This window comes from Crinia signifera, chromosome 7, assembly GCF_055691185.1.
Source record: "Crinia signifera chromosome 7, ASM5569118v1, whole genome shotgun sequence".
Lineage (NCBI taxonomy): Eukaryota > Metazoa > Chordata > Amphibia > Anura > Myobatrachidae > Crinia > Crinia signifera.
In genome coordinates, this window is record NC_139223.1 from 176,031,945 (window position 1) to 176,104,033 (window position 72,089).

At 46.5% G+C, this 72,089-nt stretch overlaps 1 long non-coding RNA gene across 1 annotated transcript; it reads right to left on the reverse strand.

The window, feature by feature from the left end:
• Window positions 1-21,294: 21,294 nt before the first annotated feature.
• LOC146019639 (uncharacterized) lies at window positions 21,295-36,952 on the reverse strand. Its single transcript, XR_014450629.1, has 5 exons — window positions 36,896-36,952; window positions 30,329-30,388; window positions 29,215-29,283; window positions 28,326-28,477; window positions 21,295-22,082 (listed from the first exon to the last, which is right to left on the reverse strand). It is a non-coding gene; the product is annotated as an uncharacterized LOC146019639 (long non-coding RNA).
• Window positions 36,953-72,089: the final 35,137 nt, after the last annotated feature.

A 72,089-nucleotide genomic window follows, 5' to 3' on the forward strand; every position in this document is an offset into this window, starting at 1 on the left:
CCCAAGCTGCCCTGCAGGGACCCCCGTCGCCTCGCACCGACCCCCCCCCCCACACCTGTGTCCAGACAACACAGCGCTGTGCTGCCTGGACCAGTGACCTCCTCCTCCCTGCACTGTAAATCCTCTTCCGGATGCAGGGAGGATGAGGAGAACCCGCAGCAGCAGCATCATCCAGCTGGGTAAGGGAGGGAGGGGGAGCCGCCGGGACCCTCTGCAATAATTATCGCATATGTTAAGTTATGTGCGGCGAAGTGGGGGCGCGAATGTTAGCGCATCCCGTCCAAGGAAACAATAAATCAGTCATTAAGAATCTCCTCTTACAGAACCACAAATCATATCGAAGGACAATTTCTTAGACAAGGTCAACATCTGCTGCCTAATACTTAGGTCCAGTCTGGTTCCTTATCTCCTTCACGGACAGGTTAACATCTGCTGCCTAATACTTAGGTCCAGTCTGGTTCCTTATCTCCTTCACGGACAGGTTAACATCTGCTGCCTAATACTTAGGTCCAGTCTGGTTCCTTATCTCCTTCACGGACAGGTTAACATCTGCTGCCTAATCATGCAGGCGCGCTGATGCGTGTACAGCGAGGGCCTGTGACGCCAGCTCTGGCCTCCATCAGCCGAACTCTGTCGCACAGATGTGGAAGAGTTACACAGACTGGTAAAATCATTAGGTGGTCAGTGAGTTGCGTATGGATTTGCAGATGGAATGCGATCAGCGATCCATTCGCAATTCATTAGTAGGCGACGGGATTTCGCTCTGGGCGGCGGATATCTGATTGCAGTCATCTGCAAATTCGCACAGCAGCGATCAGGTCTGAATCAGGCCCTTTATCAGCAACACATTACAAACACCCTCCGCTACCTCTTCAGTCCTAGTATAATGGACCTTCCCCAAGCTGACATGCCGACACTGCAGTAACACAGCTGAGACACAAGCCAGCTGTGACACGTTCTAGATTTATCTGCAACAAGTTACACACATGCTCTTGGTTACGGTAAACGGTTAGATTCTTCTCCGCAATCCATAATCAGCAACAGAAACAGCGCCGAGTACACTAGCTAAGAAGACACGAATAAGTGCACAGATAATGTATTGCTTACAGTTCCTTTCTCCGTCTCCTACCAGCGCTGGATTCCTGGGAGATGTGAGGCAGAAAACACATTCTATATAAGAGCAGGAAGTGAACTAGCAGCTGTGCTTAACCCGTTCACTGCCAATGGGGTTGTTTTTGGTTCCCAACCTTGTACACAGACGATTTTGACTATTTTTAGGCTGACAAAATTCCTATTGTACGTCAGTGTTGACAGACATTTTTCAAGACGACTTTATACGTTTTTTCTTTACAATTGACAATTTTATCATTAAGATTACAAAAACGCTAATTGGGAACATCTGTGTTTTTCTTTTCCTAGCTGTCTCCATCAGGAAACACTTTCGGACGTAGTTGCTGACTTCTAGGCTGCCACTTCTGGGAGAGAGAAACCCAGGTCTGCTAAGCCTAAGCTGGGGTCCGGTGCTGGGGGGTATCTGTAAAGGAAATGGGGTGGAGTTGTAAACAGTATTATTTTTCTGGAAAAATAGGTCCAGGAACTCCAGGTCTGAGGCCGGATCAATTAAATAAAAATAAAATATATAATAGAGAGAGGGAGGGAGAGATAGCTATATATATATATATATATATATATATATATATATACATGGATGCTCACAGTGGAGCGGTGGCCGGCACTCACGGAGACTCTTCAATATAAATAAATCTGCAACACCACAGTGTGTTCGGTCAATGTTTCTGAGGTTTTATTGTACCTCTTTCGTCAGGACATCAAACATAATACATATACAAAACATTTAAATAGCTTACCTAACGGCCCACAGGAAGCTCCTGCACGCTGCACCCGACGGGGAGTCGCGATGACGTCACAGGGGCGCGCCACGCACCGGCGCCACGACAGACCGCCCTGGGGGCGTGTGCAAGAAACAACAACATACAATCACCATGGGAACTGTCAGGAGACAACCAGAATACACAGTTATACTTGGCAAAATAAATGAATACATAACAATCGAACAATCAAAATATAGCAGGGTGGCCACAAATACCAGAATGAAGAACCCTGAATGTATATTACTAGTAACATAACAAAGGGGGCAGATTTTAAGAGACAGCACGTTATAGAGAGCAATATCATCTATTGATTCATCATTTATAAAAAACAATATAAGCTTTGCTTTTCATTTAGCCCTAAAGGGGCTACCGTCTGCAATCTATCTATCCATCGTGCTTCTCTTTCCAGCAATAATTTGTATATAGATATATATATATATATATATATATATATAAGTCCAATGTCGCCCGGCACTCCACAAATCCTGTATTGCAATAATCACCCGGTGCCTTCCTCTCTGAACCCTCGGGTCTCAGTGTATATGCAGTATCGATCAGGCGGCACTCCCGGAATTTGGTGAAAGCAAAAAAAGTGGCTTTATTGATCCTACATGTTTCGGGCGTCTGCCCGTCCTCAGGGAACAACCTTATACACACAGTGAGCAAAATATATAGTGCAGTACAAACAGAGAAAACAACACCCCCTTCCGGTCTGTTCCCGCCCTCAGACACTTACCCGCGGCCGCCCGGCCGGTGCATCCCCCTCCGCCATGAAGCCGCCGTGCCGTACTGTGGGGAAGCGATCCAGAGGACCCTATCTCTTCCGGCTTCATCCTCTGACGTCATTCCCCATTCTGCACTGCGCTCGAGGCTTCCGGGGTTCCAAGCCTCGTTTTGGTTGCCGCTGTCACTTTCTGGCAGCGTGAACCTGTGAATATAAACAAAACATGAGTAAAATATCATATTTAAAATCTAACACAAGTGACATATAAAGTTAAGAGGCTTATATTAAGCCAAATAAGAGGCCATAAAAAACTGGCCATATAAAATAGTGACAATAATTAAAGACATATACACATCTAAAAAATAATAAAGAATGAAAAAAAATTAAAAATGTACAGAATTGCAGGTCCTCTATTCATATTCCAATATATCAAATATATTTTAATGCATAATATCTTAAATTTATATATTTATATATTAGAGGGCCAGCTATCTACTGTGCATTTCCGAAATATTTACTGATACTGAATTTTAAAGGAAACTTTGTAGGCCATGTTGTTCATTTAAGCCTCTAGGGGCAATTGTGTCCAACCTAAAAATCCACCTAGCCTCTGCTTGCAGTAGGAGTTTCCCCCTATTCCCTCCTCTAACTGTGGGTGGTATATGGTCCATTTTTTTCGACCTGATACTGGCTATGCTATGTTTAAAAAGTGCACAGTGTCTAGCTACTGGTTGCTCGTTATTGCCTGTACTGAGTGCCTGTCTAATGGCATGGCGATGGTTTGCCATTCGCTCCTTAAATTGGCACTCTGTCTTGCCCACGTAGTACAAACCACATGGGCAAGACAGGACATATACGATGAAGCTGGTAGAACAGGTAACAGAATGTTTAATGGCGATTTTGCTGCCATTGTGTGGATGGTTAATAGTACTGCCAACCAGCATGGAGCTGCAGGTCGTGCACCCCACACATCTAAAGCAGCCTTTAGGGCGTGTCATGAAATGTGTGGGTGCCTTCTTTTTGCCAAGATTGGTGACATCCACCTTAACCAGAATGTCAGCCAAGTTTCTACCTCTTTTGTAGGCTGGCATTATTCTGGAATCTTTCAGACTTTTTAGATCTCTATCTGTGGCAACAAGGGGCCATAAGTTTTTAACCTTCTGGGTAATCTCCCTGCTGCCATCTGCATACTGGGTAACCCAGGGAATCCTATTAACAGGGGGCTGTTTCTTTTTGTTGGTGGTATTGAGCACTGACTGTCGGGGCATGTTCATTACTTTTTGTTTGGTTTTTATCAGATCACTCCTCTTGTAGCCTCTCTGTTCAAATTTTTCCTGCATCTGGTCGAGATCCTTTTTAGCTTGTTCCTCATCACTAGTGATCCTCCTCACTCGCAACATTTGTGAATAAGGGAGACCGTATCTCAGAGACTTAGGGTGGCAATTCTCTCTTCTCAATAATGTATTATGGTCAGTCTCCTTCACAAATATTGATGTATTAATTTTTCTATCAACAATGCATATTTTAACATCAAGGTAATTAATTTCTGACCTGCTCATATTGAATGTAAATTTGGCCGGGCAGGGACCCGCATTATGATCTTCTAATACTTGTTTAAGCTCTGACTCACTGCCCAACCAAAATATGAGCAGGTCATCAATATACCGTAAATACAATAACACCTTGTCTGCATGTTGGGCCTGGTATATAAGTTGTTGGTCAACAACATCCATATATGTGTTGGCATACGATGGGGCCACATTGGACCCCATCGCCACGCCCTGTTGTTGACGATACATCTGGCCATTGAAATAGAAACAATTTCTATTCAATACCAGGTGTAATAGGTCGAGGAAGAACTTTTTATCTGGTCCGTTATAAGCTGGACTAGATCCCAATAAGTCCTGGACCGCTTTCATCCCCTCCTCATGGGGGATGCATGTATAAAGTCCCACCACATCGACGCTGCACATTATTAGATTCTCAGGTAATGTGCCTAGGCCTTCCAGTTTCTCCAGCAGCATATTAGTGTCCTTGAGGTAGGATCTTGTAAGTTGTACACATGGGTTGAGGAGTGCATCCAGAGAAGTAGACACTGGTTGATAGAGAGACCCCCTGGCAGAGACGATCGGTCTGCCAGGAGGCCTCTCCACCCTTTTGTGTACTTTTGGCAGGGTATAGAACATGGGAATGATAGGATAGTCACTCGTCAATGCTGTCCCCAATTCTGCTGAAATGATTTTATCTTTAACAGCTGTTGATATCAGAGTGTCCAACTCACGTTTATACATCCCGGAAGGGTCTTGCTGCAGATGTTCGTATATGGTGTCATCCGCGAGCTGTCTCTGGCATTCCGATAAATAGTCTGTGAGGTCCTGCACCACCACCGATCCACCTTTATCCGCCTTGCGAATAATAATGTCTGTCCTGTTTTGAAGATCTTGTAAGGCGTTCCTCTCTAATTTGGAGAGATTGGACATAAATCTGGGATCCAATATAGGATTCTCCCCAGCTGCTTCCATCATACGTGAGAAAGTTTTGATGGAGGTGTTGGTTACTTGCGGATCAAACTTTGATCGTGGTTGCAGGTTTCGGACTTGAGTTGGTATATCCTCACCCCTGGGTCCACTGCTGGGTTTGTCATGGAAGAATTCCTTGAGTCTCAAGGTCCGACTGAATTTGTAGCAGTCGACCTTCCACTCAAATTTATTGGGAATATGGCAAGGGATAAAAGTAAGTCCTTTGGATAAAACGGATATTTCTGGCTCACTTAGTGGAGTTTTGGATAAATTAAACACCAGATCTCTTATTGGCGGTTGCTTCAGCGGCCTGCCCTGCCTCTCGGCCTGCCGCCCGCGCCGCGTCCGCCTTCTCTTCCTTGAATAGAGGACCTGCAATTCTGTACATTTTTTATGTTTTTTCATTCTTTATTATTTTTTTAGATGTGTATATGTCTTTAATTATTGTCACTATTTTATATGGACAGTTTTTTATGGCCTCTTATTTGGCTTAATATAAGCCTCTTAACTATATATGTCACTTGTGTTAGATTTTAAATATGATATTTTACTCATGTTTTGTTTATATTCACAGGTTCACGCTGCCAGACAGTGACAGCGGCAACCAAAACGAGGCTTGGAACCCCGGAAGCCTCGAGCGCAGTGCAGAATGGGGAATGACGTCAGAGGATGAAGCCGGAAGAGATAGGGTCCTCTGGATCGCTTCCCCACAGTACGGCACGGCGGCTTCATGGCGGAGGGGGATGCACCGGCCGGGCGGCCGCGGGTAAGTGTCTGAGGGCGGGAACAGACCGGAAGGGGGTGTTGTTTTCTCTGTTTGTACTGCACTATATATTTTGCTCACTGTGTGTATAAGGTTGTTCCCTGAGGACGGGCAGACGCCCGAAACATGTAGGATCAATAAAGCCACTTTTTTTGCTTTCACCAAATTCCGGGAGTGCCGCCTGATCGATACTGCATATACACTGAGACCCGAGGGTTCAGAGAGGAAGGCACCGGGTGATTATTGCAATACAGGATTTGTGGAGTGCCGGGCGACATTGGACTTAATTGGGGAAGTGGCAGCCACGTGCATCCGGGCTAGCACTTCCAGCCAAGGCACCCCCACCTAGATTCAACTACAGTCCACAAGGGAGAAGCAATTCCAATCCGGTTGGAATACTGTACAGAAAAACTACTGTGTCGACTAATTGTGTCCACACCGGGAGGATTCATCACCCTGCATTATGGAGCAACCCATACCAGGGGTTAACCTCACACAAATAGATACGGGTGAGCGCTTCAGCTACTCGGACAGTGACGCTGATTTGATTGTGCAAGCCGCCAAGCTACAGTCACAAACACCTGCTGCAGAGAATGATGAGCTATATCGGGACTGGTATTTCCTTAAGAAAAGGGAAGTTGATTACCAATTGCACGCTTCCACTTTGGCAGATTATTTTAAGGAGAAGCAAATCCCGAGGGGATTTCGGGTGCGCAATGTCCCCACCATCGGGAGGCAGAACATAGCCTTCTGCAAACGATGGGTCAGCATTTTAAATAAGTGCTCGATGGATTTGCTATTGCTGGTAATCGATGAGTCAACAAAGGAATTAACAGCGGTACGCACCAAACTTGAAACTTTTCAGTCGACACACGTGTCGACCCTGACTGAAGATACCAGTATGGATTGGCACACCAAATTGAATACCCAGATAGAGCAATACCAGAAAGAGTTGGTCAAATACAAGAGGGAAAAACGCAGAAAGGTCCAAGCTGACTATGAACAAAATCGCGTATACCAGTGGTTGAGTACTGCTGGTCCTCAGAAAACCACACAGGTCCCAAAATGTCCACGTCGACGTCAGCAACAGCAATTTGAGGACTATGAGGAGTCAAGTACCTCTGCAAGTGAGATCGACCAACAGGCCCCTACTACCTCCAAGAAGGCTCTCCCTTTAGGGATAACGACCCGGACGGGTCTCAAGCCGGCAGGAGGAAGAGAAGGCGGCGCGGGCGGCAGACCGAGAGGCAGGGCAGGCCGCGGAAGCAACCGCCAATAAGAGATCTGGTGTTTAATTTATCCAAAACTCCACTAAGTGAGCCAGAAATATCCGTTTTATCCAAAGGACTTACTTTTATCCCTTGCCATATTCCCAATAAATTTGAGTGGAAGGTCGACTGCTACAAATTCAGTCGGACCTTGAGACTCAAGGAATTCTTCCATGACAAACCCAGCAGTGGACCCAGGGGTGAGGATATACCAACTCAAGTCCGAAACCTGCAACCACGATCAAAGTTTGATCCGCAAGTAACCAACACCTCCATCAAAACTTTCTCACGTATGATGGAAGCAGCTGGGGAGAATCCTATATTGGATCCCAGATTTATGTCCAATCTCTCCAAATTAGAGAGGAAAGCCTTACAAGATCTTCAAAACAGGACAGACATTATTATTCGCAAGGCGGATAAAGGTGGATCGGTGGTGGTGCAGGACCTCACAGACTATTTATCGGAATGCCAGAGACAGCTCGCGGATGACACCATATACGAACATCTGCAGCAAGACCCTTCCGGGATGTATAAACGTGAGTTGGACACTCTGATATCAACAGCTGTTAAAGATAAAATCATTTCGGCCCATGTGTACAACTTACAAGATCCTACCTCAAGGACACTAATATGCTGCTGGAGAAACTGGAAGGCCTAGGCACATTACCTGAGAATCTAATAATGTGCAGCGTCGATGTGGTGGGACTTTATACATGCATCCCCCATGAGGAGGGGATGAAAGCGGTCCAGGACTTATTGGGATCTAGTCCAGCTTATAACGGACCAGATAAAAAGTTCTTCCTCGACCTATTACACCTGGTATTGAATAGAAATTTTTTCTATTTCAATGGCCAGATGTATCGTCAACAACAGGGCGTGGCGATGGGGTCCAATGTGGCCCCATCGTATGCCAACACATATATGGATGTTGTTGACCAACAACTTATATACCAGGCCCAACATGCAGACAAGGTGTTATTGTATTTACGGTATATTGATGACTTGCTCATATTTTGGTTGGGCAGTGAGTCAGAGCTTAAACAAGTATTAGAAGATCATAATGCGGGTCCCTGCCCGGCCAAATTTACATTCAATATGAGCAGGTCAGAAATTAATTACCTTGATGTTAAAATATGCATTGTTGATAGAAAAATGAATACATCAATATTTGTGAAGGAGACTGACCGTAATACATTATTGAGAAGAGAGAGTTGCCACCCTAAGTCTCTGAGATACGGTCTCCCTTATTCACAAATGTTGCGAGTGAGGAGGATCACTAGTGATGAGGAACAAGCTAAAAAGGATCTCGACCAGATGCAGGAAAAATTTGAACAGAGAGGCTACAAGAGGAGTGATCTGATAAAAACCAAACAAAAAGTAATGAACATGCCCCGACAGTCAGTGCTCAATACCACCAACAAAAAGAAACAGCCCCCTGTTAATAGGATTCCCTGGGTTACCCAGTATGCAGATGGCAGCAGGGAGATTACCCAGAAGGTTAAAAACTTATGGCCCCTTGTTGCCACAGATAGAGATCTAAAAAGTCTGAAAGATTCCAGAATAATGCCAGCCTACAAAAGAGGTAGAAACTTGGCTGACATTCTGGTTAAGGTGGATGTCACCAATCTTGGCAAAAAGAAGGCACCCACACATTTCATGACACGCCCTAAAGGCTGCTTTAGATGTGTGGGGTGCACGACCTGCAGCTCCATGCTGGTTGGCAGTACTATTAACCATCCACACAATGGCAGCAAAATCGCCATTAAACATTCTGTTACCTGTTCTACCCGCTTCATCGTATATGTCCTGTCTTGCCCATGTGGTTTGTACTACGTGGGCAAGACAGAGTGCCAATTTAAGGAGCGAATGGCAAACCATCGCCATGCCATTAGACAGGCACTCAGTACAGGCAATAGCGAGCAACCAGTAGCTAGACACTGTGCACTTTTTAAACATAGCATAGCCAGTATCAGGTCGAAAATAATGGACCATATACCACCCACAGTTAGAGGAGGGAATAGGGGGAAACTCCTACTGCAAGCAGAGGCTAGGTGGATTTTTAGGTTGGACACAATTGCCCCTAGAGGCTTAAATGAACAACATGGCCTACAAAGTTTCCTTTAAAATTCAGTATCAGTAAATATTTGGGAAACGCACAGTAGATAGCTGGCCCTCTAATATATAAATATATAAATTTAAGATATTATGCATTAAAATATATTTGATATATTGGAATATGAATAGAGGACCTGCAATTCTGTACATTTTACATGTTTTTTCATTCTTTATTATTTTTTTAGATGTGTATATGTCTTTAATTATTGTCACTATTTTATATGGACAGTTTTTTTATGGCCTCTTATTTGGCTTAATATAAGCCTCTTAACTATATATGTCACTTGTGTTAGATTTTAAATATGATATTTTACTCATGTTTTGTTTATATTCACAGGTTCACGCTGCCAGAAAGTGACAGCGGCAACCAAAACGAGGCTTGGAACCCCGGAAGCCTCGAGCGCAGTGCAGAATGGGGAATGACGTCAGAGGATGAAGCCGGAAGATATAGGGTCCTCTGGATCGCTTCCCCACAGTACGGCACGGCGGCTTCATGGCGGAGGGGGATGCACCGGCCGGGCGGCCGCGGGTAAGTGTCTGAGGGCGGGAACAGACCGGAAGGGGGTGTTGTTTTCTCTGTTTGTACTGCACTATATATTTTGCTCACTGTGTGTATAAGGTTGTTCCCTGAGGACGGGCAGACGCCCGAAACATGTAGGATCAATAAAGCCACTTTTTTTGCTTTCACCAAATTCCGGGAGTGCCGCCTGATCGATACTGCATATATATATATATATATATATATATATATATATATATATATATATATATGTATATATATATATATATATCACAACAATACAATATCACTAGATATTTGAGCCAAGTAAGGGTGGTCGCTACTACCTCTCGATCCCCTACTCTCATTTATCTCCAATCTTGACATTGATTGAAATTCCATTAATTAATGGTTATAAAGCTTGACAGGCTCTTAGTAATTTTCTCTCTCTTCATTCATCTGTTCCAAACCCCTCTTGTACGCCATCTCTGTCTCACCCAAAATTGTATTTGTTACGCTGTTAAAAAATCAGTACAAATTAATATTGATGTCTTTCCTAATGTATGTACTTACAACAATGTTCTACTTTTGTAGATTCTTATTTTTTTTATGTCAAACCCCTGATGAAGTCTCTTAAAGAGGCGAAACGCGTCGGGTATCTGGTGTGATCCTAGCTCCAAGAGAACACTTTGTTTCCAAGAGTATTTAATTTTTATATGTTTTATAATAAATGTTTTATATCTTAAAGAAGTCTTGGTTGACAATATTTTACAACTAGTGGAAAGACTGAAATTATTGTATTGGTTAATTGTATATGGGCGCTGTATAACACTATTGGGTCCAGGTATCATGTGATCTACCTCCTTCTTACCTTTGGAAGCCCTCCCGCCCTCCCTGGAGTTTGACAAGACAAGCACATTCGGGATGATCAATCCCCTTTTGTGCTTGGCGTTTTTTCAATCGTCTTTTTATAAAGATTTTTCATTTTGTTTTAATTTTGTGGCTTTCCAGCCAGATGGGCGGAAAGTCGCTACCAGCCAGCAGTCAAATAAGGGCATAAGCGGTCATTGTGGGGCACCACCCTTTTCGTAGGATGGCGGGTGGTCCTTTCCATGCAGGTGGACAAGGGGCATTCCCCTGCGGGATCACCCATTTGGCTCAGCCAGGTTAGGGGGTGGTGAGTCCCTCACAATGCAGGTTGTGCCATTAGGAGGCGGTGGTAAACCCCTCCTTGTTTTTGGTTTGCGTTTATCAAGTTGACTGGGCTGGTATGTGGTAGGGACTTATTTTTTTCTGCCATCCTCCAATTCTTTAGTTTAAAAGTTAATTCCAAATTCAATTAGTTTAGCTAACAAGGTCTATCAATAAATAATATCTTGACCTTTTTTAAACTTAATCCTCAGTGGTCCGAGACTTTATTTATGGTCCATGTGGTTTATATGGTGTCCGTGTCATTTATTTTAGATAAGAGGTGTTATCAATAAAGTTGTTATGGTATTATTAAGTTATGGGCGCCTTAATTGTCCTCAATTCGAATGGGTGTTCAACTGAGCAATTCAACTCAACTGTGTTCAATTCAACTGAGCAAAGATGTTTGTAGTTAGTGGTGCTCAAATGAGCAAAGTACCTTGCCGCGAACTCGGAGGTGGAGTGTACTCACTAATCAACTAGTTTCACCAAATGTGGCTTCCTCAGGATTGTGGTTATACTGGACTTCTCCCCTCTGCATCCTTATATTGTGCACCTTAATTGGTAATTATTCTGCCTGGGCGTCACTTCCGCTCCAGGTCTTGCCGCTGTGTCACTTCCGGGCGGCAGGAGCACTTCCGCCCATACTCTCCTATAGGGCGGCTGATGTGCGGCAGCGCTTCCGCCCTTACTCTCTATAGAGTGGCAGCTTGCTTTCGCCCGTCTGAGTGTCACGTGACTTCCGGAACGTAGCGTCACTTCCGCCCTTACTCTCCTTGGAGAGTAAATAACCAATCCCCATGAATTTTTCATCTAAGGCATTTGTCATATCTTTGTAATTAGACTTATTTATATCCCTATTTTTATTTATTTATTCTCTTATACAACCATATGTAATGTTATCGGGAGGTTTTATTGTTTTTCCATACCTCCGTCTCAGTTGAGAACACTATTGATTATTGAATTATGAACTACAGATAGCGCCGGGCTTGTCGTTGCTGGGGATGGCGGAGGACTCGCCACCCGCCATCCCCCGCCCCTCGCCATCTGTATGTCGGAAGGGGACGCGCGTGCACGAGGTGCACGCGCGTCCCGTTCCGACGGTGCCTTTCCCCGGGTCCCCGCCGGCTTCCCCGGGTCCCCGCCGGTCCACACCGCCCCCCCGCAGCCCCCCGCAGCCCTGCCCGTCTCCCTGAAGCTGGAGACGGGCAGGACTGCACCCGCCGCGCCGCCTCGCCGCCCGGCTATTGAGACGCTCGTGCGTGGGAGACGCACGAGCGTCTCATTCAGCCAGAGCGCCAGATTGCTGGCGGATCGCCAGGGACACGGTCCTGGCGCTCCGCCAGCAATAATAAGGCCAGCTCCATCTGTAATAAATAAATAAGATTATTTTACCAATAACAGGTATATCACGACTCTCATTTCAGTTGATTTTTTATAACATATTTTAGTTATTGTGAGCGCGGAGCGACACCTTAGGTGTACCCCCATCTTGTCCATACTATTTAGGCATTTTAGTTTACCCAACACACACCGCAGCCCAAATACTAGGTCAAGTCGACAGCGCCGCATCCAGACGCTCTACCTTCAAAATGTTACCATAGCAGTCAGGGAGATGCAAGAACGGGTAGATAAGGATATGTGGCCCCTGGGTCAACAATGTCTGGGTTGACAGTCACGACCAACAATAGTATATCAACCATTTTCAGGCGTTGATCTAGTCACTGTTGACCATTAGTGGTCGACCAAGACATTGTCTACCCACTATACTGTAACCGAGGATAAGGTGGTAGGAATTATTATTATAAGTTAATGTTTATTCTAAATACCAGCAAATCAGAGGGATGTGCTTATTATATACAATTACATTGTACGAGATGTAATGACATCAGAGTCGGACGAACTTGGACGATTTTTTAAAGCAGCAATCACCTATAAGGCATGGTTTTGTCTTGTAAAGGATTGCCCCTTTAAAAAAAGTTTGGTCGGCATCCCGCATGTCCTCTGAACTCTGAGTTCATTACATCTCATTCATAATTATTATATATCAATGGTGTGTTTGTAATTAAAGAAAAAAGTGATTGTAAAACAAATGGGATACGGTCATATTGTCTACAGCATTTAGGTCTACAAGCATTAGGTCTACACCACTAGGTCGACCTGCATTAAGGTCGACCTGCATTTAGGTAGACATGCATTTAGGTCGACATGACTTAGGTCGACAGGGTCATTAGGTCGACTGTTATAAGGTCGACAGGGTCATTAGGTCAACATGGGGAAGGTCGACAGGCAAAAGGTCGACATGGTGTCATTTGACTGTTTTCTGAGTCGACATGTGCCGACAGGTGGTATTTCATGCCCTACCATCCACCAGGGCGTGGTCGGAGAATAAAATAGTGTGCCCGAAGCATGGCGAGCCATGCGAGGGGACACGGTGCTATGTTGACTGTGTCGACGCTTGAAAAAAATGAAAAATAAAAACCTATGTCGACTTTTTCACTGTCGACCTAATGACCCTGTCGACCTAATGACCCTGTCGACCTAACCCATGTCGACCTTCAGTCAGGTCGACCTAATGGTGTAGACCTAATGCTTGTAGACCTAAATGCAGTCTGACGAATGATCCCATTCAAAACTAATAGGGTGGGATGTATTAAGGGGAAAATAAGGTAAAGCCCCCGTTTTTGGGTTTACCGCATTTTCAAATGTACTAATACCCAGCCGCCGCGTCTTCGCAGGGCAGGGTATCACCACCTTTGGGTGGTAATACCCTATAGAAGCCGCAGACACCTACCCCCCTCCCCATCCTCCATCAAACTCCTCCTCCCCTTAGCAGTATGTCACAGACGGATGTCCTTCCGGCTGCAGGGGGGAGGAGGAGGCGCCGGGGACAGCCGGAGTTGTGACGGAGATCCCCTGCACACCACATCACAGGTATCGCGGGGGGGGGCCTCCGTCACCACACTGCGATACTAGGAGCATTTGTTAATACATATGCGCTAGCGGCAGTGCGACGAGGGGCGGCAATGGATTTTAATACATCCCGCCCATACTGAGTTGTGCTGTTATTGTGTCGTTTGGTAAAAAAAGATCCATAACAGATTTTATATGAGATAAGGTTAAAACTAAGAAAAAACACAATAAACATGCGGTATAATAACAGATACAAAATAAACATTGTACAATATTAGTATTATTAGGTATTGGGGTAATTCGAAGACAAAGAAAAACATTTGGCGACCATCCGTGGTCCGGCGTGAGAGTGCCAGACATCTTATTCTTTAATCTTTATCTTTTAATTGTCTCACCTACATATATATCCAAGCATTACAGTATGTGTGTGTTTGTATTCTACATAAGTCTTCAGCTATTTGAGCACCTACAGTATGTGCTGTGAAAGATATCCCAGTAATACTGCTTTCACATTGCAGAAATGGGTAATGACACGGTATTCTTAAATGGGACTTTAAAACGGGTCAGAGCCTTGAGACCTTTCACATTGCAGGTGAAAACCGTTTCAAAAATCATTTAATACCATTCAAACATTCAACCCGTTTAACCCCCAAGGGACACGTTTAAAGCCATTGAAATAGAGCTGTTCAAACTGCCAAAAAAACGGCTTTAAAACGTGTAGGACTCTGCTTTTTAACCGTGTTGAAATACCGGTTAACTTTAACCGGTAAATCAACTCTGGCACTTTCACATTGCAGCCTTAAACGTTTTAAAATGGAAAAAAAAACGGCAATATACCGTTTTAAAAGTGCGATGTGAAAGGGGTATAAGTATGCTCGGAGATGATTACTTACTATTGTTGTTTATTTATATGACGCCACAAGGGTTTCGCAGCGCCTGACAATACATCGATGAATAAAAAGACAAGTAAATAACGAATTACAGTACAAGGATAATTAGGACAAGTACATGGTGAATAAATGATGCTTATCACTTTACAGTAATATCTCATAATTAAATCATATGATTATATCTTGCAATATTCTACAGTGGTTTTTTTTTTCCTTCAATAAAAATTATATTAAAAAATGGACAGTGAAGTCTATTGTCTGCAGTCCTTATTGATGGCACTTAACCACCTAATGAGGTTTCTAACTGCTCCTACAAACAACAAATCCTATAATGTGTATGTTATTAATTTGTTGAATTGGATAACCTCTCCTGTTACATATGTTAAACCAAATACTGTATTTTAATATTACTCAAGGACATATTTGAAATGACTTATGTGTTCTGACAAGACTTCAATAAAACATTTAATTAAATTATATTTTCACATATATATTTATGTCTAGGCTCTGATTGTGTCTCCGAAACACTGCTATCTGTTGGCAGCGAGTGAAACGTCATCTCTTTCTTTCCCACACATGCACAAATACAGAGGGAGTCACAAGGTAGCTGAAAAAAGGGGCACCCAATCGTGTAGTATGATTTAGTAAAATTTAATACGTTAAAATTTTAAAATTTTTAAATTATATGCGTACCACAATAATCATCAGTAGTGGACTTAGAACCACATGGCATAAACGCAATCTCCACACTGGCAATATAGGAACATGAACCGGGGCTGCTCACAGCACTCACGGATACCGTTGGCACCACCGTCCTGCTTATAGCGTGTCTCTCGGCACAAGTGCTCCGTCCGTCACACAGCTCCTGCTCCCTGGTTGCGTCAGTTAGGCCACGCCCCTACGCATTTTGTCATGGACTTCGTCAGTGGGGTGGCCTAACTGATGCTAGAACAACCCTTTATCCAGTCCTCTGTGTACGGAGTATACTGGAATTTGCATATATTACAATTACATAGTGGGGGAAATCAGTGGTTACCTCCTTCACTCGGCAGGCTCAGAGTTACAAAGATAGGTATAAAACAGAACATTTCTCATACATTTGTGAATTGTTTTATCCATTCACAGTGGAAGAAAATAATGAATGCAAGTATGAATAGCGGTATACAGGGGACTTTATATACGTCCTCTGTTTAATGGATACACTTTATCAGTAGTTCCAATTTAGACACAGGAAATAGTTATTTTTCAGAAATAGATACATTTCATATATTAAAGGATATTTCAGGAAAAGATCTAGTTTTTATTCTATAGATAATAGTCAAATATTACCTGCATAACTATCCGGTAGTCCTGAGGAAGTCCTTTAGAGACGAAACATGTCGGGCAGCTTCTGAACTTTTTGTTCTCCGCACTAAAGCTAAGCGTTCCCACTAAATTCTTTTACTTTGATCATATCTTACATCTTATCTTATTTATGAAATATCTCTTAGTATTTTTATCCGTTTAAATGGTGCATACGTTTTTAGCATATTTTTGTCACTTTTTAGCACTTCATTATTTATGAAATTTCTCCCTATTTTTATGTATTGTTGAGGTATCCCCACCCCTATTGTTATTGATTGTATTATTCACCTGTAAAATAAATGTATTCATTTTTTAACACTAAGCCTATTCATATATATTTTTAACTGTAGTCGCCGGGCTCTAAGTATTTTTTCACAATATATATATATATATATATATATATATATATATATATCTCCTATATATTTGGCTACATCTGTCACTCAAAGTGGGTGTCTGTGTCTATAACGCTCTGTTCCTGGACTTTCCTCTTAATGTGTGATTGCCTTCATCTGTGCTGAACACCTTTCTGAGAAATTAACCTGTTTAAAACAGGTGATGGCAATCATACATTAAGGGGAAGTCTAGAAACAGAGCATTGTGTCCCTCCTGCAGAGGGTCATGTTGGGAGGTATGTGACAGAGAACCAGCCCAGTGAGCCCACAGACAGTGCCAGACACCCACTGCCTTCCCATGTTGCCCAGCACTGCTACTCCACAGCCACCAGGTGAGCGCCCCCCTCCCGCGATTTGCGGCAAAACCTCCCCTACCCCCTGCGCGCCCCCCCCCCCGCGATTCGCGGCAAAAACCCCCGCTCCCCCGTGACCCCCCCTACCGCGATTCGCAGCAAAAACACCCCCGCGACCCCCCCTCCCGCGATTCGCTGCAAAAAAGAACCCCCCCCACGACCCCTCCCGCAATTCGCGGCATAACCACCACCCCGCGACCCCCCCCTTCCGCGAATCGCGGCAAATCCTCCCCCGTGACCCCACCCCCCCCCCCCCGATTCGCGGAAAAAACACCCCCCGGGACCTCCCTCCCGCGATTCGCGGCAAAAAGAACCCCCCCCGCGACCCCCCCTTGCACGATTGGCGGCACCCCCCCTACGATCCCCCTCCCGCGATTTGCGGCACCCCCCCCCCGCAATTTGCAACAGCCCCAGGATTAAATGGCACATGCAAAACACTGACATGGCTATGGTCGACAATGAAAAAGGTTGACATGAGTTTTTGAAGATTTATTTTTAATTTTTTTAATTTTTTCATATTCATTGTCATGTGTCGACATGGACACCAATGAAGTGGCACACTTATGTCAACATTTACATGTGTTGACCTTTCTGTGTTGATTTTTTCTTGTGGCGATTCGCGTCACACCCCCCGCAACCCCCCCTCCCGCGATTCGCGGCACCCCCCGTGACCCCCCACCTCCCGCAATTCGCGGCAACCCCCCACCGGAACCCCTGTGAACCCCGCCCTCCCGCGATTCGTGGCACCCAACCCCGCGACCCCCCCCTCCCGCAATTCGCGGCACCCCCCGTGATTCGCGGCAGCTCCAGAATTAAATTGCACATGGAAAACACTGACATGGCTATGGTCAAAAATGAAAAAGGTTGACATGAGTTTTTGAAGTTTTTTTTTCATTTTTTGAATATTTTCATATTCATTCTCATGTGTCGACATGGACACCAATGAAGTGCCACACTTATGTCAACATTTACATGTGTTGACCTTTCTGTGTTGATTTTTTCTTGTGGCGATTTGCGTCACACCCCCCCCCCCCCCCCCACAACCCCCACTCCCGCGATTCACGGCACACACACACACACCTCCCCGCGATTCTCGGCACCCCACCCCGTGACCCCCCCTCCCGTGATTCACGGCACACCCCCGCGACCCCCCCTCCCATGATTCGCCGCAACCCCCACCCCGTAACCCCCCCTCCCGCGATTCGCGGCACCCACCCCCGCGACCCCCCCTCCCGCAATTCGCGGCACCCCCCCGCGATTCGCGGCAGCTCCAGAATTAAATTGCACATGGAAAACACTGACATGGCTATGGTCGACAATGAAAAAGGTTGACATGAGTTTTTGAAGTTTTTTTTTTCATTTTTTGAATGTTTTCATATTCATTCTCATGTCTCGACATGGACACCAATGAAGTGCCACACTTATGTCAACATTTACATGTGTTGACCTTTCTGTGTTGATTTTTTCTTGTGGCGATTCGCGTCACACCACCCCCCCCCCGCAACCCCCACTCCCGCGATTCACGGCACACACACACCCCCCCGCGATTCTCGGCACCCCACCCCGTGACCCCCCCCTCCTGTGATTCACGGCACACCCCCCGCGACCCCCCCTACCATGATTCGCCGCAACCCCCGCCCCCGTAACCCCCCTCCCGCGATTTGCGGCAACCCACCCCGCGACCCCCCTCCCGCGATTCTCTGCAATCCCTCCCCTCCCGCGATTCGCAGCATCCACCCCCCCACAACCCCCCCTCCTGCAATTCGCGGCACCCCCCGCGACCCCCCCTCCTGCAATTCGCGGCACCCTCCACGACCCCCCCTCCCGCGATTTGCGGACACCTAAGTTGCAATACAGGCCATCTTTCATACAATTCTAACCATATTTCTCATATACAAACGTTCACAAATTAAGGGGGCGCAGCCCCTTACGACGGTGTGAAGAGCGCCCGTAGGGCGCGATGAATCACCTAGTATATATATATATATATAAAAGGGTGATTCAATAAGTACCTGTGTTTTGAAGACAGGTATCGTTGCTGAGGAAAGTTGGTATTACTATCGTGTACAGTGCTATCTTTCAAACAACACCATACCAAATTTCAGATTGATTCATAGGCTAGTTATTTTTTTTCCACCACAACAATGCACCAGCTCCCTCATCCGTAATTGTTGCGGCCAAATTGCATGAATTATGCTAAGAATTGTGTTTTTTTTTCCTACAAGCCACATTTTCAGGTTAGGGAACAGAAAGTTGCAGGGAGCCAAGTTGGGCGAGTATGGTGGATGCGGCAACAATTCATAGCACAGTTTGGGCAATTGGCCGCAACAATTCCGGATGTAATATATATATATATATATATATATATATATATATATATATATATATATATATATATATATATATATATATGGTTAAGAATTCTTCGTTGAATTGACAAAGCTAGTCCTGACCAAAAATTTTTTTTTATAGAAGGACAAGTATTTTTTGCAATCAACTGGAACGGCCATGGGGTCAAATTTGGCCCAGCATATGAACACATAGGAACACATGATGCATTTCCCGTCTAGTGATCGGCGTTGATAGTACAATTTAGGTTTTCTGATGTAGTTCTTCCATTTACAGTTGTATTTCTTCACTGGCTGACTCCTATGATTTGGAGTTATCCAGAAGCATGGTTGTTGTTATGATGCAATTAATATAACATAAGTTTTAGAGACATTGTGGGTGCCTGACAGGTGGTGACATCACTTCCTGTTTGTAGGTATATAAGCTGACCCGGTGAGGCAGTACAGTTGTATCCTCTTTGAAGGAGGGATGTTAGGCTGCCTATCTGATGCATGTTTTCCTGATGATGGTCTCACTTAGACCAAAACGTCACGTTACGTCGGATGGTATGTCTTTATGATAGGTAGGTCTCTGCTTGGGCAGCTTCTGAGACCTACCTCACTCCCTACCTAAAAGCTAAGCGTTATCTTTTATAACCTTTTTATCCCATATATGAAATTTGCTCTTATGCATTTATTGTGATTTTAAAAAAATATATTTATTCACACTCTTTTACACTGTGTTTTTATGTGCTCTCTTTGTAACCCCCTCATTGAATAAAATTCCTTATCTATTTTTAGACATTTTTACTCATAGTTTTATTTCTCATAAACTTAAAACACACGTCGCTGAGTTCCAAAATATCTTTAACCATTCGTTATACAGTGCTTAGACGGTCCACCACCGTTTTCTAATTGGACTCGTGCTGACGCCCCAAAATTTAGGGGGTGTTTCTTTTATTCTATTTTGACTTATATCCATCCTCTGTCCTACTGTTTTACCTATCTTGGCGCTGAATTCCATTTCCTTTTGTTTCTATATATATTTGTAAATCCCAACTGCAAAGTTTAGAATACCCATCTCATCCAAACAGCACTGTCATATACATGTCCTACATCACTGAACCCATTATTCTGCATGCAGTTTGCAGACTTTTACCCAATAAAATACATGCAATAATTGGCCCATTTGAGCTAATTAAAAATCTTCAATTGCCTAATCAGTCATTGACGGGGGAGTGGGTGCTCCAAATAATTTTGAACCAAGTCCCAACATTTTTTACTTGAAAAAGGATTTTTCCAAAGCTATCACTCTAGCATGGATGGTGCAATGGTTAGCATTACACACCATGGGTTCGATTCCCACCATGGCTCTAACTGTGTGGAGTTTGTATTTTCTCCCCGTGCTTGCGGGGGTTTCCTCCAGGTGCTCCGGTTTCCTCCCACAATCCAAAAATATACTGGTAGTTTAATTGGCTCCCAACAAAATTATTCGATTGTAATCTCCACTGGGGCAGGGAGGGATGTGACTGGGCAGATATAAAGTGCGTAAAGTGCTACGGAATGTGTGTGCGCTATATAAAAAAAAGGTACTTGTTTCCTAGCACGGCGACCACGATATTCAGTCGTATGGCATCGTATGCATTGTATCGCATCGCATGCCATATGCCCGCATGCGATGCGATTTTAAATTCTATAAGCACCCTAATGGGTGCTTACAATGTTAAATGCACCCCCACGCCACCCCCACTATCAACGGCAACCCGATGCGTGGCGGGTGCAGCGAGCCCGCATGGGTCGGCAGTACGCGTCCTCCGACCTTTTCATACTCCCACTATCCACGTCAGCGTGGGGTTGATTTTATATAGTTTGGCGAGCGCAGCGAGCCCCGCAAGGGGATGTGTATTGCTTTACATGTATTCCGCGTCCCCTCGCCACGCTTTGGGCTCGGTGGCTCGCTGCGCTCCCCACACTATCTAAAATCAACTCCACGCCGACGTGGATAGTGGGGGTATGAAAAGGTCGGAGGACGCGTACCGCCGCCGCTCGCCATGCTTCGGGTTGGCGTTGATAGTGGGGGTGGCGTGGGGGTGCTTTTTACATTGTAAGCACCCATTACGGAGCTTATACAATTATTGATCTTATAGGGGGCACATTTAACATTGAAAACACCCATTAGGGTGCTTATATAATTTTAAATCGAATACCATTGTATATGGTATACAATGGCATACAATGTGATGGTATACGATTTACAATTGTACATCGGCTGCCTTATGGTAACATTGTATCACAACATCGCATCGCATACCATCGTATGCGATGCGATGGCGCTGTGATAGGAAACAAGTACCAAAAAAACCTGGTAATAATATATGCAGTCTGCATCTTATGCTATGTGTTTGCTGCAGTACACGGATTAATCAATACATCAAAAATGTGCTTCATTTGCCTTATCACAAGCGGATGCAATTCTGGCATCAATATATCTGTATCGGACATGTTGACAATGAAACACGGGGGTACAGCTAGACCCTTCCTTTCCTTGTTGATGAACAGAGGTCCTATAAAATGTAATTGTTGTCCAAACGGAGTATCCACCTGCCAATAAGAGCAGAATAAATCCCAAACCACAAAGTATTTTTCATTGTTAGATCGTAATTCCCACTTTTGGAAGCCAAAGTCCCCTCTTTGGAGTCCCCAATGCATAGGGGGGGTGTCTGAACTGTATGCGTGGTTAATGCGCTCCCATATTATCTTCAGAGGCCAGCACACTTCCAGGAATCCTAGCGTCATTGTTACATCCATGTTTCTAAGGACAATTAAACACTGGTTCCTCCTTCCACGGGGTCTCTGGAAGTGTAATGCTTTACTGCCCTCAACCAAATAGATCTGCAACAGACAGTAAGATAATTAGGAATAAGGGGAAAATGCACTAAGCATGGAAAAGTGATAAAATGGAGAGTGATAAACCACCAGCCAATTAGCTCCTAAAAGTCATTTTTCAAACATGTAGCATGGCAGTTAGGAGCTGATTGGTTGGTGGTTTATCACTCTCCATTTTATCACTTTTCAAGCTTAGTACATCTGGCCCTCTGAGAGCTGAACATGTTTAACCATGTGTGTGTCAACCATTTTAAAGTCGACCATTTGAACTTGTCAATCTTTTGTGCCTGATGGCCTTAACCGTTGTTGACCTTTCATCTGTTGACCTTTCGGGTGAGATTTAATAAGATGCGATTTTTACTAAGGTTAAGAAATCGCATTTTTCAAAATCGCATTTTTTTGGAAGAGTTCAACTATTTAATGAGATGCGATTTTTTTGTCATGAAAATGTGTGATTTTGAGGACATGTGCATATTTTTTTTTTTTTAAACGGCATGGGCATAACCGGCCCCGGGCTCAAAGAGCCGGTCCTGGTTTTAAAAAAATCACGGGCAAACCGCCTAGGGGTCCCCTGGATTTTTTAAAACTAGCACCAGGCTCAAGGGCCGGTGCTGGTTCCCAAAATATGGGGGGGGGACGAGTAAGGGTCCCCCATATTTCAAGAACCAGTATTGGGCCCAACCAGCCAGAAGGGTAATGCCACAACCGGGGTAGACTTTTTATAAAAGTCCCCCCAGCCAAAGCATTTACCCCCTGACCGGTCAGCATGGGTAGGAATCCTGGGGAAGTGGGGTCCCCACCCTTCAGATTTACCTTCCCATGCTGAAGCCCGGGGCTGTCCCCGATGACCCTTGGGTCGTGGGCATAGGGCTGATAAATGTGTAAACATAGAAAGACCTATTGTGTATTCCCGCCTCCCGAACATGCTGGAACTTGTAGTTCCACTGCAATACAAATAGTGAAATAAAAACACAAACACACCAGTAAAGTACAACTTTATTACACCCACAGCCCATCCATACAGATACTTACCTACCTTGACACGTAGGTAGGTATCTTCCATCCACCGGTCCTGAAGAAAATCCGTATGGGGTACCTGTGAAAGGAAACCATACTCACCAGGGTCTTCCAGCGTAGTTCACGTCCTCTTCTTTCCAAGTAAGCATACAGGGACTTGGCAAACAAAAAAAAACACTGAATGTGTGTTTACATCCTGCAGCTCCTCCCCAAATAGTGCTATTGGCAGCCTATCAGAATAGCGACACCTGATTGGCCACTAGGAGCCAATAGGTGGCCAATAGCACTATTGGATAGGAGCCGCAGGATGTAAACCAGTGGTTCCCAAACTGTGCGCCTAGGCTCCCTGGGGTGCCTCGTGACACTTGCAGGGGTGCCTCAGTTTGGTCGTTCAGGACCGATTCAAATTATTTATGATAAATTATTTCTGAACAAAACCAGTGCTGATGGCTGCCAATCATAAAATGTGTACAATCAGAACCAAATATTGCCCTTTAACACATAATTGAAACTAAGAAGCTCATATAAAAACAATCTAATTAATTTTATATACATTTTTTGGGGCCTAGGGGTGCCTTGGAAAAATTCTGATACTCTAGGGTGCCATGATTAGAAAAAGATTGGGAACCCTTGATGTAAACACATCCTCCTTCTTTCCCCCGTCCGTGCATGGTGTGGGGTACTCTTTTATTTTGCCAAGTCCCCTGGATGCCTACTTGGATATAAGAGGATGCAATCTACATTGGAGGACCCCCATGAGTATGGCTTCCTTCCACAGGTACCCAATATGGATTTTCTTCAGGCCCGGCGGATGGAATATACCTACCTACGTGTCAAGGTAGGTGAGTATCTGTATTGATGGGCTGTGGGTGTAATAAAGTTGTACTTTTTTGGTGTGTTTGTGTTTTTATTGCACTATTTGTATTGCAGTGGAACTACAAGTTCCAGTGGGCCCTTTAAAGCCCCACATGCTGGGACTTGTGGTTTTCCAAGTCCCAGCATGCGGGGGAGGCTTGCTGGGACTCATAGGTCCACAACAATACACAATAGTTCTTTCTATTTTTACACATTTATCAGCCCAAGGGGCATCGGGGACAGCCCCTGGCTTCAGCATGGGAAGGTAAATTCTGGAGGGGGGACCCCTTCATTGGGTGGTCCCCACTTCCCCAGGATCCATGCTCATGCTGACCGGTCAGGGGGTAAATGCTTGTATAAAAAGTCTCCCCCTAAGCTGTGGCATTACCCTGCTTGCTGGTTGGGTTCTTCAAATACGGGGGACCCCTACTCATTTTGTCCCCTGTATTTTTAGAACCAGGACCGGCCTTTGAGCCTTGTGCTGATTTAAAAAAAATCTGGGGGACCCTTAGTTGGTTTGCTCCGTGATTTTTTTAAACCAGGTCCGGCTCTTTGAGCCCGGGGCTGGTTATGCTCAGGAGGGGGGACCTCCATTTTTTGGGGACAGGACCATGCCCAGATCGCACTGGTTGTATATCGCAACCTGGTCTGTTTGTTTGGAGATTTTTCGAAATGTTTTCCTGAAATCGCATTAAATCCCATTAAATTTGTGATTTGTATAGTTTATGGGAAAACATCTGTATCGCCAGTTCAGAATGTACAAATTTGCGGCAAAAATTGTGATTTTTAGTGCAATTTGCATACCATTAAGTTTCGAAACATGAATTTTGCCATTTTTTTTTTACTAAAAATCACAAAATAAAAAAACTAATTTGCATCCAATTAAATGTCACCCTTTGTATCTGTTGATCTGTTGACACTGTCCACCTTTTGACCGTGTCAGCATAATACATGTTGACTATTTGGTGTTGACCTATTGACCATAGCATTGTTGATTTATTAATCCACACAGTGGCGTAGCTTGGTTTGGGGCGCCCCCCGCCGTTAATGGGGGGGGCCTCTCCCTGCCGGCCTCCCCACCCCGGCCGTCGGTGCCCCGCCCATCGCCACAGGCTTACTTGTTTGCGCGTCCCGGCTCCCCTCCTGGCTTCAATTAATAATTCTATGCAGACGACCACAATAAAATGGCCGCCCCCATACCGCAGACAGTTTCAGAGAACTGTCTGCTTTATGGGGTGGCCATTTTATCGTGGTCCGTCTCCATAGAATTGATTGAAGCCAGGAGGGGAGCCGGGACGCGCAGACAGGTAAGCCTGTGGGGGATGGGGGGCAGGGGCATTACTATAGCACCGGCGCCCCCACATGCACAGCGCCCCCGCTACCGCGGGGGCTGCGGTGCTATAGTTACGCCACTGAATCCACACCCAATAATGTTACATTGTTGGGACTGGTTAACCGTCGCTCTCAATGCTGACGATTGCATAGTGGAGCAATACATATACACATACGTACGCTAGCGGAAGAAAATCACATCGCATCGCATGTCCCGTTTTAGTGCCGTGCATTCCGTGCGATGCGATGTGATCCCCGTACTCAGGGCTATTTTTCAGCAGGCTCCAGCAGGAACTGAGGGCCTTATTCTAGTTCACTCTTTCTGACATCTTCTTAGATGGACAAAACCATGTGCACTGCAGGGGGGAAGATTTAAAATGCGCAGAGAGAATTAGATTTGGGTGAGTCATTTTGTTTCTGTGCAGGGTAAGTACTGGCTGTTTTATTTTTACACTGCAATATAGATCTCACTTTGAAGTAAAACTCCACCCAAATCTAATTCTCTCTGCACATGTTATATCTGCCCCACCTGCAGTGCACATGGTTTTGCCCATCTAAGAAGGATTTTGTCAGAAAGAGTGAACTAGAATAAGGACCTCAGTTCCTGCTGGAGCCTGCTGAAAAATAGCACTGCCCGTACTGTATATGCATATAGTAGTGATGTATGGCTATAAATTACCGTAACTTTGTTTGGTGAATAAACTTAAGCTAAGTACAGTAAATAGTGTAGTCAGTCAGAAGTTGCGTGATTGCTCCTGGTCCCTCACTCAGAGGTAAAACAGTGTCAGTGATGGATGCTACCCAGAGTGCTCCCAGTGTTTCTGCGTTTACTGGTGACAGCAGCATGGCAGCAGGTCAGCAGATGTCAGTCTGCCGACATCAGAGGAGGAGGCGTTGGTATTCTTGCAGTGCATGAATTTGCTGCCAGGGACGCAAACGTGCCTCAATGGGCACCCCATGAAACTATCTGTGAGAGAAGGCCAGTGGCGGTGCCATATAAAGTCCTGTCGCGGAAAGGTGACAGTTCGAGCAGGGCTCTGGCACCCTGGTTGCCGTCTGCCATTTGTGAAGTGGATATGCTTTCTGTACTCGTGGGCACAGGAGCTCACCAGTGTGGCCTACTGCACTGATGAGGGAGGCTTGCACCTATGACCTGCTTTCCCAGCCCCAGACACAAATCGGAGGACCGGGACTTGTGGTGGAGGCCGATGAGACCCTGTTCTCCAATCGCAAGTATTCTGAGGGGAGGATGTTGCCACAGCAGTGGGTGTTCGGTGGCATCTGCAGGGAGACGGGGCCTGCTTCCTCAGGAGGGATGACACAACACTTATGGCTGCTATTACAGCGCATGTTGCCCCAGGATCTATCATTTATGGTGACTGCTGGAGGGCCTATAAGAGTGATGAATTAGAAGCGGCCGGCTATGAGCACAGCAGGGTCAACCACAAATATAATTTTGTGGTCCCTGATTCTGGGGTACACACCCAGAATATAGAAAGGATGTGGGGGGCCGCCAAGTGGAGGAACAAGCAGCACCAAGGCAGCACTGCAAGGCAGCATTTGTACAGTTACCTGCAGGAGTTCATGTGGAGGAGAAGTCTTGCTGCAGACAATCCATTTGAACGCATTTTGTATGCACTGAGCCTCCTGCCAAAGGGTCCAGCAGTGCCCACTTAGTGCCTGTCTTGTTTTCTTCTTTTTTATTATATTGTTCCTGATATTATTGATGTTTTTGTGATTCTTGTTATAATTAATCATTCTCTTTGCTGTTGGTATTTATTCCTTATTCATTATCGTAATCATTTCTCACTAAATTTACAGTTGAATGTTAACATGTGTCCACATTACTGTCTCAGATGTGTTGTATGGATGCTGTGAATGTGCTCCTGAAACCACACCACTATCCACGCCAACCTGAAGCGTGGCGAGCACAGCGCAACGCGTCCTCCGACCTTTTCATACCCCCACTATCCACGTTGGCGTGGAGTTGATCTTATATAGTGTGGCGAGCGCAGCGAGCCACCGAGCCCGAAGCGTGACGAGCGCACGCGGATTACTTTACATGTTTTTCACGTACACTCGCCACGCCGACATGGATAGTGGGAGTATGAAAAGGTCAGGAGGACGCATTCCGCTGCCACTCGCCACGCTTCGGCGTGGATAGTGGGTCAATGCTGTGCTTGCTACACTATGGGGTGGTGTGGATACTGGGGGAGGGTTAGTATAGGGTGGTATGGATAATAGGGGGGGGGGTACCTACAATTGTCACTATCGCATTGCATCGTGAGGTACAATGAGATGCAATGTGATCAGGCCGCTTATTTAGTAATAGCACATCGCATTACAAGTTTTAGTGTCATAAAATGTGTGAGGAACAATGCGATGCGATGCGAGCAGGAAAAATAAGACCAGCAAAAATAGCAGTGAATATTTAGTAATATCGCATCGCACACATATTGTGACAATAAAAGTGGACATGCGATGCGATTTCCTTACGCAGAATAGCCCACTAAGCAAATAGCTTTGTTGGCGCCCAACTAACATATAAGTACCTTAATTGTTTACTCTTCCAGAATGACAATGAATTCAGCTGTATGCAGTGTTTAAATAGGGATGTAAGCTCTGCATGAAACGCCCCCAAGCTACTGTTGAACTACACATCTCAACATGCCCTGTCACTATTAAGCATGCTCTAATAATAGCTAAACTGTGACAGTGCATGCTTGTATGTGTAGTCCCATAGCAGCGGGATTGTCCACCCCAACACTCACAAGTCCCAGAAACATTTATGTTTTTTCTTGTAACTCTACATCTTTTGATCATTAAAAGCTAATGTACCAGTATTGCTCTAAGACAGGCATGTCCAAACTATGGCCCTCCAGCTGTTGTGAAACTACAAGTCCCATCATGCTTTGCCACAGTCTTGCTATTAGAGAATGCTAAAACTATGGCAAGGCATGTTGGGGTATGTAGTTTCACAACAGCTGGAGGGCCACAGTTTGGACATGCCTGGACTTCTCTATGTGTGCTTATGGTTGCACTTACCACAGCTGTAGGAGACTCACACAGGACTGTTGCAGAATCAGCTTAGAGAAGCTTGATATGAGATCTGTTCTGATGGTTGGTGGGTACGTCCGCAGGCAGTGTATTCTGTGTGCTTCTCTGCTCAATGTCCCCTTGTGTTATATTCCCCACAGCTATATTAGGAGGAGTCACAGGAGGTCGGTCAGTCATACTGTATAATGGAGCCATAATCCTATTTTACAGAAGTCGGGGGGGGGGGGGCAGGGGCGTAACTATAGCACCGCAGCCCCCGTGGTCGCAGGGGGACGCTGTGCATGTGGGGGCGCTGGGGGGGGGGCTGCGGTGCTATAGTAATGCCCCCCATCCTCGCAGGCTTACCTGTCTGCGCGTCCCGGCTCTCCTACTGGTTTCAATCAATTCTATGGAGACGGACCACGATAAAATGGCCGCCCCATAAAGCAGACTGTTCTCTGAAACTGACTGCGGTATGGGGGCGGCCATTTTATCGTGGTCCGTCTGCATAGCATTATTAATTGAAGCCAGGAGGGGAGCCGGGACGCGCAGACAGGTAAGCCTGCGGCGATGGGGGGGGGGGGGGGCACTGGCGGCCGGGGGGGAGGCTGGCGGGGAGGGGGGGCGCCCCAAACCAAGCTACGCCACTGGGGGGGGCTAATGACTGCCTTGCCCAGGGCGCTGGAAACTCTAGTTTCGGCCGTGTACAATGTATTGTGTGTCATGATAAAGCACAGTGAAAACTCTAGTGAATTTGTTTACAGTAGTAAATAATTCCCAGCAGCCTTTGCATTTGCAGAGAAGGAGGGTGAGCAGTTGGACAGGGCAGTCTGTGAAGAGAGGTCCAAGGAGAAAGAGTACTGCAGACGGAGGGAGCATGGAGGATGCTTATACTTACTGGGGGCATTCGGAGACAGCTCATCAGTTACTGGGATTCCCTCTCAAGTTATTGCTGTCACATGTTGGACTGTAAATGATAAAAGGAGAGGTGTGGTGTGTCCAGCCCCAAAATACATACATACCTGTACCAGCACAGGAAAGAGGTGTTCTCATATTTACCTACAAAGCTGTATACAGTTTAAAGACATTTTACCTCAGAAAGGCTGTAATACGCTCTTCTCTCGCCTAGATGTATATATTGAAAGAAATATTATTTCAGGAAGGTTAAAATAAGATAATAACTAGGGTTGCCAATCCCGGAGCATTTTTTCAATCCCGGAATTCGGGATTGAAAAATGCCCGAACCCGGAATTCCCGGGATCCCGGGATTGGCTTCCCTGATTAAAAAACCTGCCCCGGCCGCCCCGCATATTTACTTACATGTGCGGTGCAGTGCGGCCGGGAGGGTGGTCGGTGAAGCTGGGAGGGTGGGCGGCTGATTGATGCCGGGAGGCGGGCGGGTGAGCAGCCGGGAGGCGGGCGGGTGAGCAGCCGGGAGGTGGGCAGGCAGGATACAGGAGGCAGGCGGGCGGGCGTGTCATGTTGGACGGCTGTGTGTGCGTCTGCTGCTACTTGGCCTGCGCAGCGTGACCTCTGGCCTCGTCACGCTGCGCAGAGCCATACTGCCGGGTAAGGGAGAAGCCGGGCAGCGTCTGAGCACACGCTCAGACGCTGCCCGGCATTAGACTGCGCATGCGCAGTCTAATCCCGAAAATCCCGGGATTGGAAATCAAGGCGTTTTAGGGGCCAAATCCCGGGATCCCGCCGATCCCAGGATTGGCCACCCTACTAATAACCTAAGGCAGGGTTAACAAAAAGACTGAGTTTACCTCAGATGATAACTGTACAACAGGCAGACATTCATTTGATTCCACATCAGGAGGAGAAAATAAGAATCTTTCCCTGACTAATATTATTTGATGGAGAAATAGTGACTGTAACGAGCAATAAGGTGTAAAGACTTTATACAGTGAGTTACACATTTAGGCAAAGGATATGAAGAAAAGTGGAGAGAGGATATATACAGTGTTGTTACAGTGTTGTTACATTGTGAGAAAGCCAGCAATTATTACCTGATTTACTTTCACTTGTGGATAAGCCCGCGGTCAGTATACTCAGTGCGGGACTCCAATCTACAAAACAAAAATAGCCGCTTTGGTTATAAGTGGCTACCCAATAGAAAGATACTAAGTAATAGTTTACAGCTGCAGCAGGTATATTATTGCGCAATAATAAAGTAGTATTTTAGCATATAATACTGATAATATCTTAACTCTCATTCCCTATTAGACCCGCTTCAGTCAGGCTTTCGCTCTCAACACTCCACTGAGACAGCACTGACTAAAGTGGTGAATGATCTGGTAACTGCTAAGTCTAAAGGTCATTACTCACTACTTATTCTTCTAGATCTTTCTGCTGCGCTTGACACTGTGGATGACTTTCTTCTCTTACAAACACTACACTCCCTAGGTCAGAATGATACAGCCATTTCCTGGTTCACATCTTGCCTATCTGATCGCTCTTTCAGTGTTCGCTTCTCTGACTCTACCTCCTCCTCACTACCTCAGTCAGTCGGAGTTCCGCAAGGCTCAGGCTTAGGTCCCCTGCTTTTCTCAATCTCTACTTCCTCTAGTGGTAAACTAATCAGCTCTTTCGGATTTCAGTATCACTTATATGTAGATTATTCTCAAATCTATCAACCCCAGAGTTGTCACCAGTGGTTTTGGGCCGAGTCTCTGAATGTCTCTCTGCCATCTCATCTTGGATGTCTTCTCGCCAACTCAAACTCAATATTTCCAAAACGGAATTACTTATATTCCCACCAGCCAAGAACAGTTACCATCCTGATATCTCCATCACTGTTGACAACTCGACAATCTACCCTACCCCACAAGCTCGTTGCTTAAGGGTCATCATCGACTCTGAACTGTCCTTTTTTCCCCACATTCAATCTGTCTCCAAATCACGTTACATGCATCTAAAAACCATATCCAAAATACGACCGTATCTCACACAAGACACTACTAAATCTCTTATCCATGTACTCATTATATCCCGCATTGATTATTGCAATAGTCTACGGTACTCTTTACCTAGCACGGCGCCCATCGCGGGCATCGCGGCCATCAAATGCACTAAAAAACGGGTGCGACGCGATGCCCACAATGGCCGCGATTTCCCATAGGGAACAATGTTAAAAGTGTGATTGGACGCGATTTTACTGTTCAATGCCCGCGATTTTTCCATAGGAAACAATGTTAAATGGGCCACAGAGCCCAAATAGTCCCTCTGAAGTCTGAAATGGCCCCCACAATTGTTAACGCCACCCCACGATCAACGTGAACCCGAAGCGTGGCGAGCGCAGCGAGCCCGCGAGGGGCGGCGGTACGCGTCCTCCGACCTTTTCATACCCCCACTATCCACGTCGGCGTGGAGTTGAGAATAGAATAGTGTGGCGAGCGCAGCGAGCCACCGAGCCCGAAGCGTGGCGAGCGGACGCGGATACCTTCACAGGTAAACGTGTCCCTTTGCGGGCTTCACAGGTATCCGCGTCCCCTCGCGGGGCTCGCCACGCTTCGGGCTCGGTGGCTCGCTGTGCTCGCCACACTATTCTATTCTCAACTCCACGCCGACGTGGATAGTGGGGGTATGAAAATGTCGGAGGACGCGTACCGCCGCCCCTCGCGGGCTCGCTGCGCTCGCCACGCTTCGGGTTCACGTTGATCGTGGGGTGGCGTTAACAATTGTGGGGGCCATTTAAGACTTCAGGGGGACTATTAGGGCTCTGTGGCCCATTTAACATTGTTTCCTATGGAAAAATCGCGGGCATTGAGGCATTGAACACTAAAATCGCGTCCAATCACACTTTTAACATTGATCCCTATGGGAAATCGCGGGCATCGCGTCGCACCCGTTTTTTTAGTGCATGCGATGGCCGCGATTTTTTACCCCCGATGACCGCGATGGACATCGTGGGCGCCGTGCTAGGTAAAATATTTCTCAGGTATGGCCACTCCAATGAATCAAAGGCCTTGTTGGTATCGAATGAGGCCACTGCTATCTCAATTTTTGACGCCTTCCCTGTTTGTAGATACGTAAATAATCTTCTCAAGTTTATGGCCGTGGACATACCTCTTCTGAATCCCGTCTGATCGGGATGGATAATTTCATCAATAACTTTATTTAACCTATTTGACAGAATTGTTGCATAAATCTTTGCGTCCACTGTCAACAACGAGATTGGTCTATACGACTCCGCTTTTAGTGGGTCTTTCCCTTTTTTAAGAATGACCGTTATTACGGCCTCTGTCATGGACTGGGATAATGTGTTTTCTTTTTCCATCTGTTGGTAGAAGTAAAATAGCCTTAATGCCAGAGTGTCTTCCATTATCTTATATAACAATGCCGGGAGCCCATCTATCCCCGGGGTCTTCCCGGCGGAGAGGCCCTTTATTGCGCCAGTGATCTCTTCCGGCCTAATGGGCTGTTCTAATACTTCCATAGCCTCTATTGATATCTTGGGGAGTTTAAGAGTATTTAAGTATGTCTTACACTCGTCATTCCTTATTGTATGCTTTGATTTATATGTCTCTGCCAAATATTTAACAAAGACATCCACCACTTTTGACGTTTCGGTAACTACTTCTCCCGTCCCCGTGGCTATTTTTGGGATCAGGTTGGGGGGTTTATCCCCTCTGGCAATATGTGCCATGAGTTTCCCAGCTCTATCAGCATTCAAATAAATTTTGTGTGAGTCTTTCAACATCCTACACTTCGCCATTTCTTGGAGGTGAGTAACCCAAGTGCGCTGTGCCAAGAGCCATTCTTGTTTGATAGGTTCACTTTTATTTAACAGATACATTTGCTCAAGGTTCATCATTTTTGCTTCCAACTGCAACTCCGTTTTTTGAAGTATACCCCTAACTTGTGCAATTTTTTTAATCATTATTCCCCTCAAAAAGCCTTAAAAGACTCCCACACAATCGCGGGTTTAGTGGAGTTGATATTTATTCCGAAGAAGCCATCAATTTCCACCCTTACTTCACCCAAGTCTCCTAACTGGGGCAGCCATACTGGCTGAAACCTCCAGTACTGATATCCTCTTAGTGGCTCAGGGTCCAATTGTACCATCACTGGAGAATGGTCCGATATTCCTCGAGGTCTATACTCAATGTGGGTGATACTATTGAGTACATTCCTGGAGGAAAAAATCATATCGATCCTCGAGAAATTGTTGAACGTGGGTGAATAACAGGAAAACTGACGCTTCTCCGGAAACCTTTCTCCCTCAGACATCGTACAGACCCATTTCTTCAATTACTTCTCCCATTCTGATTTCCCCTTCTGGGGCTCCAAATGTCCAACCCATAATCTATCACATTATTGAAGTCCCCCAAACAGATACAAGAATTATCTGGCCTAGCAGCGATAAATTCAAGTGCATTTCTGAGTACATCAAAACGAAAGGGCGGTGGTACATAAACTGATAGAAGATTAAACCTAGTTGTGTTTATCAACCCTTCTATAAACACATATCGACCGTTGTGAGAGCTCCGCGGTCACAATAACTAGAATATGTTGGGGAAGAGTGGGGCGTGACCACGGCGGCGTGTGAGTAGGCTCAGGAGAGCGGGAGCCTCCGGCATGTGAATGTTCTCTCCACGCCATAACCGTCTGTAGATGGACACCCACTTACCAGACAATTGAACCCTGCCTCTAAGCTCCAGAGGCCGCTACATCCTCTCGGCCATCGCTCCCCGTTTCAGCTTCTGGCCGGACAGCGGGCGCATCCCGCCACGACGTAAGCTACTGAGGCGGACGTACGGCAGCAGGCGATCCCCGGCTGCCCCCTCGACACGAGTGGAGGCTATACTGTGGGTTGCCGCTAAGCCCCAGAGGCCGCTGTACCCCTTCGTCTATCGCTCGCCGTCCTAGCCTCTGGCCGGACAGTAGGCGCATCCTGCCGTGACTGAAACCAGAGAGGCGGACGTACGTCAGCAGACGACCCCCGGCTGCCCCTTCGACATAAAGCGGCGGCTGCACTGCGGGTTGCCATGCTGGTCAGCGCCTGAATCTACGTTGCACCCGCAGCATTTACTTGAACCCAGATACCCGGACGGAGGCGACTGCTACCGCTACCGCCAGCAAAGACAGGCTACCGGGTGACGGCTTGTAAACCCCCTGACGCATCAGCTGAACAGTGAAGTCTCCCAGTAAGTGGACTTTTGCTTCAGTTGTTTATTTATACTACTACTGGGATAGACTGGAAGAGGGGAATCGTCGTGGCCAACGGTTTACAGAGCGCCTCCGGGGGTCCCACTCTGACTTGAATTACAACAATATAGCTGTGTTCATACAGCCTAGTAGAATTGTGGTCTGGGGGTCATATCTGTGCCAAGTGGGAAGTTAAAAGTACACAAGCACACAGTTCCGGTTTTGGCCCAAGTGCATATCGTGTGAGAGACGACTGGCATCGTACCTCTCCTGAGTAAGGAGAAAGTCAGGGTATTGGCCCAGAAATAGGACTGCTTCATAGGGCAAATAGCGAGGCGTGAAATTCCCAGTAAAGGAGGAAGAGGTCCAGGTGATCACCTGGAGACATCGAGTGGCCCAACAGGGCTCCAGCGGATATAATATTCTTCCTGGACCAGCCACAGAGACTCTAAGGAATCAGTGGGAACTCCGAACACCAGCCGCAGTAGCAGCCACTATTCTCTAACCTGTCTGGTCCGAGACAGTGAGGTACTGTTTAAAATTTCTTGACTGGTGTGATTAAGCTCGCCATTTCAGTGGTGGAACTTGGCCTGATCAGGACATTAAGGTGCTGTTTGTACAGTGTTGTAATACAGGACTGCCGTATGTATTTCAGTTTGCAGCGACAGTATCACTGATTGATATAATAGGGCACTGGAAAAGGTTACAACAGCAGCTTTGTAAATTGCAAACTCCTTCCGTATTAAAGTTGACATCTGGAGTACTGTTCGGGGAGCTATTAGCCCAAGAACTATATGCCACAAAGGCACACCGGTAGAATAAAAATGGTGAAAGGCAACCAAAATACGGCTGCGGCTCGTCTGGAAAAATTCGCCCGCACTCAAACACAAGCGGCAAATAATTCCCAGTCTGCTACACCGCAAACAACACCTTCTAAAACACCCTCTAAACAAACCAGCCAAACCCTTGTTCCAGAAGTTACATTACAGCAGGTACTGGACGCAGTAAACAACTCTGAAGTACGATTGTCAGAACAGATCAACAAACTGCAGTCAGATATCATGCTGATCAGGGACGATGCCCAGAAAACCAGGGACAGGGTGTTGGAGCTGGAGAAGAGGGTCTCAACCACGGAGGATACAACGGGCCCCCTACAATTCTCAATTGAGAGGGCGCATCGAGTTCCAGCACGTCCACCTATACCTGGAGCATTCCCTCGTACCCTTATTGCCAAGTTTCTTCACTTCAGGGACCGCGACAGAGTTCTGAAACTAACTCGGGACAAACCAGACTTTGGGCTCAACGACTCTAAGATAGCGTCCTTCCCGGACCTCCCGCAAGAGGTTCAGAGGGATAGGGCCAAGTTTCGTAATATTAAAATTAGGCTGAGAGAGCTGGATCTCAAATATGCTATGTTGTATCCCACACGGCTTAAAGTGATGGTTAATGGAGAATCAAGATTCTTCACTGAAGTATCCGAAGCAGCTACATGGCTGGATAATACATATCCTGCCAAAAAAGCAATTAGTAATTGAGTCGACGGTAATTTAGGGAAAAACGGCTGTATAGATACAGTAACAACATCTAAAAGGCAGCTGGAGTAGGGAGACGGGGTAAAAAACAGACCTACAAATATTAGGGTGGGCCATCTTAGGAAAGGATTTATATTTAAAAAAAAAAAAGAAGTCAAAATAATTTACATTCGACGACTTAGGCTAACGCCGGGGGTTCCCGCCACGCCAGAAGTGGTTAATAAGTAAAGAGCCCCAAGAGGAGGAAGAAAAGATAGGGGGGAAGGTCAGAGGTATGCCTCAACGGGTAGGTTATACAGGGAGGTGGGAGGAGGGCGGGTATATGTTATATGTTGTATGTTATTACTTTTTGTTTGTCTGCATTATTGAGACCCTGTCCTGCGACCCCCACAAGTTGATAAAGAGGACCGAGGTCAATTACAATTACAATATAAAGCATAAAAATGTTTATATGTCTGGTAATATAAAGTCCAAAAGTTGGGAAAGCCTGCAAATTCTTAAGAAAATAAAATAGTAAATGGTTAAAATTATGACCTGGAACGTCCGCTGTTTAAATAACAAGATCAAGAGATCGTTAGTTCTTAGGCAATGCAAGGCTTTAGCGGCCGATATTATCTGTCTACAAGAGACACATTTGTGGGGAGACAAATTATTGTCTTTTAAAGACAATATACCTCATCCTCACGTGGGGTCTCGATTCGAATTATATGATTGTTATGCAAATAAATTGTTAAACTTTTATATTGAACAACTGAATTCTATGAGTCATATACCCACTGTGAGGAGAGAAAGGTACCTGAGAAGAAAGTATACTTACCTACTGAACCTAGTCAAGTACCACATAAGAAGACACAAATAAGTGCACAGATTATTGCTTATAACTTTATTGCTTACAGTTCCTTTCTCCGTCTCCTACCAGCGCTGGATTCCTGCGAGATGTGAGGCAGAAAACACATTCTATATAAGCAGGAAGTAAACTAGCAGCGGTGCTTAACCCGTTCACTGCTGATGGGGTTGTTTTTGGTTCCCAACCTTGTACACAGACGATTTTGACTATTTTTAGGCTGACAAAATTCCTATTGTACGTCAGTGTTGACAGACATTTTTCAAGACGACTTTATACATTTTTTTTTTTTTTACAATTGACATAAGTAATACTTTTTTTAAATTAAGATTACAAAAACGCTAATTGGGAACATCTGTGTTTTTCTTTTCCTAGCTGACGCCATCAGGAAACACGTTCGGACGTAGTTGCTGACTTCTAGGCTGCCACTTCTGGGAGAGAGAAACCCAGGTCTGCTAAGCCTAAGCTGGGGTCCGGTGCTGGGGGGTAGGGGGGGTGGGGGTAGCTGTAAGGGAAATGGGGTGGAGTTGGAACTATATAAAAGAGGTGGGAGGCCATACTGGAGGGTCCCTCTGTAATCGGGAGACTTGTATAAATATCAGCGCCTGCAATTAGGACTTAAAGGAACAAAAACGCTAGGTCAACATGCAGCTGTATGGTTGTTGACATTCAGACCGAACACATACTTGCTGACATATCTCCATAGCATGGACAGGATGGGGGTACACCTAAGGTGTCGCTCCGCGCTCACAATAACTAGAATATGTTATAAAAAATCGTGATATACCTAATATTGGTAAAATATAGATATTTTTTTATTAGTAGATAATAATCGCAATAATCAATAGTGTTCTCAATGGAGACGGAGGTATGGAAAAACATGGTAGATAAGGATATGTGGTCCCTGGGTCAACAATGTTTGGGTTGACAGTCACGTCCAACAATGGTATATCAATCATTTTCAGGCGTTGATCTAGTCACTGTTGACCATTAGTGGTCGACCAAGACATTGTCTACCCACTATACTGTAACCGAGGATAAGGTGGTAGGAATTATTATTATAAGTTAATGTTTATTCTAAATACCAGCAAATCAGAGGGATGTGCTTATTATATACAATTACATTGGACGAGATGTAATGACATCAGAGTCGGACGAACTTGGACGATTTTTTAAAGCAGCAATCACCTACAAGGTATGGTTTTGTCTTGTAAAGGATTGCCCCTTTAAAAAAAGTCTGAGTTTGGTCGGCATCCCGCACGTCCTCTGAACTCTGAGTTCATTACATCTCATTCATAATTATTATTTATCAATGGTGTGTTTGTAATTAAAGAAAAAAGTGATTGTAAAACAAATAGGGTGGGATGTACTAAGGGGAAAATACGGTTTTACCCCATTTTCAAATGTACTAATACCCAGCCGCCGCGACTTCGCAGGGCAGGGTATCGCCACCTTTGGGTGGTGATACCTTATAGAAGCCGCAAACGCCTACCCCCCCTCCCCGTCCTCCAAACTCCTCCTCCCCTTAGCAGTATGTCACAGCCGGATCTAATTGGACTCATGCTGACACCCCAAAATTTAGGGGGTGTTTATTTTATTTTATTTTGACTTATATCCATCCTCTGTCCTACTGTTTTACCTATCTTGGCGCTGAATCCTGTTTATTTTTGTATATATATATATATATATATATATATATATAGATGAAAGAAAGGACCGGCACTCCTGGGTCTTGTGAGAAAACGTGTATTCAGCAAGTAACAACCAACGTTTCGGGGCAGATGCCCCTTTGTCAAGGTGTAGGTGATAACATCAGAATAAACAAAGTGAATACCTTAAATAGGGAGGGTGAAGTCGGATGTCAGCACGATGCAGAACGCCCCGTTTGGATGCCGGAAGATGCCGGGATGCGTGAACACGGAAGTGACGTCACTGTCAACTTCCGGTGAATGGAGCGCTAGTTGCCGGGTATGTGGAACGCATGCTAGCTGGTTGCCCGGGTGATCCGTTCTATGGTCACTTCAGTGGCACCTTACGTTATGCGTGCAGGCTAAAGGGTGTAATGAGGGACACTGCGTCGTGCTGGCCAGCCAACCTATCAAGGAGAATAATAAACAGTGAAAGCAATATGTTAATACAGCATAAATATAATACAAATATCACATAAATGTCGTGCATCATTAGTGCTTTGTGAGCATATGAAGTGCTGCGTGTAAGAGGTTGACACAATGTCGACCTTGTTAATACATGTGGGTAATACGGCAAGGAACTGTTAGTGTGTGTGTCAGTGGGAGTATCAAGCCCTGTTATGTGGGCTGGGATATACATTGGACTATAGAAGGCTCCGTGGAGCACTACAATCTATAGAAAGGCATAGGGCTAAGGATGGCTTAATGGATCAATATACAGTATGAAAGGTCCAACTGTAATAGTGAATGTATAGTAACATGGTTAGGAAAGATAAAGGGATAGCGAGAATATTAGACGGAGAAGAAAAAAAGCACACATGGGGCATGTTATAATGTCCCTAATTGAACGTGACATGTTCTATGTCGCTTGGTGAATCTCCTGTTAAGGAATCACTGCTGGCAACTGGTCAATAAATATTAGAAAGAGAAAGGGATAGCAAGAGTGAAAGACGGAGATGAAAAAAAGCACACATGGGGCATATACTGATGTCCCTGATTTAGAGTGTTGTAATTTACACCGTACTATGTAGTGTATATTGTGCGGTGGCACTTAAAAACTCCCTTTTTTCTTCCTGTTTTTAAGTGCCACCGCACAATATACACTACATAGTACGGTGTAAATTACAACACTCTAAATCAGGGACATCAGTATATGCCCCATGTGTGCTTTTTTTCATCTCCGTCTTTCACTCTTGCTATCCCTTTCTCTTTCTAATATTTATTGACCAGTTGCCAGCAGTGATTCCTTAACAGGAGATTCACCAAGCGACATAGAACATGTCACGTTCAATTAGGGACATTATAACATGCCCCATGTGTGCTTTTTTTCTTCTCCGTCTAATATTCTCGCTATCCCTTTATCTTTCCTAACCATGTTACTATACATTCACTATTACAGTTGGACCTTTCATACTGTATATTGATCCATTAAGCCATCCTTAGCCCTATGCCTTTCTATAGATTGTAGTGCTCCACGGAGCCTTCTATAGTCCAATGTATATCCCAGCCCACATAACAGGGCTTGATACTCCCACTGACACACACACTAACAGTTCCTTGCCGTATTACCCACATGTATTAACAAGGTCGACATTGTGTCAACCTCTTACACGCAGCACTTCATATGCTCACAAAGCACTAATGATGCACGACATTTATGTGATATTTGTATTATATTTATGCTGTATTAACATATTGCTTTCACTGTTTATTATTCTCCTTGATAGGTTGGCTGGCCAGCACGACGCAGTGTCCCTCATTACACCCTTTAGCCTGCACGCATAACGTAAGGTGCCACTGAAGTGACCATAGAACGGATCACCCGGGCAACCAGCTAGCATGCGTTCCACATACCCGGCAACTAGCGCTCCATTCACCGGAAGTTGACAGTGACGTCACTTCCGTGTTCACGCATCCCGGCATCTTCCGGCATCCAAACGGGGCGTTCTGCATCGTGCTGACATCCGACTTCACCCTCCCTATTTAAGGTATTCACTTTGTTTATTCTGATGTTATCACCTACACCTTGACAAAGGGGCATCTGCCCCGAAACGTTGGTTGTTATTCGCTGAATACACGTTTTCTCACAAGACCCAGGAGTGCCAGCCCTTTCTTTCATCTATCGTCGATCCATCGGTACAGGCACCCGGGCAGTTAAACAGGAGGGGTGAGTGCCGGGCCGCAACCCAGATATATATATATATATAACCTCTAACCCCTGAGGAAGTCCCACCATAAGGATTTGAAGGGACGAAACCGGTTGGGTAAACTACCTCTCCATCCCCCACTGGCATCATAAATCAGATAAGAGCTATATCTATTTTTGCCAATGTACGGGTCCATCCATTTTTTACTGTACTCATGCATGTTTTCTTTTAACTAATGTACCTCTTTTTTGAAATAAATGTTTTATTGTTTATAAGCAATATTACGCTATATTCTTTTCCCATTTTTGGGAGACTTTTTTGGTTTTAAGGGATCGGGACGACAACCATTGGATAACACCTGGATGTACATGTTCCAAGTGTGAGTTGTCTGGTTTTTACCCTTTATAAAGCCTTTTTCACGAGGTGATCAGCACGTGGATCATTTTAAATATTCCACTAGGTGGCGTTGTTCACCAAGTATATATTTTTCCATGCACTAGCACTTATAAATATTATTTAATTGAGTCACCCTAAAGTGAATATTTGTAATAATACACTCCCCCATCGACTTTCCCTATGCCTGGAACGCCTTCTTGAGACGCGTCTACAGGAGAGAAAGCGAGGGAAGGAGATCGGTGTAAAGCAAGATATCACTACATGAGAATTCCTACTCATTTGATGGTACGCATATATTGATTAACCAAGAGGGATTATTAATACACTGAAGGCGCAGAAGTCATACCACGTTCCTATTTTAACCTAGTGGTCCTATGGAAATTAGGCCAACCCGATGACATCTGACGACACAGTTTGAACTCTGGAGTGTTTTTAATAATTTTCGAATAGACATTTTTGCGTTTTTTGCACACTGCACTGTGCACTTTCTATTTATATATATTTGTAAATCACTGGTTAACACTTAGTCAGTGGCAGCGCTGTCTGTGCACCACACACCATATATATATATATATCTTATATACTTGGCTACATCTGTCACTCAATGTGTGAGTGTGTCTATAACGCTGGGTGGAGCCTCTGACTCCGCCCACACACACTTACATAGTGACAGAGAACCAGCCCACAGTGCCAGACACCCTCTGCCTCCCCATGCTGCCAGGCAAAGACACTGCTACTCCACAGCCACCAGGTGAGCGGCAGGTCTGCCTGCACCACCCCTCTGCCAGCACCCTCCCGCAATTCGCGCCCCCCCCCCCCCCCCCGCGGCCACCACCTCTGCGATTTGCGTGCCCCCCGCAACCCCCTGCGCGATTTGCGGGGCCCCCACAACCCCCCTCCAGTGATTCGCTGGAACCCCCCTCCCGCGATTCACAGCACACCCCCCCACCTCCCGCGATTCGTGGCACCCACGCGCCCCCTCCCGCGATTTGCGGGCCCACGCCCCTCCCACTATTAGCGGACACCCCCACAATTCGTGCCCCCCCCCCCGCACCACTCCCGGAATTCGCGGGCCAGAGCCCCCGCGATTCTCGGCGACCCCCCCTCCCGCGATTCGCAGGCACCCCCCACGACTCCCGCAATAACCGGCACCCCCGCGCCCCCCTCCTGCGATTCGCGGACCCCCCTCCCGCGATTCACGGCACCCCCTCGTCCCCCCTCCCACAATTCGCCAACCTCCCGCGCCCCCCTCCTTTGATTCACGCCCCCCTCCCGTGATTCACAACCCCCCTCCCGCGATTCACGTCACACACCACCCCCACGATTTGCAGACCCCCCCTTCCGCAATTCAGGCCGCCCCACGCACCCCCCTTTCCGCTATTCACGGACCCCCCGCGCCCCCCTCCTGTAATTCATGCCCCCCCTCCCGCGATTCACAACCCCCCCTCCCGTGATTCACGCCACCCCAGCCCCCATCCCGCAATTTGCGGACCCCCTACCGCAATTCGCGCACCCCTGCGCACCCCCTCCCGCGATTCAACACCCCCCCTGTGCCCCCTCCCGCGATTCACAGCACCCTCGCGCCCCTCCCACGATTCAGGCACCCTCACGCCCCCTCCCACGATTCACAGACCCCCGCAACCCCCCCTCCCAGACAACACCCCTCCCGGAATTTGCGGACCCCCACCTTCCCACGATGCATGCCCCCGCCGCACCCCCCTCCCGCGATTTGCGGACCCCCGCACCGTCCCGCAATTCGCTGACCCCCGCACTCCCCCTCCCGCAATTTGCAGACCCCCTTCCGGCAAGTCCACCCACAGCGGACCCCCGCGACCCCGCTCCCGCATTTCACGTACCCCCGTGACAATGGGGGATCCTGTACCGCCACAAGAAGGTACCGCCCCTAGGTGGGAAATCCGGCCCTGGCTGCCGCGCTGCAGGTTCCCCCACTGCCAGAAGTGACCCCACGGTCCTCTGCACCAGCGCCACAACTTTTATCAATGTCTTGCCCACATACCACTATTATACAGCCTCCTGCTCTCATGCACCCTCACTCCCTCCCAGTGGGAGGAGATGCTCACCCACTGACGGGAGCTGCATACTGTCCCTCACCCTCCTCCAGTTCTAGGGATGCCCATCAACCATCAATGATTTCAAATAATCAATGGTTTATGGCCGATGTTGAATACTTTTGCCATCGATGTGGAAGGACCAGATGGTTTTCCTACATTGATGGCAAAGGAGAACCGATCAAGTTTCAAAAAATTTTATGGTGCCGGGACACGGAGCATAGGTCCGCCCCCCCCCCCCACCCGACAGTCCTGCCACCGAGTTCTGATTGTCCCACGGCCTATTCAGTCAGATATAATGGATGACCAACGATAGCTACAACAATCGATGGTTATCCAAGTAATATTTTACTACTATTGATGGCAGGGTGCCAACCATCGATGGCGTCTGCACCAATGCCCATCCCTACTCTGCAACAGGCAAAAACCTTTACTACCCCTCATGCCCACACACCTCTATCACTGCCCTGCCTCCTGTTCTCCTGCCCCGTAACTTCCGCCAGTGGGGACCCGCTCACCCTGTGTTGCCCACATTCCCCTATCATGCTTTACCACCCAGCCTCCTGCTCTCATGCACCCTAACTCCCACCCAGTAGGAGGAGACACTGACTCAGGGGCACTGTCCTGTACTCCTGTGCTGACACGCTGGACCCTCACCCACTGGCAGAAGCTGCACAGTGCTCCCCACCCTCCTCTTTAGTCCCCCTTATGCCCACACACCTCCTCTTTAGTCCCCCTTATGCCTATCACTACCCAGCTTCCTGCTCTCCTGAACCATAACTTCCACCACTGGGGAGTCGCTGACACTGTGTTGCCCACATACCCCTATTATGCCTCATAGCCCAGCCTCCTGCTCTCATGCACCCTAACTCCCACCCAATAGGAGGAGACACTGACTCAGGGCCACTGTCCTGTGCTGCCACGCTGGACCCTCACCTACTGGCAGAAGCTGCACAGTGTCCCCCACCCTCATCTTTAGTCCCCCTTATGCCCACACACCCCTATCAATACCCAGCTTCCTGCTCTCCTGAACTGTAACTTCCACCACTGGGGAGTCGCTGACTCAAAAACACCCTACTATACTATTGCACACACACACACCTAAACAACAAGCACACACACACACCCCACCCACAAATGTCACTGTACCCTCCACACTATCAATGTACATCTTACTCTGTAACCGCTTTTTAATTAAACAAAACAATACACACCCCCTTCCAAATCATATGCTCTCTATGTAACACATTTCACCTATAACTCAAGTTGCAATACAGGCATCTTTCATACAATTATAATCATATTTCTCACAATATAAACGTTCACAAATTAAGGGGGCGCAGCCCCTTACGACGGTGAATCACCTAGTAGGGCATGATGAATCACCTAGTATATACAGTATATATATATATATATATATATATTTGTAAATCCCAACTGCAAAGTTTAGAATACCCATCTCATCCAAACAGCACTGTCATATACATGTCCTACATCACTGAACCCATTATTCTGCATGCAGTTTGTAGAATTTTACCCAATAAAATACATGCAATAATTGGCCCATTTGAGCTAATTAAAAATCTTCAATTGCCTAATTAGTCATTGACGGGGGAGTGGGTGGTCCAAATAATTTTGAACCAAGTCCCAACATTTTTTACTTTTCAAAGCTATCATGGATGATGTAACGGCTAACAGTACACACCATGGGTTCGATTCCCACCATGGCCCTAACTGTGAGGAGTTTGTATTTTCTCCCCATGCTTGCGTGAGTTTCCTCAGGGTGCTCCGGTATCCTCCCACAATCCAAAAATATACTGGTAGGTTAATTGGCTCCCAACAAAATTATTCGATTGTAAGCTCCACTGGGGCAGGGAGGGATGTGACTGGGCAGATATAAAGTGCGTAAAGTGCTACGGAATATATGTGCTATATAAAAAAACCTGGTAATAATATATGCAGTCTGCATCTTATGCTATGTGTTTGCTGTAGTACATGGCTTAATCAATACATCAAAAATGTGCTTCATTTGCCTTATCACAAGCGGATGCAATTCTGGCATCAATATATCTGTATCGGACATGTTGACAATGAAACACGGGGGTACAGCTAGACCCTTCCTTTCCTTGTTGATAAACAGAGGTCCTATAAAATGTAATTGTTGTCCAAACGGAGTATCCACCTGCCAATAAGAGCAGATTGAATCCCAAACCACAAAGTATTTTTCATTGTTAGATCGGAATTCCCACTTTTGGAAGCCAAAGTCCCCTCTTTGGAGTCCCCAATGCATAGGGGGCGTGTCTGAACTGTATGCATGGTTAATGCGCTCCCATATTATCTTCAGAGGCCAGCACACTTCCAGGAATCCTAGCGCCATTGTTACATCCATGTTTCTAAGGACAATTAAACACCGGTTCCTCCTTCCACGAGGTCTCTGGAAGTGTAATGCTTTACTGCCCTCAACCAAATAGATCTGCAACAGACAGTAAGATAATTAGGAATAAGGGCTCTAAGCATGGAAAAGTGATAAAATGGAGAGTGATAAACCACCAGCCAACACAGCATGTGGCATGGCAGTTAGGAACTGATTGGTTGGTGGTTTATCACTCTCCATTTTATCACTAAAAAAGTGTGATTTTTAGTGCAATTTGCACCTTTTGACAGTGTCAGCCTAATACATGTTGACTATTTGGTGTTGACCTATTGGCAGGTATTCAATGCCGGTGCGAGCGGCCGGCGAGGGGGTTAAACTGCGAGGATCACAGAAAACCAGTGATCCTCGCAGTTTAACCCCCGCGCCGGCCGCTCGCACTATGCAACGTTCCGGGGGAATCCTCGCCGTCACGGAACGGCGAGGATTCCCCTAAACTGCGAGAGCCGCGGCTAGTGCAGCAAACTCGCTGTAATTAGCCTCGGCTCTCGCAGTTTTTGGAGGCACATTCGCAAATTCCCCCTCGCTCAAAAAACGGAGCGAGGGGGAATTTGCAAATGAGGGGGGTCAGTTGAATACTGACAGGGTGAGCGGTGACTGCGAGCAAAAAGTCCTGCTTGCAGTCACCGCTTGCCACGGCATTGAATATATGCCATTGACTTTTCACCATAGCATTGTTGATCTATTAATCCACACCCAATAATGTCACATTGTTGGGGCTGGTTAACAGTCACTCTCGATGCTGACGATTCCCGGGATTGAAAAAATGCCCCGGGATTGGCATCCCTAATTGTGTCCCTCCTGGAGAGGGTCATGTTGGGAGGTATGGAATTTGTCAGAAAGAGTGAACTAGAATAACCCCCATGGTGTGGATGCAATGTTTGGTGGTGGTGTACAAGTTATCATGTGACCAGATACTTAGGATGCTACCAACACCACATAAGTCAGCATCTTGCGCTGATAAGAGGTAATTATTAATTGTTTACTCTTCCAGAATGACAATAAATTCAGCTGTATGCAGTCTTTAATTAGGTGTGTAAGTTCTGCAAGAAACGCCCCCAAGCTGCTGTTGAACTACACATCCCAGCATGCTCTGTCACTATTTTAGCAAGCTCTAATAATAGCTAAACTGTGACAGTGCATGCTGGTAAGTGTAGTCCCACAGCAGCTGGATTGCCCACCCCAACACTCCGAAGTCCCAGATACATTTATGTTTTTTTTCGGTACTTGTTTCCTATCTGGGCGCCCGCTACGTTAATTGCGCACCATGCTATTCTCCGTATAAAAATCGGATTGCATCGCATCGGATACCACAAATGCACATACACGATATTGAACGATGCGATGCGATCCGATTTCGTTCCCGCTTTTATGGTTGGCCCATAGGATATATAGGAAACCCCCCCCCTGATGGTTTAAAATGCGCCTCCATTGTTAACGCCACCCCAGTATTGACGTCAACCCGAAGCGTGGCGAGCGGCGGCGGTACGCGTCCTCCGACTTTTTCATACCCCCACTATCCACGTCGGCGTGGACGTGGAGAATACCACGCCGACGTGGATAGTGGGGGTATGAAAAAGTCGGAGGACGCGTACCGCCGCCCCTCGCGGGGCTCGCTGCGCTCGCCACGCTTCGGGCTGACGTCAATACTGGGGTGGCGTTAACAATAGAGGCGCATTTTAAACCATCAAGGGGGGGTTTCCTATACAAATCGTGGGTTTGCGGGGTTATTACATTGAAATCAATGTAAAATTGGGTCTCAGGGACCATTTAACATTGATTCCAATGTAAAAATCGGGGTTGATCGCGTCACCGCATGCGATGCGATCCGATTTAAAATGAAATCGGATCGGATAGCATCGTATGCCATCGTACATCATCGCGTACCGAATCCGATGCGATGCGATCCGATTTCATTACGGTGCCGTACGTTGAAAACCTGGGCGCCCAGATAGGAAACAAGTACCTTTTTTTCTTGTAACTCTACATCTTTTGGTTATTATATACAGGGCTATTTTTCAGCAGGCTCCAGCAGGAACTGTGGCCCTTATTCTAGTTCACTCTTTCTGACAAAATATTTCTTAGATGGACAAAACCATGTGCACTGCAGGTGAGGCAGGTGTTACTTGTGCAGAGATAATTAGATTTGGGTGGGGTTTTACACCTGCCTCTCCTGGAGTGCACATGGTTTTGTCCATCTAAGAAATATTTTGTCAGAAAGAGTGAACTAGAATAAGGGCCACAGTTCCTGCTGGAGCCTGCTGAAAAATAGCCCTGATTATACATATCCCAATAATCTAATGTACCATTATTGCTCCAAGGTGTATCCGGACTTCTCTCTGTGTGCCTATGGTTGCACTTACCACAGCTGTAGGAGACTCACACAGGACTGTTGCAGAATCAGCTGGGAGAAGGGCTTGATATGAGATCTGTTCTGATGGTTGGTGGGTACGTCCGCAGGCAGTGTATTTCCTATGCTTCTCTGCTCAATGTCCCCTTGTGTTATATTCCCCACAGCTGCATTAGGAGGAGTCACAGGAGGTCGGTCAGTCATATAATGGAGCCATAATCCTATTTTACAGAAGCCAGGGAAGATATACATATATTGATAGATATCCATAGAAAAGAAGTTAGGTGACAGCAGTGACTGGGTATCCGTTTGACAGGTCGACCACTATTGGTCGACATGAATATGTCAACATGGCTAGAAGGTTGACACAAGAAAAGGTCGACATGCCAATGGTCAACACAAGAAAAAAGGCCGACATGAGTTTGTTCTTCACTATCTTTGTCAACATGGAGGGAGAATATAGTGTTTAGAGCGTAGCGTAGGGAGCCATGCGAGGGGATGCATAACACTAATTGGGGGTCAATGTCAACATATGTCAACACCCCTCCAAAATGGAGACAATTGTGTCGACATTTACCTAGGAGACCTTTTGCTTGTCAACCTTTTGTTCATGTCGACCCAGCCCATGTCGACCAATAGTGGTCGACCTAGACACTGTCAGCAACATACATATATTGTATAAAAGTTAGAATTAATCCATGACTTACCTCAGTGGCGCAACTATACATTTTTCTCCCCCAAGCCCCCCCCCCCCCCATAATCCCACACACATTACACAACACACTGCAATGCCCAGTACACATTATGCCAAACACCATGTAAAGTGATAGCACGGCACCCGGGCTATGTTTTCAGCATAGGCTAAGTTACGCTGTCAGCGTAGCGCAATGGCTGCCTATTGTAGTTAGCGTAGTGACAGCCCAATGGCTGCCTATCGTAGTTAGCGTAGCCCGGCTCTGTCCCCGGCATCCATGGCAAGCCTAGTGAGTGCCTCTCACACAGCGCCGGTAAGGCAGAGAGGGGATCATGGGGGCGCCGGCGTCTCGTGCACAAAGGGGGTATGCGCGTGCAAGTGCGTCTTATGCACAATAAAGGAGGCATTTGCCAGGGCTCCATGTTACATACTGGCAAATGCCTCCTTGTCAAACCTCCACTATCCACGCCAGCCCAAAGCGTTATGGGTCCCCCCCGACCTGTTCCAGCCCCACTATCCACGCCAGCCCAAAGCGTTACGGGTCTCCCCGACCTGTACAAACCCCACTATCCACGTCGGCATGGAGTTGCGTTCATAAAGTGTGGTGAGGGCAGCGAGCCACCGAGCCCGAAGCATGGCGAGGGGACGCGGAATACATGTAAAGTAATCCGCGCCCCCTCGCGGGGCTTGCTGCGCACGCCACACTTCCGGCTCGGTGGCTCACTGCACTCGCCACACTTTATAAAATCAACTCCACGGCGACGTGGAGTGTGGGGGTATGAACAGGTCCGGGGGGGGGGGCGTAATGCTTCCCCTTGCAGGGCTCACTGCGCTCGCCACGCTTCAGGCTGGCGTGGATAGTGGGGGTGTTTCAGGAACACATTCACACGTCTGAGATCAGCGACATGTGATAACTGATAACTGGATTTTAGTGAATAATAAAGAAGAAAAACCACTTAACAAAGTACAATAATATGAAATAACAAGACAAAGAAAATAATAAAACATCTATTCTTCAGTTTCTGCATTTACGGAAACTGCAGCTGAAGTTGACGCAGTTGTGTCTGCATCTGTGTCGTCTGCTTTTTCAGCCTTTGGGAGTAGAGTTAGGGCATATAGAATCCGCTGGAAAGTGTTTTTTGCCCCGACAGTTTTGCGCCAAATAAATTCCGGTACTTGTTTCCTAGCACGGCGCCCATCGCATACCATGCCATAAGGTATGCGATGCGATATTCGTGAAAATTACCCTGATTGTACAATTAAATATCGCATGCCAGCAAATGGCATGCGATGCGATGCAATTTTTAATTGTACAACCCTGATCTGTGCTTACAATGGTAAATGCACCCCCATTGTCCACGCCACCCCCACTATCAACGCCAACCCAAAGCGTGGCGAGGGGACACGGAATACATGTTAAGTAATTCGCGTCCACACTCGGGGCTCGCTGTGCTTGCCTCGCTGCGCTCGCCACACTATCTAAAGTCAACTCCACGCCAACGTGGATAGTGGGGATATGAAAAGGTCAGAGGACGCATACCGCCGCACCTCGCGGGCTTGCTATGCTCGCCATGCTTCGGGTTGGCGTTGATAGGGGGGGGTGGCGTTGAGGGTGCATTTCACATTGTAAGCACCCATCAGGGTGCTTGTACAATTAAAAATCGGATCGCATTGCATGCAGCTATATTGCATGTGATGCGATGCCATGCTGTACGATGGAAATCGGGGGCTCCGTTCTAGGAAACAAGTACCTAAATTCCCGAAGATAGGAGTCCAGATTTTGGCGCGCAGTGCCCCTTTGCCTTTTGTTACGCCACTTACAAGATCCCCAAAGGCGTTCAATGTTTTGGGTATGAACCCCAGTCTCCAGATCAACAAAATTTTAGCGGTGGTTTACCCATGCATGGTGGTACCCTGCCTGCTCCAGCTGTTGAGTGTTATATACACGCCGGCAATCAGAATATATAGTCGTCCCCGGTTCTATATATTTGTTGATGGCACCGGTGTCTCTGGAAATGCCTCCAAACAGCCACTGTTGAGGCAGCACGCGTACAACATGACTTTTCACTCTGTACAAAGAGACTCTCGTCCACCTCAACTATTTTTTCCAGACCGCCAATCCGGCGTTGTGGCTGCGACATTAAGTCCACCGTGCAGGCCTCGCGCATAAGGTTATTATACAGCCTGGTGGTTTTGTTCAACAACTTTAGTTGTCGCTCACAAAAAGATATGCTTGTAAGCTCCTCTACCCATGAAGATATAAAAGGAATGAGGGTAAGAAATGGGATACGACAGCCCAGAAACCGTATGGAGACTGACCTTCTTTTGGCAGGTTTTAATGTGGCAGCGCCACATACACTCCTTCATACTCAAGTGCATTGGGTGGCCATTAACACAGGTTTGTGTCAGTGGCAGAAAATGGTGCTGTTAGAAAAATGCCACCGACTCCTCCTCTGTCTGCGGCAGGTTAAACATCGTGAGAGGTTATGCAGCCATTCCTAATTAATAAGGAGCTTATACGAGCATCAGAAATAATACAGCCGCAGTCACTTCACCTTCACCTCTGACTGACTACGGTAACTGCGTAACGCTGACTGACTACGCTGGCTGCGGGAACACTACGCTGAATCTGACAGGGACTGTGACTACGCTGGCCGCGGGAACACTATGCTACTTCTGACTGACTACGCTGGCCACAGGAACACTACGCTGAATATGACAGGGACTCTGACTACGCTGGCCGTGGGAACACTACGCTACTTCTGACTGACTGCACTGGCCACAGGAACACTACGCTGAATCTGACAGGGACTCTGACTACGCTGGCCGTGGGAACACTACGCTACTTCTGACTGACTGCACTGGCCACAGGAACACTACGCTGAATCTGACAGGGACTCTGACTACGCTGGGCGTGGGAACACTACGCTACTTCTGACAGGGACGCTGACTACGGTAACAACACTAAGCAGCTGCAGGAACACTACGCTACTTCTGACTACGCTAGCCGCGCAAACACTACGCTGATTCTGACAGGGACGCTACGCTAGCTACGTAACGGGCGCTGTGCTATTACACAAGTACCCAGTCTGTTATAACCCTTTCAGACATACGCAAAAATCCCAGGATTTTTCACGTGCATGCACACAATCCCGAGACTAGCATATGTGTGAATGGCTCTACCTGGGATTTTCGTCGACTAAAATCCTGGATCCTGCAATGGACCTGGGATTTTTAAAAACCAAGGATTGAACCGGGTCTGAAAGGGCTATTATACTCAAACAGCATGACAGAGTGATTTCTAGTCTTGTCCTGTTTAATACTTTCACCTGTGTTAAAGAGAGAGTCACTGATGTCAGCTGGTCCTTTTGTGGCCAGAGGCGTAGCGAGGGCGGTGCCGGTGGAGCACCAGCTCCGGGCGATGGAAGCTATCCTGGCGCCGGAGCCGTCCCAGCACCGCCAGCTCACCCGCTCCATCTCCTCCGCTAGCTCCCGGCTCGCTGTGTGCGGGAGACGTGATGCTATTTAAAATTCACGTCTCCCTCTGGACCGCCAGCCAATAGGCGCTTGCGGTCCAGCAGCCAATGAACTGGTGGCTGCTGGACCGCGAGCGCCTATTGGCTAGCGCGGTCCAGCGGGATATGTGAATCTTAAATAGCAGGCGCAGCAGCACACACTAGTGCACTGTTACAGCGGGGAGCCTGGGCAGCGGACAGTTGGGGGGGTCCCACTGTCAGATGTCGCGCGCAGGGGCGATCCGCGGCACTGCTCCCCTCTCGTGACAGCCATCACAGCCGCTGCAGATTCAGTGCAGGCTGTGACGGCTGAGTCTGACTTGATTGAGCAGCCTGCGCAGGGAGTGCAGACTGGGTCAGCCGACACAGCTAACATCATCATCCCGCCCGCCCGGCTACCAATGTGCTGGTAAGTTGTGGCCATCAGAAGGGGGACCATGCTCGAGCTCCAGTGTAACAAACCTAAAAGAGGTCCAGACTCACCACCCTGGTGTTGGATGGTATGGGTATGTTGGGGACAGTGAAAGAGTAGGGTGTGTAATTGGGAGTGGTGTAGAGGAATATGGAGTGAATGTGGCACAAACAGGGGGACTAGGGTGTATATGTGAGTAAAGCTTGTGGGTGGAACAGGGTGTTTGTGGTGGGGATAGAGGGTTATGGGGTGTATGTTGGGGAACAGGGTGTTTGTGGTGGGGATAGAGGGTTATGGGGTGTATGTTGGGGGACAGGATGTTTGTGGTAGGGATAGAGGGACGTGGCAATGAGGTCTCTCTTATATGGAATCAGTATGGGAATTCTGTAAGGGGCAGTAATATGGGCAATGTTTAAGGGGCACTACGAGGGGAATAATGTGTAAGGGACATTACTACGGGCGTAATATATCATGGGCATTATGTTTGTGGCATAATGTGTAATGGGCATTACATGTGGCATGATATGTAATGGGCATTACGTGTGTGGTAATTTGTGTAATGGGCATTATCATGTGTGTTATAATGTGTAATGTGCAATACGGTGTGCACCAATGTGTAATGGGCAATATGATGTGCGCCAATGTATAATGGGTATTCTGGTGTGCGCCAATGTGTAATGGGCAATATGGTGTGCGCCAATGTATAATGGGCATTCTGGTGTGCGCCAATGTGTAATGGGCAATATGGTGTGTGCCAATGTATAATGGGCATTCTGGTGTGCGCCAATGTATAATGGGCATTCTGGTGTGTGCCACTTTGTAATGGGAATTATGGTGTGCAACAATGTGTAATGGGCACTATAGTGTGCAGCATAATGTGTAATGGGTACTGCAGTTTTTGATAATGTGTTATGGACATCACAGTATGCAACAATGTCTAATGGGCATAATGGTGTACAATAATGTGTAATGGGCATTACGGTGTTTGGTATAATGTTAGGCCGCGTCCCCTTTTCGCCTCGCAAGAGCCCCTTCTACTTCAAACCGGGGGAGGGGGAGGGGGCGTGAAACATGCCCTTGCTCCGGGCACCGTGGCACCTAGCTACACCGCTGCTTGTGGCATGACTGAAATGCAGAGGAAATTTTATATTTGGAATTCAGTTCAATATCCTGGCGAAGAGGGATTTTGCAATTCATCTGATCCCTCTTCACGACATTCTGCAGTGTATGAAAACTGCCATCATAAAAACTGAAGCTGCAGACTTTTGTGAAAATGAATATTTGTGTAATTCCCAAAACTTTTGGCCACAACTGTTGACACTGCCGACACAGGCTCATTGAAGCAGGAATACAGTATGTACAACAATACAATGTGTGCATGATCCTGTTTGTTTGATGTACAATTTATCACTGCCAAGTTTCCTCATCCACCGCCGCGCTGACTGTTGCTGTTCCAATATTTATTTACATGGAATTGGGGTATTGTTACTTTTATGTCAGGTGTCACAGATTCAACATGTCCTCATATAGATAATGTGTCACATAAATACTTTGGGTGACATTTAATAGAATGCGATTTTTTTGCACTTTTTAAAATCACATTTTTCCCTTGTAAACCGCATATTTAATAGGATGCGAATAGGCGGCTAAAAAGTGCGATGAAGTGCGAAGAGATGCGATGTGGTGTCTTGTCCATCTAAGAAGGATTTTGTCAGAAAGAGTGAACTAGAATAAGGCCCAATGTCTATGTCGACACCAGCAAAATGTAAACTTGTCTATGGTCAACACATGCAAAATGTTGATATGATTTTTGAGGTGTGTTTTTCTTTTTCTTTTTACTCCATACATCCACAAAACATAACAGCAGCATTACAACCAGCAAATGGTTGCCAAGCAAAAACCATAACCATGCCAATGGTAGCCATTTTGATTAACTGTATGCTAAGCGTGGCAATGAGGAAACGGTGGCCTAGGATAGGGCAGATTCCTTGGTCAATGTGTAAAAAGCATTGCAACCAGGAAATGCTCCCTAACAACAGCTGTACCCATAGCAATGGGAGCCATTTCGCTGGCAACGTGTAACAAACACTACTCATGTGGACTCATGGATAATCAACTCAGTAAGGTGGCGGGAAGCAGGGACAGAAGGCTTCCCTGCCTGTCTCCACTTCACTTCAGGGAGATGGGCAGTGACCGGGGAGTCAGGCGGAATGCTGCAGGGCTTCCAGGAGAATGGGGCGCGCGAGCCCCATTCTGTTGGACTCCGGCGGTTCTCTAATGAGAGCAGCTCCATTTGTAAAGTGGAAGGTGGTAACACACCAGCCAATCAACTCTCAACTATCATATTTCAAACACCTCTGATTGGCTGGTGCGTTATCTCCTTCCACTTTATCTTCCCTTTATCTCCAGTGTATCTGCTCACCAGGCTTAATACGTCTGCCCCACTGTGTGCTAAGTATGGCAATCAGAAAATGATTGCCGCGAAACCATCACATACCTCCCAGCATGACGCATTCCAGGAGGTACAAGATGCTCTGTTCCTGGACTGCCTTGGCAGTGGAAGTTGCAGGGCTGCAGGACAGACCAAAATTCATGTAGGGGAGCCACACCAACTGCCACTCCAAACACCACAGTCCGGGACTCACTGGCAGTGCCACGCTCCCCTATTTGAACTTTGGACTGCCGCTGGCAAGGAAGTCCAGGAACAGAGCATTTTGTCCCTCCTGGAACGGGTCATGTTGGGAGGCATGTGTACACACATATTGGGAACAAAGTATGGCGAGGCGAAGACCTTTAACCAATATTGACTTTGTGCACATTGACCTTCTGGGATAGACCTAGACATTGTTGACTTAATATACTATACCTTTAAGTTATAGTTATAAGTTATACCTATGCGCTGTGCATGTGGGGGCGCCGGGGGCTGCGGTGGCTATAGTTACCTACCCCCCAATCCCCCGCAGACTTACGTATCTTGCTGGTCCCGGCGGCTCCGTTCTTCTGATGAGGACCACAACAAAATGGCCGCCCCCATATAGCAAACAGTTCTCTGAAACTGTCTGCTGTACGGGGGCGGCCATTTTGTGGTGGTCCTCAGCAGATGAACGGACGGAGCCGCCGGGACCAGCGCGATAGGTAAGACTGCGGGGGAGGGAGTTAGCATAGGCGACTGGGCGGCCGGGGGGGGGGTGCTCGATGGGGCGGGGGGTGGGTATGGGCGCCCCCCCTAACGGCGGGGGGGCGCCCAAAACGTAGCTACGCCACTGATTACATTGTCATATTTTGTACCTGCTCTGTTCTTACTTGATTGTGATCTTTAGACTATAGTACCACTGTAATCACATATATAGGGTTTGCAGGCATTTCTGTGTGTGCGGAATATACAGTATTGCCTGCGGTTGAATGCAGTTGTAGGGTGCAACCTGAGCTTTGGTGCGGATGGTACCAAAAGCTGCCATTACCCTATAGAAGCCTACTTCCTTCTTTCAAACTTTCGCACTGATCCAATCGGGGGGGGGGGGGGAGGAGCCAACCCCCACCCGGTCATAACTAAGATTTTAGGGTGAAGGAATCTGCCCTATCCTCCTACCGTAGAAGTCCTTCATTGGTGGCTGATGGCCAAAAGGTTCTATGGACCTTGTGGTCAACAGGACTTTTCTATGGTAGCCTCATTAAAGAGAATGGCATTCTCTGGTGTTTCAGTTTCTCTTCAGAACCAATATCCATTTTGTTCTCCTCTACCGAACTTACCTGTGGCCTTTTATGATACCCCACGAGAAGGCTAAGGACCCCCATACATTAGGCCGACTTGTCCAAGGGACAAGTCGGACCCAATTCTCCTGCGAGCCGCCAGGCAGCTCCCCGGGAAGCTCACATACAATTTGGAACTTGATGTGCCATTTTTTACATGTGATAAATCGCATTCGATTTTATCACATTTAAAAAAAACCCGGGAAACTGCAGGGCGGTGAGGAGCAGTGGCAGCGGCCGTGCCGGTGAGGATCAGGCAGGGGGCAGCGGCGGTAGTGGGGGCGGGCAGAAGCAGCTCTGAAATGAGTGCTGCCGAGTGCATGGGGGGGTGCCGGTGACAGTGGGGCGGGCGGCGGTGATCAGTGTGCACTCTAGCGCCGCAGCGGGCAGGCAGCGGCGGCTAATACAACTTTAAAATAACATGTCAAATGACTGTCCGGTTTTTGATTGGCTGAGATAGAGCACTCTCAGCCAATCAGCGGCCTCCTTCCGGCTGAGAGTGCTCTATCTCAGCCAACCAGAAGCCGGACAGCTGTTGCGCAACCGCTGCGGTGCTACAGTGCACACACTGATCACTGCCGCCCGCCCCACTGACACCGGCACCCCCCGCTGCTGCCCACCCGCTGCAGGTGGTCGGACGTCATCGTACGTGCTGCACGTCCGACCTCCTGATTTGGTCCGATGCACGGGACTGCGCATCGGATCAGATCAAATGTCACATGCATACAATTTTGGGCCGATTTCTCGTGATTTATCAGCCCAAGTGCCGACATCGCGTGGAATCGGCCCAAAATCGCATAGTGTATGGGGACCTTAAGAGGTGTTTCCTGGCCAGTAGGTCACCCATCTTGTTCACCAAATCCACCTTAATCTTTTCTCCCATGTTTTTGTTCAGCTGATATTGGGCGGAAATCAGTTGGAAAATGTCTTTTGATGGTTCGGGATTTGCTCATGGATCTGCAAAATTATCGTTATTTGTGAGGCATTTGCAATTTTACGTTTTCTGGGCGGCGACTTTCTACTCGCAGTCAACTGCTGTCTCTCAGATTAACAATCCATGCTGAATTATGCCCTATGTTAGTCAAATTTATGTTGATAAATACGCCAGTTTAGGGGGGGCCTGATTCAGATTTGACCGCTGTCCGATTCACAATCCGTTCGATTATTGAATGACTGCGCATGTGTACAGATCATAGCGCGCATGAATTAGCCAACAGAGCTACAGAACTCGCATGCAAATCTCTTCCCAATCCTCCCATGATTTAGCTGACAGGAAGTCAGCGTTTGGAGGTCGGAACCGGACGTTTTCTGGGAGTGTCAGACAATACGCGGGCGTACCGGGGCGTTTTCAGTCTGGGGCTGTGACATCAGCCCCGGCCTCAGTCTGTCTCTGTACACAGGGTGCGATTTACGTTTTATTCCATCGTTAGAATTGCACGGCGCGTTGTACACATATGATTTATGTCTTAGTCTTGCCTGTGCAGTCTATTTGTCTATTCGATTTCGATGCCGCACATTGGGAGCGAATCGAATTTAAAAAAAAAAAAAGATGAAATTGAATGTACGCCCTATTACTCACATTTGTGCAGGTTGCGAAAACCATTCGATAATTCATGAATCACGTATGGATTTGCGGGTGGATCACGAATAACAATCCATTCACAATTAAGGGGGTATTCAATCCTATATTCCGACTGTCGGAATGCTCGGTTTATTGACAGGCAGAATTCAATGTCCCACCTGTCGAGTGTCAAAAAAAAGGGGGCGTGCCGGCGAAAACAGCCTTGGATTGACGATATCCGGCTGTGAACTTGACAATCCGCGTTGGTTTCCGACAAAACAGATCCGACTGGTCAGAAAGTCAGATCTGTTTTGTTGAGTTCCGCCTTCAACCACAGCATAGATTAGGTTATTTTCTGACTGGGGAATTGAATACCCCCCTCAGTCGCAATTTTACACAGGGCAAGTTTTTACGGTCTACAACTCCGCAGATCAGCGATCAACTCTGAATCAGACCCTTTATCTACAACAAGTTACACCCCCCCCCGCCCCCAGCTACTTCTTCAATCCTAGTATTACAGACCTTCCCCAAACTGACCTGCTGACACTACAGTAACACAACTGTTATTCCCATTAGACACATACGTGCAGTCACATGTTTTGCAACACGTTACACACATGCTCTTGATTACTGTAAATGCCTATATTCATATCTGCAATCCATTAGCAGCACTGAGTACACTGTCGGTTATATTAAAAGACATACAGTAAATAAGTGCACAGATAATGCTTACATCTCCTTTCTCCATCTCCTACCAGCGCTGGTTTCCTGCGAGATGTGAGGCAGAAGACACATACTGTAATGATGAAAGCAGGAAGCAAAAACTAGCAGCGGTGCTTAACCCGTTCACTGCCGATGGGGTTGTTTGGGGTTTTTTGATCTGCTATTTTCAACCCTGTGCACAGATGATTATGTCTCTTTTTTAAGGCTGACCACATTCCTACGTCAGTTTTTTTTTTTTCTTAAACACTTATACAAACACAGACATAAAAAAAACAGGTTGATTTTGCCATGTAATTGATTGCCGGGAAAACTCTCCCATAATCTCTCACTTTCTGAAACTCTCACCCTATTACATTTGGCCCTTGTGGTTTTTTATTTTTAAATGTGTCATAACTATTGTTCATTAGTGATTTTTTTAAAATTAACATCGCAAGAATGTTAATTACAAACATCCATGGTTTTTTTTTTCCTAGCCGACTCCATCAGGAAACACTTTCTGGCTACAAGTCATAGTTGCCTACTTCTGGCTCCTATGACGGCTCACCTGGTGGGCAGTGCGGGGGTGTGATGGATCAAAGGTGGCGGGTGCAGGCCTGACCAGAGAGGGTGTTCGAAATTCAAATAGGGCGGGGCCACACCAACTGCCATTCCAAACTGGCTCACTGGCAGGGGGTGTGGCTCCCCTATTTGAATTTTGGACTGTGCTGAAGCCCCTACTCTGGAGCCAACAATGGGCCTAACCATATAAAGGAGGCAGTACTGGAGCATAAGGGAAGCATAGGTGTCACTGTAGCCACGCCCCTGCTTTGCAATGCAGAGATAACCAGCATTATACAAGAGGGGGCTTTACTCGCTAAATGGACAGCCGGGCACGAGTCTCTCTGACATCGGGAGAGTTGCCTGTTCTATTGAAGAGAATGCCAATCAGCTCTAAAATTATGATTTAAAAAGAGTAACCACAGTTGTTTGACAATAAATGGCTTCACCCAACCACTAACCATTCATATTCTCTGACAAATGGCCAGAAAATAACAAATTCTGGTAGCATGCAGGGCCGAAATTATTTGATGGTCCCCGACCAGTGAATAATTTCTACTATGCTCGCAAATCTAATGCTACCTATACACTTCTGCAATCGGATTCGATACGACATTAAAGTGCGATGTTCATCGAATCCGACTGCATCTTGTGGTGTAAACAGTGCCCCTTTTCAACACCCGATGTTGCATTCCATCTTGAAATGGAACATCGAGTTCTGGAAGAGGGCGGCATTGTAGCGTACAATCAATTAATTTATCGGCCAGATGTGGTCAAAATCTAATGGTTGCATGCAATTAGTGCACAAGTGCATGGGCAGCATTAGTCCTAGTCCAAAATCTGAGCGGACAGCTGACGTCCGGCGATGTCATCCACCTACCCCTGAAAGGCAGGTGCCCACCTGCGTTCGCACGGGGACCTGGCCACCTCCAACAGTTTCTTACATAGTGCACACATATTCCGCAGCGCTTTACAGAGTATAGTGCCCCAGTGGAGCTTACAATCTATATTCCCTACCACATGTGTGGAGGTGTCAGACTGTGGGTGCGTGTAACCGGTACCTTGGTTTCCTGAATCCCGCTTGGTGCTGTCAGCCTGCGGCCTGCCTGCTTCACTCGCCTAAATTCTGAGGGACAAAGAACCCCGAAAGAGCAATACACAGACAACACTGTCACCACACATGAGGACGGTGATAGGCAGCGGCGTAACTATAGCACCGCAGCCCCCGCCACCGCGGGGGGCGCTGTGCATGTGGGGGCGCCGGGGGCTGCGGTGCTATAGTTAAACCCCCCTCAATCCCCCGCAGACTTACCTATCGCGCTGGTCCCGGCGGCTCCGTTCTTCTGCTGAGGACCACCACAAAATGGCCGCCCCCATATAGCACACAGTTCTCTGAAACTGTCTGCTGTATGGAGGTGGCCATTTTCTGGTGGTCCTCAGCAGAAGAATGGAGCCGCTGGGACCAGCCCGATAGGTAAGACTGTGGGGGATTGAGGGGGGGTTTGCATGGGCGGCGGGGTAGGGGTGCTTGGCGGGGCAGCGATGGGAGGGGGCGCCCCCCCCCCCCTAACGGTGGGTGGGCGCCCAAAACGTAGCTACGCCACTGGTGATAGGATATTTTATTGTGCAGCAGAGAATTATGGATCATCGCTAGGAGAAATACTCGTTCATGCAAGAAGCAGTTGCAATAAATGACAAAAAGAATAAGAATGATCTATTAGAGGATATCGTGTGCAACGGGAGCCTGGCAAACAACCGGGCCACAATTCGCAGGGTATGCTGCACAGCAAATGTTATTAAACGGTAATAATATGATACAATCAATTAAATCACAGGTCAGGAATACATGCAGAAAATAATACAGTGTAATAAACATAATTCATCAATAAGTCCCTGAACTGCGCAGTTCACTATGGTGTAAGGTACCTTTGGCCTAGATGCACCGTTTTGTTTGCTTATAATAGAATCTGTAATCCGAAAAGGGCAACCTGCCTTTAGGGTAGTGTCCTGCACTTCAGCACAATGACAACACTGAATGTAACTCACTGAAAGGCTCCAAGAAATGGCCCAATTGGCCTTTATTGCTACGGTAAAAAAAAAAACTAGTGCCTTTACACTCCACTTGTACTTATAGGAGATCCACCTGCTGCTAGAAAACAGCCCTAAGCTGAGTGTTTGTTAGTCCTTTGTTTTGAAGATAGGGCGCACTCAGTCCCTTTGTGTCTGTGGTATTCACAGGAGAAGAGATGTCAATATTTGGGGGACACAGGGTGTGTATAAGTGTAACCGGTGGTGGGGATTTGAGGTGAGCGGTGCTGAGTACCTGTATTCCCCTACAAGTTGCCAGCTCCTGCTGGTCACCAATCTTGTAAGGCAGTCAGTCACTTTGATGTGTCCGGCTGCCCGCAACTGCCTCTCTGTGCCACTGCTCTACCGTGACGTCCTCTCTCTCCTCCTCTTTAGGCTAGCGAGTGCCTCAATGACTCTCCTTGGCTGGTGCAGCTAGTTCCTGCCCTCCGGTCTCGCGGGTCACTCTGCGCAGGTCTCACTTCCGCTGCTCCTCTCTGCCTCCTTCTCCCGGCGGCACCCGCCAATAAGTCAGCAGCTCTCTGGTGCGACCTGTCCTGCCTCCTTCAGGGACACCTTAACTCTGTTCCTCGTCAACTGCGCAATGAATCTTAATCAAGAGAACCACCAATTCTTTAAAAGACCATAACAAAAATAATTGGTACATGTGGACGGCGCTATTTTCCAAGAAAGATGTGTAACTAAACCACAATAGGTTAAAACAATTTATTACTTAAAAAAAAAAAGAGTATCCAGTACATACAGCAGGTATATCAGCAAAGAGAATCAAGTGTCACCAAAACTGGGTGCTGTAATGGGTTTAGCAAGTAAGTGGGTCCCGGGCTTGGCACCACCGCAATAGGCATAAAGTCCAAAAAGGCCAGAAAGTAAATTGCAGGTGCTGGAAAGGTTCTGCCAATGCTTGTGCTGAGTCAGAGCCAAAAGTATATACCACACACACAACCATCCAATATATTTTCCTTTCACACTACGGGCGCATGACCAATGATTTAATCTCCGGCATATATTCTCCAACATGGAATGTATAACGGAAAAATTTCGGTCCTCATATAATCAAAAACTTATGTAAAAATAAATGCAAGGACATTCACATACTTCTCATTAATACACAGTAACCTGTGCACGCTGAACAACACATCCCAAATTTATACAGAGAGGTCATTCTGGTTCATACGCTCCCCTGCGCGTTCGCACAAGGGAGCGATGTTTAGCTATTGCGCATAAGCATTTTTGCACATGTGCAGACTACATTTGCAAGCGGATGCGGCAACTTGTGTAGTCGCCGGCCCATCTGCATGGAGCAGTGCGGGCGTTCCCATGGTAATTCGCCCGTGACACGGGGGCGGGCAGCTGACATCAATGGATGCCAGCTGCCCACCCTCTTCCCATGCCAAGGCGCCGCATATCTAAGTCACCAAAGATTGACTTAGATTTGCAAACGCCTTAGAAATCATTCGATGGTCGGAAACCATCAAATGATTTTGCCCCTGCACTCAAGGCTGCAAATGGATGTTTATGCTAAACATCCATTCGCATGCGTGCAGGTGAAATCTGCGGACGCTCGTGCAGGCGGCGGGGCAGCGTTTAGTTGACTCTCAAAGCTTCTTCAGCTTTGCAAGTCAACCAGAATTACCCCTAAGACACAATACAATAACAATTTGTGTATTTGATTTTATTAAATATTTTTCGCAGGACTCACTATGAGGAATAATCAATCTGCATATCATATTCAATTTATTTTAATGAAATATTAACCCTTTGAAGTCCAACATCCAGTCAGGCTCAACAGCCCTAGCGCTAGTAGCAGATCCAATGGTGAGCCACTTTAACCCTTTCAGGTCCAACATCTAGTCAGGCTCAACAGCCCTAGTGCTAGTATCAGATCCAATGGTGAGCCACTTTAACCCTTTCAGGTCCAACAATCTAGTCAGGCTCAACAGCCCTAGCGCTAGTAGCAGATCCAATGGTGAGCCACTTTAACCCTTTCAGGTCCAACATCTAGTCAGGCTCAACAGCCCTAGTGCTAGTATCAGATCCAATGGTGAGCCACTTTAACCCTTTCAGGTCCAACAATCTAGTCAGGCTCAACAGCCCTAGCGCTAGTAGCAGATCCAATGGTGAGCCACTTTAACCCTTTCAGGTCCAACATCTAATCAGGCTCAACAGCCCCAGTTCTAGTATCAGATCCAACGGTGAGCCACTTTAACCCTTTCAGGTCCAACAATCTAGTCAGGCTCAACAGCCCTAGCGCTAGTAGTAGATCCAATGGTGAGCCACTTTAACCCTTTCAGGTCCAACAATCTAGTCAGGCTCAACAGCCCTAGCCCTAGTAGCAGATCCAATGGTGAGCCACTTTAACCCTTTCAGGTCCAACATCTAGTCAGGCTCAACAGCCCTAGCACTAGTAGCAGATCCAATGGTGGGCCACTTTAAAATAAGAACATTAACATCATTCAATATTCAATGTAGACCATTTTTTTATTTAAAAAATGTTTTCAATTAATTTAAACATTTAAACCAGACTGTTTGAATTGCAAAAGGTTAATAACGAGATGTTTCACTGCACAGTAGACGTTTCACTGCATTTGAGCATTTTTGTGTCTGGGTAAGAGTGCGAGTATGGATCATTGGACAGGCAGCAACCAGGTCGACGCCGCTATGCCGACATGACTGAAGGTTGACATGATCAAAGGTCGACGTGGGATTAAAAAAAAAAAATTGTCCTGAATGTCAACATGGACACTAAAACATAGCACCTCGTCCCCTTGCGTGGATCGCTGCGCTCGCCATGCTTCGGCAACAGTACCTCGCTGAAATACCGCCTTTCGGCACATGTCGACCTAATGACCCTGTCGACCTAACCCATGTAAACGTCATGTCGACCTTCATGCAAGTCGACCTAGAGGTGTTGACCCAATGCTTGTAGACCTAGTGAATGTATCCCAAGAGTGCTCCCACCAAGAGTCTGCTTTTCCACATATTAGCAAGCCCCACTCACAGTCACCTCTCTGGGTGGGATTATTCGGGAATTACCCACAACCCACCTTTCCAGACACTCATATCTGTTTCACAACAATTATTGACCTGTGCTGACCCTCATAGAACTTTCCCTTTCTTCCTAGACTGGGTACATTACCAGACCCTGTAACCGTGGCATTATCCGTGTTACCCTGTATTATCCCAGGGGAAAGATCAGGATTCCCGAATCTCCGTACAGAGCATTTGAACAATTATTTTTCAAATAATTTTTAGAAGCTCTAACATTTAATACACTGTAAAAACTAAGATGAATACATTTAATTATACAGTCAAAGATTTAACAAGGGGGACATCAATATTATTATTTAAAACATTTTTTATTTCAGACATATAGATTAAAAAAAATATCAAAAAGTACCCAAACAGTATATACAAGATAAAACTGTATAGAGAAAATTACATGATTGGAGTGTGCTTTACTGTAAGTAGTCCCCACGTCTAATCAAAGCACAGCCCAATCTGCCCATACTCAGACCCCCTCCCCCCCTCCCTACTTGTGCACTGGTATTGCCCAGCCCAGATACAAGGCAGCAGCACACCCTGTAGTACTATTGCAACTGATGGGATTAGGAAATTGAAAAACACGTATAAATGCCAAAAAGTTTATGAACCCCAAAAATGCTGTGCCAAATTTTTTTGGGCACAAGTGCCCCTGTGTTCACTAGATATACTGTACATATGGCCTCCCGCTTTCTAATTCTATGGGTGTGGGCACCAGTTTCTATTTCTCTGCATACATGTAATTCATTACGAAATGGAGCAATGTTATTTAATATAATGTTGTATACTAAAGAATCCAGGCATACCTTCCAAATGTTTTAATTTTGGGGTGGGGCAGGCCCGATTTATGACCTTGGAGAGGGGTGGAGTTTTGGGGAAAAGCAGGAGACTGTGGGCCGACAGGTTTGTGGCTTCTTTTGTAATGATTCAGAAAATGAGAGATCTTGGGGGAGTTTTCCCATTTTTTTTAAAGCGGCAATCATTTATATCGCAAAATCAACCTGGTTTTGCCATGTAAATGATTGCCGCTTTAAAAAAAATGGGAAACTCCCCCAAGATCTCTTTAAATTTATTTAGAAAAACTCTCACTTTCTGAAACTCTTACCCTATTACATTTGGCCAAATGTGTCTAAGGCCAAAATTTACTAAGATGGGAGTTCTGTTTCAAATGCGATGTTGCTATGGGCAACCATTCAGATATTATCTATTATCTACTCGAAAATGCTAATAGATAAGAAGTACATTTTTATTGGTTTACTTTTACACCAACATACTTACCACACCAGGGTCCAGCGCTGTCCTCCCTTCTCCAGAGCCAGCTCAACCCGCACTGACAATGAGGTGAGTCGGCTTCCTGCGGCACTGATAACAGCTTCTATAGCGCTGTCCCTGCGCTATAGAGGCTGTTAGCGCAGTTGGCTCGATGCGTCTCCATGAAGATGCTTTTAGCCAATCAGGGCTGAGCTACTGTATGCGTCTCCATGGAGACGCATCAAGCCAAGGATGCTAGCAGCCTCTATAGCGCTGGGACAGCGCTATAGAAGCTGTTACCAGCGCCGCAGGAAGCCGGATCACCCCGCTGTCAGTGCAGGGTGAGCTGGCTGTGGAGGAGGGAGGCAGTGCTGGATCCTGGTGCGGTAAGTTTGTTGGTGTAAAAGTGAGGTGTGTGTGTTTGTGTAATAAAGTTTTACGTTTCTGTGTGTGTGTTTTATTTTAACGTTATTTTTACAGGTCCCAGTGGGCCCATTAATGACGCATGCTGGGACTTGCGGTTCGCCTGTACAAAGCAATGTTATGTATAAATGATTTATCTCTATCAGGACGCCGGTGACAGCCCTGGGCTTTAGCCCTGGATGGGTGAACCATGGGGGACCCCTTTATTGGGGGGGGGGTCCCCACTCCCCCAGGTACCCCGTCCAAGGCTGACTCATGGTATGGGGAGCTTATGTAAATAGTGTCCAGATTTTTTGTCCCCCATATTTTTGGAACCAGGACCAGTCCAAGAGTCCGGTGCGGGTTTCAGAAATATGCCTGGGGCTGGTTATGTCCTGGAGGGGGGACCCCACGCCATTTTTGTGAAATTCGCACCTTTTCATGACTAAAATTCATGCAATATCCTACTTTATCGAGCTTATTTGCCACGAATTCGCATCTCATTAAATATGCGAAAATCGGGCCAATAATGCGATTTTAAAAAAGTGCGTTTTGCGGCTATTTCTGAAAGTGCAAAAAAAAATCGCACTTCACTAAATCTCGCCCAAAATGTCCCTTTTGTACAAGTGAAGGTTTTAATAGCATTGCGCTTTGATATTCTGTAGGAAAGGGGAACTTTTGGAGTAGAGACCTATCCATCCTATCTATTGCCTTGAAAGGCATCCAATCAGCACCTTCTCAGTTTACAGCAATCAAGATGTTTTACATTTCTGAAACCACCTAAAATGAGACCTCACCAAGACGTGAACATGACTTAAACATTTGCATTTAGCTGATGGGTTACTATCAATCACCTGATTCTGATGGGTGTGGTATGACACACCGACAGTCGGGATTTCGACAGTCATTTCTCCGACTTCGGAATCCCGACTGCACAGCGGGGGGGGGGGGGGAGCGCAATGAAGCCCCTTGCCGGCTCACAACGCTCGTGCAACGGGAGCAGTCGGCATTCCAACGTCGGAGTAATGACTGTCGGAATCCCGACTGTCGGGGAGCCGTCCGGCACCCATTCTGATTTGGAAGCAAACCAAAAAAGCAAGCAACTGGGAAAATATAAAGCTTTCCAGTATTTGTGAACTGCATGCAAAAGCATCCAGTATTTACTCTGCACAGATAAAAATGTATTTTCTCCACTTGAAATCGCAGTTCTGATAATTATCGCTAGACCGCTGTGTGCATGTGTGAATTTCCTCTGTGCTGGCCTGTCGCAAGATGATTGACAGCCAGGGCGGACCTGGACATTTTCTTAGAGTGCCACGCAAAATGCAGGTGGGGGCTCGGCTGTTGGGAGGGAGGGCCATCGTAGCGCAGAGTGAGTTTAGACTTTCTTGGCGGCTGCGAACAAAGGGAAATCCATTCTATGGTGGGAGTTTGCGAATGGAATTTCCCCAGTGTGCACGGCTGTGAACCCACTAGTTCGTTCACTGGGGCGGGTCGCCGTTTACCTGATCGCTGGGCTGCGAAGATTCGCAGCTCAGCCATCAGGTCTGAATCAGACCCACAGCTTGTTCCAAATGCAAAGTTACTTGTTTTTTTATTTTCTCATTTTTGTAGCAGCCCAGTATCTGGGTATTTTTTTTAATGAAAAATACCCCAATAATGCTGCTCAGAGCCTTCGCGGGTGCAGAGATTTCTCGCAAGATCTGTCCCTGCATGTGATAATTGATAAATCGGTGTAGTCAACTATCGCATTGCAATATAATCACATCACATGTGCGGAGTCGGGTGATTACCATTAGTCATAAAACGCTTAATTTGATGCATTTGCCATCTAACCGCTAGAGCTGATGCCGGGGTCAATATATCTGACGTGTTGACGCTTAATAACGAGGGTACAACTAGAACCTTTCTTCCCTTGTCGATGAACAGGGGTCCTGTAAAATATAAACATTGTCCAAACGGAGTGTTGACCTTCCAATAAGAGCGAAGGGAATCCCAGGCTACTGAGTATTGTTCTTTATTAGACCTGAAGATCCAGGTTTGGAGGCCGTAGTTCCCTTTTTGAAGTCCCCAATCCATTGGGGGGGTATCTGAGCTGTATGCCTGGTTAATGCGCTCCCATATTATCTTCAGAGGCCAACATGCTTCCTGGTACTCTGACATCATACGTACATCCATGTTTCTATGGAGAATTAAACACTGGTTCCTCCTTCCACGGGGTCCCTGGAAGTGACGGCTCAAATGCTTTACCGTCCTCAACCAAATCGATCTGCAAAATAAGATAATGAGGGATAAATAATATATGACACTGAACACACACAGCTCACAATGAAGATGGTCACATAGCAGAGCAATTTTTTGGAAAATTTTTGAAAACCCGCACGGCATATGCGTCGCCCGGTGCGTACACAGAATGGAGGTAATTCTGAACGCCGCACACACAATGATTTCCCAGCGCGCATGCGAATGGATGTTTTCATGGGGACGCCCATGAGCGCCGCCCCTCACCGCCGCCCCCCTGCCCACACTGTTCCATGTGAACAGGCCGGTGAATAATTAATTTGCCGCGCCCACTCGCAAACAGAGCATGTGATGAGGGATAAGAGTCGCTTCTGTCCACCTATGTTATGATTGGAAGCCACAAACACTGGTTTTGTCTATTACATTTTTATCTAGATAAAAGAGAGCGCTGTTGTTCATAAAAAACACAATGGTTTTTATTATCACAATAAATGTATTAAAAAGCAGCTAAAAAATAAGCCATAAATATAAAAAACATGAAAAAAATCACACACATATGATTAACCTGACCCAATGAGTTCGATACGGCAGATTGCTAATGATCTGTCCACACTCCTATTGGAACATGTGTAGGTCACTGTTGTAGGATAGGCAGATGTACGAGTTCTTAATTAGTTATTGTTCATATCCATATCTCCAATCTGGAAATTGGTAAACGTAACAGGACTTAGCCCCAGTTTAGGCTAAAAGCACTCCACACTTTTGATTTATTTCATCACACGTAATATGTGTTATCTCACCCGTCCTGTGTAGTTAGGGGTCTTTGTGGTAGTAGTAGTAGACTACCACCGGTGATTTTTGGTGCAGGGGAATGACCCTGTTTGTTGCACAGCGTCACGGTCTCAATTGGAGTATATCTCTTCGCCGCACTTCTATTGTGCGGACACTCCGGCTGTCTCTGGGTTGCCGTGTGCTCGCCCGGAGCCAATGTTGCTGTGGCTCCTGCTTGTATTGAGTACAGCGTTGCACATGCGCTAAACCACGGTGTCCATTCGGCCACAATTAAGGGTCAGAAGGTGCTGTATAACTGACCATTGGGTGACAGCGTCTTTTAGAGCCTCGGGGTGATTTGGTGAAGGAGTGTATAAGCCAACTAGAGGGAGGAAGATTCAGGGGAAATGTGAGGAAGAATTTTTTCACAGAAAGAGTAGTAGATAAGTGGAATAGCCTCCCAACAGAGGTGGTAGACGCAAATACAGTAGTACAATTTAAACATGCTTGGGATAGGCATATTGATATCCTTACAAAAAAATAAGGATCAAATATGGTTTGAGGTAACATGTTTAAAAAAAAGGGGCAGACTAGATGGGCCAAGTGGTTCTTATCTGCCGTCACATTCTATGTTTCTAATATCGGGCGCTCTGCTCTGTCTCCTCTCCTTTGATGGGTCAGGTGTATAGAAACCCTACGCGTTTCTCCGCAATAGTCTCAAGGCGGTTTCTTCAGAAGGTATGTCTGTGTGTGATCACAGGTGGATTTTTAAAACCATAGCAGTCCAATCACATATCAGTAGTAATTAGCGGCTTTATCAGACACATATGTGTCAATTTATTTGCTCTCCTCTATGAACAGTTCACACAACCCAGCATTTAATAAATGGTGACTTTAGTCCAGGGGTCTTCAACCCATGGCCCGCGGGCCACGAGTGGCCCGCCGAGTTGTTTTAGGTGGCCCGCCAGTGAATTGAGTTTTTTTAATTAAATGCCGTGCTGATTAAAAAAAAAATCCTTCCACACGCTGTCCCCTTAAAATCCTTCCGGGAGCTGTCCCCTTAGAAGTGGGACGCGGCGGAGGTGGATGTGCTGGCTGGGGCGGGACTGTGCGCGAACATGCGCATTGTGTACTTCCTGACGCCACGCACCCGTCCCGCCCGTGCCCTTTCAGACCGCTGGGAGACTGAGTGAGTGTGACAACCGCCGGCAGCCGCGCTCCTGTCCCTGCCTGCTCCTTGGTGGTTAAGACAGCCGACGCCGCCAGCAGCAGCAGCAGCCCTCTGAAGGAGACCTCTGCAAGGGACACTAAGGCAAGTGTCTCATGAGAGGGTGATGCTGGCTAGCTACTGCGGTGCTGACTAGGGGAGAGGGGGGGCTGGCAGTGCAATGTGGCCCTGTGTATGGGGAGGGTGCTGACTATGGGGGAGGGGGGCTGGCAGTGCAATGTGGTGCTGACTAAGGGAGGGCTGGCATGCTGCGCAATGCAGTGCTGACTATGGAGGGCAATACTAGGGCATTTTGTGAGGGACACTACTGGTGGCATTTTATGAGGGACACTACTGTTGGCATTTTGTGAGAGGCACTGCTGGGGGCATCATATGCATAAGCAGGAGTATTGGGGGCCTTATAGTGCAAGGTGCAATGGGCATCATGATGTGAGGCATAATGTGCAATGGGTGTCACGGTGTGTGGCATAATGTGCAATGGGCATCCCGGTGTGAGGCATAATGTGCAATGGGCATCACAGTGTGTGGCATATTGTGTAATAGGCATCATGGTGAGTGGCATAATGTGTATTGGGCATCATGGTGTAATGGGCCTTCATGTTTATATGTCACTGTGCGGCCTTTGGACAGCCAACTTAAGCGTGGAAGGACAACAACCATTCCTGCGGTAACCAATGTCTGATCATGCAGGTTGCAAAAGTGAGATTTCAGGTAACTTTTTTTCCTGCTAGTTCACACTCTTATAATTAGACCACACCCCATTTTGGGAGTGCACGCCATAGGCGCGCGCAATTTCTTAAACACCAAATTATGTATGGGGGGGCTTTTCTGTTCGTACTGGGACCCTAATTGTTTAGAAATAGCCCTGGTGCAGACTATATATTGGGGGCAGGGTTTATGTGTATGGGCAGCTGTGCCAACTATCTATGCGGGGGCTGTGCTGTCTATCTATTAAGAGCTGTGCTAAATACCACAGTAGAGCTTAGTGGCCCTCGGGCTTCGTTGAATTTTTTAATGTGGCCCACACTGTCTTAAAGGTTGAAGACCCCTGCTTTAGTCTATAAAGAATATATTTTGTATATTCATAAGCATAAGCCCAATCTATATTTAATACAATAAAATAAATGAAATGAGACATGGCATCCTCTCACTATGTATAGATAGAACACGGAGTGAGGTAAATAATTTACCCTTTTAATTCATACGTAATGAGGATTTCATTCTCAGCCGCAAAAGTAGCTGTACAGCTATAGGCTAATCCACAGGCTCTTAACTAATCATATAGCCACCTTCCTCGGATCAAGGACGGCCGTCTTAGGTTTAACTCAGTATGTTTTATTTTTTATATTTTATATATAGATATCTATCTAATGATTTTATTTATTTTGTTCATATTGATTTATGGTAACTATAATTCCATTATTTCCATAATTTTGATGGACTACTCACTCCCTGTAATATCCAATACATATAATCCTTAATCACCTCTATGAAAATCAATGAATTATAATTATGGCGTAGCCCAGATTAAAATATATTAATTCTCTACACAAAAAGGTCGCACATTATAATAGTTAAAAAAAAAAAGAGAAACATGCATCTATCCTCTGCCTATAGTTCATATTAGATCAAGCTCCAAATATAGACTAAACCATCTCAACAGCAAAAAGACTTACTGATATCTCCCATATGTTTAAATTATATGAAGACATGCAACAGATCGATCTAGTAAGTCCCAATGTAACAATCTACCAGGAACAGTGTGTTTATACATTATTCAACTCCACGTTTTCATTTAGTCCATTTGGATGTAATGTTCCCAGTGCGAAGATCCAATAAGCTTCTCGTTTGCACAATAAATTGAACCTATCCCCTCCCCTCTCCGTATTTTTAATGGTCTCTAATATTTGTATCTTCATATTCTCCAGTGTCCCTGTAGGGCAGCATTCCA